The sequence below is a fragment of the Folsomia candida genome, unplaced genomic scaffold (genome assembly GCF_002217175.1).
Source record: "Folsomia candida strain VU population unplaced genomic scaffold, ASM221717v1 Fcan01_Sc006, whole genome shotgun sequence".
Lineage (NCBI taxonomy): Eukaryota > Metazoa > Arthropoda > Collembola > Entomobryomorpha > Isotomidae > Folsomia > Folsomia candida.
The window spans coordinates 4,063,001-4,135,089 of NW_019091198.1; the positions used below are offsets into that span (position 1 = coordinate 4,063,001).

Below are 72,089 nucleotides of genomic sequence, written 5' to 3' on the forward strand. Positions count from 1 at the left end.
GTCGTGAATGCAATAACAATTTAACAACAGCAGAGTTAGTGCTGCATTCGATTTCACTGAATTAATAAAAGCCGTTCAATAAATAGACACAGATCGAGCGATTTACATAGTTTCGTATCAACTAGAAGGACAATTACTGGAATATTACTGGAGTCGTGTTTATTGCCTATATGTATATTGGATATGGACTTAATTGTTGCTATTTTTTGCAAACAATACTCTTAAACAATGGTACATGTGCCTATTTATTTAAATACAAAAGTATAATACAAGCAAGTTTTTAGTCTGCAGGAAAATACTGCTATTGTATCGTCCGTAATGTGTTTTTAGAGGGGAAAGTAGTAATCTGAGCAAGCAGCAACATCAGCAGCGGATAATTAGTGATGGAGACGGAGAGCAGGATTTCTCTCTAATTTATTTTAGTCGGGTGCTTCCTGGAGAAAATGAATTTCAGGAATCTTGAATGTCGAATCCAGAATTGTTGAGTTTGAGGTGGTCAACGTGGAAGCGATCGTCGCTGGTTTCTGTGTATCACGTAGTGGGTCCGGCCGAGGATCCCTAGACTTGAAGAGACGGGAGAAAAATGGTATCAAATTTGTCAGCGTCAATGACGTTCAATTTGATACAAGAAAAAGTTCCAACTTGTTCTAACAACTCTGATTCCGCCAACTGAAGCTCAGCCAACTAAACTGCCCCTAAGAATAATCGAGAATAAAAGAATAGTTTTCAAACGGACATTCACAAAAGATAACGGCATTTCTGTCATCGGATGTTATACTTTGGGAAAAAGTATTCCGAGCTCTTCAGCAAGTATGTGCTATGTAGAAAGTAACAAAATGTGTGCATTGTCCACCGAGAGCAAAGCATCCGCTCCTCGTACATCCCGGCTCGCGAACGACAGGTTATACATAATGCTACACCTTGAAGTAAACCAAAGGAACAATCTTAAGGACCGTTTTTTGTGCTATCATGGCTCAAGTCTAAAACCGATTGTTTCCGATATACTTTGTTGTGTGATATATCATTCTTCAATCTGAGACAATGGAAGGATGCCATGTCTGTAAGGAATTGCGGTGTTTGACCAAATAGCTTTGTGAAAATGATGACCATGGTTGATGAATTGTGCAATATTAGGAACAATGCATGGTATGTAGGAGACCCAACAATGAGCTCCTTAATACACGATCTTGCCATGTTGAGATTGCTATAACTTTTGTATAATACGTAATATAATGTGTATGCTTTCGCCCTTTGCTTAGATTCGTGTCGGACGAGTTACGCATTTCATATTGACACTTTTATGATTACAGAAATGTGTTTGTACAACCAACAAATCTAAAATTTGAGATTCTGCTTAAATGTAAAACTTTTTTAAATGAGCTACCGATTCTCTATTGGTCATTGTTTTTGTAATTATCTGACTTACAATCAGTTCCGTTATGATTTTCATTTACTTGGGTGAGACGAATTTAATTAAATTTCAACATCAGCGAATAAATGTTCACATGTGTGTAAAGACATTCAAGTACAACAAATAATATTAGGTGTACAGCTCAAAATGATATTGAATACCTGCTGCCACCCCAAGTCAAACCCTTGCCGTGGACAGTGGTACTCCTGACAAATAGGACGTATTTGGATCGTAGGGTGGACAAAACAGGGGGAGAAGAAGAGAAAGCGTAGAAGGTAAGTCGAGATATTCGTCCGTTCGTGATAGATGAATTCCTGGATAATGCATTATTGAGCAGGTTAAGCCCCATAAGTACTGGTTGGACATTCCTCCTGAATTTTCAATTCAACACTATCCGACTTAATTCAAAAGGTGACTATTCAACTGAACACTCCTTCATTTTTTTCTCCTTTCACTCCTCATGGGCTACTTACTCTTCTTTAATTCAATTTTCAAGCAAGTGACACAATCCAAGCCCAATCTCACTTTCCCTCCCTTTTCATGCATACGCTCTCGTGTGAGCAGCCGTTGATATTGCATTTCACACATTTTTCATTTACATGAATACATTTCCCAGAAACCTGGGTAATGTCAAGACCAGACAAGTCATCATTTCATGTTGGCATGTTTACCTTATTCCTGTTAAAAATTGATTCTTACGTCAGTATTTCTGGAACATTGGTATATATTTTTAGTAGACTTTTAGAAATTAGTTATATACTTAGGTATACATGTATTATGACCACCTATGCATCAATGATCAAAACGCTGTGTTCGAAAATCAGGCTTTTACTAGATACTTACCACTCTTTAAGAGAACAACCCCTTTAAGAGAACCCTTAGATATGGATATTTCGAGACGACTTTCCCCCATTTCATTTTACCCCTTTTAAGTAGTTAAGGAAAATAGATTTCGTGTGGACAGAGTTTGAACAATGCACCAAAGGCATAAAACCCCTGGAATTATTCGAAGTCCCAATTTAGTGAGTAACTGAGGCTTAAAATCTACTGCTCGCTGTATCAAAAGGAGCGAGATTAGGATCAAAACAACCCAAAATTCTGGTTCGGATGATTTTTTCTCAAATTTGGAAACAACAAACGAACCCTTTCCTTCTCTTCCCTCCTCACTCAATAATATTCACAAAATTCAATTCAGCAGCGTTGTCCTCCTTCATTCGTCCGTCCGTCCGTTCGTCGTCATCGTCCACCACTCATTTCATGCAGTTCATGTTTTGTACTGATTATTACACTTGGCTGGTTGGTTTGGATAATGGCGAATGGGTACAGACGTACGTACATAAATACGCATTCTCCACATCGGTGTGTGGAGAATATTTTCTAATTTTTGTAATGTACGTATGGCACAAGTGCGACGGAGGGATTTACATGTTCCAACTCAAATAAAGTGAAAAGAAATAAAATATTCTTGCTTTGAGCTCAATATTTGGGATTTGGGTTGGATTTATATATATGGGGGAATAAATTACCGAGTGGCCGTCACTGGTTAAATATTTAATACCATTTCCCTCTTGGTTACGCGTTCGCCTCATGTCTCGCCCTTCTTATTTTTCCATAATATCTTGCTCCCACTTATATTTGCTCCATTTTTTCATTACGAGATGTGACCAGTGGCTGGACGGGTGAAATTGAAGAACAAAACAATCCAGAATTCGGCGGATGATGTATTCATGTAGCCAAACACATAAGAACAATACGGAACAAGAACGCATATGTACGAACATGCATATGATATAATGTTTTTTTTGGCATTTTTCAGTTTTGTGAAGCGCGATTACAACCCAAGGAGGAAGCTAGTAGTAGTCGCAGTCGTACGCACGGTTGGTTGGTGATACTGCTCAATAATGAAACAGTACAAATGCGGATGAATGTCCAACATTCGGTCACATTAAATTACATTATGCAAAATGCCATCCAAGCCAATCCAATTGTGTCCAACAACAAAAATTCAGCATTAATGTTGCTGCCCAGAGTTGGAAGTCGAATGGAGAAGAATAATGCCACATGTCACGTCACCCTGCAGTGCAGACCACTCGTCACCATGTTATAACATTGAACAACGAGGAAACCACCACTACTCCTCGGGTGCATATAAAAGCCACCCTTTAAAGTAGTGAAATATCCAAAATCGTAGAATTGAAAGAAGATATATTCCGCCTGATTTACTGATTTGTCTCGGACTCCCTGGATTTGTGCATATTTGAATGAGCATTTCAATGAAAATGCAGGAATGAATACAAAATTGGAAATTCTGGACTCACTTTTATGGATTTATCCGGCATAAATTATATCCGATGACGGGCGATGCACATGCAGTGGTGAAGGAAAAGGAGAAGGACTTTCAAACATTGTGAAATGTCCGAAATGCTCAATCGTCATATATCAAAGCCATACCATTCAATCCGCACCGTTTCTTCTCCCAACACCAAAATGAGAATAATTTCCTCTTAAAAATAGAGAACACAATTTTTCCCACTATCACTACAACGACACACCTTTCCTGCCTCAGTGAAAGCAGCTCTGCTCTCGTTCTACGTGGTATTATTATCCTTCAAATTTTATGCCATGCTGATGAAATTCAACCAGAATCAAAACCTTTTCATAGGGGTTTCCTATCTATTTACTCTGCGAAATTTTTTCTTCTACGCCGCACACGTTTCCTACTTTTTTTCCTCAGCTATCATGGTCGATACCTATGTAATTGTTCCCATGATATGCAGTATGGACGTCCCAATATTCTGCATTGTCGTTATGAAGTTGTTCCTTTCGCAGTGTTTCATTCGCATTAAGAGGAAGTAAGTTATACTGGTGCATAATATGTACATACATAGGAACATATTACACATAAACCTAAGGAAAGTACTAATGGAAGGCTCTTCCATATGGAGCGTATCTGCCAGTCAAATTCATGTAAAATCTAATTACGTATGATCCCATAGGAGTGAACATCTCTGTCTAAATGGTTTGATTTATTTCTGCCATCTTTACAAAATATCAGATATTCAGGTGTCACTTTCCAGACATTTCTCTTCAAAACTTTACTTATTAGTCGTAGATAGAACATGACTTATGGTACGTATGACATAAAACCATCCTCTAACAAATTAAGTACACGCCGAGTACAAAATTCATGCAGGTGAGGTTTGCATGTTTTCCTCTACAGTTTGTCCATCGATGACTTCCTCCCTAGTTTTCACCTCTTTATAATTACCCACTACACTGCACATGTGCACATCCATAAGTACATGCATATTGCATACTGATGATACAAGGGTGCGAAGCAGATTATGAAAAACACGCCATAATTTGTAAAGTCTTGACAAGTTTTTCCGAGAAATAATAAAGGAGATTGTTTTCTAGATAAATATCAAAAAAAGGAATATACGCATAGGAAGGCATTGTTTGGGCATGACAATCTATATCCAGAAGCCACTTTTGTGTGAATTTGTGCAGGCAGTAGGAGAGCGGAGATAGCCGTGGTGATGGCAGTAGTCGTCGTAGTGTTGCTGGTGATGGGTTGGTCATTGATTGAAAATGAAGTCTAAATTGAATTCTAGTTTCCCTTTGGCCTGACTTTATTATCATTCTGCTCCTCGTCCAGTCTGCTTGAGCCTTTCGCCTTTGGTTTGGTTTGGTTTGGAGGATGGAGCTCTGGGGAAATTCCTCGGCACACATTATTGAGTCTTCGCCACTCACTCACTCCACAAGTCCAAGATTTAGGTTTAGATGGTCAAAACAGTCAAAACTCGACACTACACTTAAATGAGTTTGCGTATACTGATGCACAGAGAGAAAGAGAGCAATAATACGAGAACCAAGAGGGAAATGATTGCAGCCTAATAACCTGGCGATGGAGAGAACAATGATTTTAATTGCATTTAAGCAGTCAAAATTTATGCATGAAATCATTAAAATCATTGCTTTCGGCTTCAAATAATATTCAATTAATTGAAATACTACATGCGTATTGGAAAGTATTCACGACTGGTTTTCATAATTTATCAAGTCATGCATTTAAGTTAGCTTTGTTGTTTTTTCACCAAAATTGGGATAATTGAGTAATTTTTTTTATATTTTCTTCGTGATTTTTTTAATGTTTGAAGCATGGGAACATTGACAGACTCCTAGCGCCTGCTCGCTGTTGTTGACATCTTGGGTTTTCATATCAAAAAAAGTTAGTCCGAGACAGATTTCAATTCGGCTTTGGCTTTGACATTTGACATTTCTATCGCTGTTTCCTATCGTCGTCTAAGCCATTTACGAGGGGTAGCTTCCTTTTATTTTTTCTCAAGTCAGATAAAATCCAGTTTTCTGCGATGCTGGTAATTGCAAGCAAGCAACAGACAAATTCCGCATGCATGGATACATGGATACTTAATGACGACTTATTAGAGCAGCAGAGGAGGCTTTGGACAAGACATCAAAATCACTCGTTTCCAACAACATTCATATTCTGGGGATAATTCGCATTAATAATTCCACCACCGCTGCTGCTTGGGCCGAAAAACAGAGTACAACTCAACCATAACTCACTGCTTCTGTGGTTGACACCGGTTTAAGTGTCAATGAGAGATGATGCGATAAGGCTGAAGCCTAAAAATATCAGACAAATCATCAAAATTTCTTTTGATCAGAACAGCTCATTCAAGTACAAAATTATACGTTTTCTTATTTAGCGTTACTTTAGTTTCACTAATTTGCAATTCTTCTCCGTCTTCTTGCTTCATGGCAATGATGTTCCTTCTGAAAGAAATGGAGGATCGAGGAAATGCGAGTAACAAGACATAGCCTCCTATGTATGTATGTATGTCCAACGTATAGATGTGGTACGGACATATCTACATGCATATGTACATGGAGAGAAGAAGTTGTTTTTGGCTCTCAGAGCTCTGCTGCTGCTAAGTTTTGTGTGTATGGTGGTGCGAAAAAAGAAAATTATTATTGTGAAGGGAATTCAAAGAGCCCAAAGCAATTCGAATTTTATTGCTCAGTCTTTAATCTCAATTTCTTCCCCGAATCTGAAATCCAAATGTGAGGCGAAATAACATTTGAGATAAACGAATCTAACCTTACTTACAGTTACACACACCTCAATTTATTTTGGGACATTTGTATATTGCAATTTGTATTTTGTACTACTATACATTTTCTCCATAACTCAACTGATGAGAAGAAGTGGGACTTATGTAATTTCTAATTTTGTATGTATTGATTTTATACAAATGCTCTTTTTCCTCAAAAAGGTTTAGAGGAAATGTTTTGGGAGAAATATGTATGTGCAAGCGGAATGCTTGATATGCTTCTTCTTCTTCCTCCTCCTCCTCTTTTGGCCCATCATTCACAAATTTTACTCTACTTGGTTGAAAGTAATTTGCTGGGAAATTGTCGGGGTGGTTGGTGTGTGGAGGCAGAGAAGTAAATAGCACGTTTTATCCACGATGACGACGCGCTCGTGGTGGTGGCGACTCCAGCACACACTTTATTCTCAAGGATTTTGAGTGAAAACGCTGTGGCTCTCTTTCTCCCTCTCCTCTCTTCTTATTGAAAAGAAGCAAAGTGAAATAAATTGGGTGAAAGGGAGTGAGCATTGAACAAACGAGAGTGAGAGAGAGAGAGAGCCTGCAGTTTACCGAGTTTAGTTATTGACTTGTGCGAGAAGAGTGGCTGGCTGGTGGTGATGGCCATTAGTCAGTTCACAGTTCTTAAGTAAGAAGTTCGTTAGTCACTAAATGCCTCCAGTGGTAGGAGTCCTCGCACACAAAGTGAAATGAAATAAAATGAAATCCAAAAGCAAAACCAACCCAATTTGACCACCCAGACGAGCTACTCACTAGCAGCACTACAAAACTAATAGCCTTAGCCTTAGTTAGTCCTATGGATGGATGTGTATTTGTACATAGTTGTTCCTTCCAACTCTCGGCTTTCCTTTATTATTTCATTTTATACTCCCACACACACACTAGACCAGCCAAACAGCCAGCCGTAGTAGGAGCACCTTTGTCTTATACTCTGAAGGAATTAAGACAACCGGTCATTCATCCATCTTGTAAGAGGAAAGTGGCGAATAAAGTTCCCTTCTTTTTCAGCCATTGTTTTCCAAGAGCTCTGTGTGAACAACTGTGTTGCTTTACAGTCAGGCTGCTTATTACTTTGGCATTTTTTGTGGGAGAACAAATCATATTCTAACTAAGCCTTGCTTTCTCCTCCTCTTCGTCTTCTTAGTTGGAGTTGCTAATTTAAAAAGGGCCAAGGAATGCACGGGAACTTATTATTTGCTCACGAATGGGCGGTATAGTTAAGCTGGATTTGAGTGGTCAGTACAATTAAGGGCTCGCTTACTCGTGTACTAACAGGAGTACGTATATAAGATATACAAGATATAGCGTATATGAATGTATAAAATTACAACCTATAGATATGTATGCACGTATTTCGTACCGGTCAAGTTATAGGAATTGCACGTGAAATGGGTTAGAATAATAATTATTCTTCATGTTTTGCACATAGCGAACATATGTAAGTGGATGGGTATACATACGGATGTCGATTAAATAAAGGAGTTAGGAGTCCTTTCTTTTAGAGCCCGTGCAATTTTAGTTACATATTTTTACGTACTTTGCCTTATTCCTACTCATACATGTTTCCTTTGATGGTCAGGTTGATGGAAAAGAGTTTCGACTTTTCCAGAATCGATTTTGTGTAAAAACTAATGGGTTTAATTATCAATATAATTTAGTATATTGAAGGAGTTGGCTATGTGGACACAGGGAATAGAAATAATAATAAATTGTCTAATAAAGAGCGTCCATTCTCCATTCTTCTATTTGGATATTAACGTCAATCCATCGTCTCATGTTTCGAGATCGTCTCAATTCTCAATCCCAGTCCAATCCGCAATTCCCGGACTTTCTCAATCTACAAGAGTTTCATTTTACTCTCCTGCTTATTAAGACCGCTCCGGTCATCCGGTCTTTCTTCATATTGTCCAGATATTAACTAAGAACAAGGAATAATCATAAGTCTGACAACAATAATGGGATGACATTTATCCCTTTTTCTCTTCGTCGTTCGCCTCTCCGGATAGTTAAGTTTGGGTAGTGCCCACACACCACTGCTTGCTTTTCCAGACTTTCAAGCACTCCTACATATTTCTTCCAGATATTCCTGCTCTTCTTCCTGCTCATCCCCTGCCCCACCAGCCACTCACTCGAGATACATTTATATTATGTATATACCTTCTTTTTTGGCTGGACACCAGGGAGAAAGTGTTGCACCAATTTTCCGTTCTAAATCTTATTATTAGGAGAGATTGAATTCTGTGAGGATGGAAATGCTTATACGAATGGCTGTCCATCAGCCTGACATTCCCTTCCACTCGTATCATCCATCCCTCCCGTGTGTGTGGTGACGGAAGAACTGGGATTAATTCTATGACAAAATACGCATTTGCTCCTTTCTCTCTGGAAGCGACCGATCAAAAATAATTTGAAGCTCAAGTTTCCTTCCACATTCCATTTTCTACTGGATAGCTAACTAACTCCCCAACAAAGCAAGCATAACTGCCCATTTCCACGGATGAATGTCTCATGTCTTAAATGTCTTCATTCTACGCGAAGTTTAGAGGAGGAGAAAAATAGGAAAGCAGACGACACTACTACAACCACTGCTTTTATGCATGCACATATATGCACCAGGAGGAGAAGATATCAAGCTGTCAACAATTTACATGTTGGCTTTACTTTACATGACTCATAACTATAACATAACGGTCAGTGTAATCGTTCTACGCCGCATGAACAAAACGAATAATTTTCTAACTGTTGACAAATTGTTTACTAAGAAATTCCATTAATTTGTCTGGATTGGATCCAAAAAGTTGGATTTCTAACCAATTTTGTTTTCTTGTGCTTATTCATTTAAGAAAACGTTTATCTAGCTGGAGAAAAACGGATATCCAGGCGACACGTGTGCCCTTATGCACAATATGCAGATAGCCGACTATTCCAGATACTGCGGCTGATACGATACCCTTTTTCGTACCCTTCTTGTGCAATATTTGGTTACCCACTGTGACCGTTCATCATGCCTTTTTTGAATGAGAAAGAGAGAGAGAATGATGCCTCGGCCGCAATATTGCATTGACATTGAAGGTTTCCTCATATGCACACTGCTCCATTCTATTCATTCATCTGTTACATTTTTTGACGTTTCTGGCATGTTTTTCACAAAATTAGGAAAGGCTTAGGTTACACGAGGCGGAGATGAATAAAGTATGGATTGCGCGTTACGTGTGCGTTGAGTGCATCAAATATTGTATTAAAATTGCAATGAGTCACTAATGCACGGACAGAGCAACAACTTTGTTGCCAGTCATCATCATCATCCCCATTGTCCGTTCTCAAGGTGTTTGGTTTCTCCAGCTTCACGTATTTACGATGCGGTTGCATGTACATAGTTGCATTATATGACCACGTAGTATTTACTAATTCTCATCACTACTGTCTCACTTGGTCCGATCCACGTCAACAAAGAGGGATGCAAATAAGAATATTTATGATGAAGATGAGGAGGAAAACAACATATGCAAGTGCAGCAACCAAGGAAAATGAGATGTTGGGATCGTCACACATAATTAGATGTAGAAAAACATAATGCCCACAACGCTGAGGATGTACGTAACTCTTTATTTCTTAGGAATATGTATACCTCGATCATGTATGTATGCACATACTCGATGAAAATGTCAGTCTGGCTTACACAACATGACAAAGTTTAAAATTGGATGCACAGAGGCAATTTATTTGACAAATTCGATGAAATTGTGTGGAAATAAGGATTGAAAAGGAACTTGTAAGAAAATGAAATTTCCAAATGAATTCCGCTGACTGTAGATTTGAGAATATTGAAATGTGGAATTGAAATAGGTTGGAAATTCTGGGGATTAGAGCGAATCTCTCTTCTCCTTTCCATTCTTTTTTCCAGAGAGAGAGAGAGAGTTGGAATTAGAAAAATGCGGCGTTTTTATACACGAAGGATGACTATGGGCTATGGATGGATGATTGTGGCAGAACGAGAAGGAAGGATTGCGTCCTGGGGGCAGATTTTATTTTATTTTAACGAAAACTGAGTGAATTCAAGTGAACCGAAGATAAATGAATGAATAGAAATAAGTTTTTTGAATAATTTTTGGAAAATCTGCATCCCAGTCCCAGCATCTGCCTGCCTCTCTCCTCTGGCTAAAGTATTTACCTCGGGACCTTTCCGCCAACCAACAAGCAGCCTCTGGTCGGTTCGTTGGTTTACTGCGCCTCTCTTGTATCCATAAAGTAGGACCCAAATAATGCAAAACGCAACTCGTGGAGCATAATAATAATGAAAATCTATAAATTCTATAATTTCTGCCCACCAAATACACAAAGGACGGAATGTCGTAATATATTCATAATTTTAAGTTAACGTGCAACCATTTCCAGAAATCTGAATTGTCTCCTCAATAATCTCACCCTCTTTTTCTGCACTGCGTACAGGCATACTTTTGTATGTATCTTTCTGGCGTATCTAGCAGTACCCACACGTACGTTCATAGTTGTCCATATGTTCAATTCCAATGCATGCATTATTGTATTGTTGTTTGTTATGCTGCTGCATGTTAAATAAAGTCGACTTTTACCCAACCAGCCAATCCTAGAGCTCAATCGAAAGTTGTTTGAATCTTGAAAAAATATCAAATACATACAATCGAGCATTTCTCCTGGATAGAAAATGGGGAAATGTAGCTGCTATACGCTTTGTGGTGCTTTGTTGGGATTGGAATTACAACAGTTGGATGGACATTTTTCATAAATTTGTAAAGGGCTTCTCTACTACACAACACAATAATGTTGCGACACGAACGAACGACCTTTTGCATTTCACTGTAGCCAATCCTCATGTAATAATATGTATTTTTCTACCACTGCTGGCGTCATACGTATCTACATACGTATCTACATACATAGTCATTTGCATTACGTACAAATAAGTAATAAGGTGAATACAGAAGTCAAGAATGAAAGTGAAACAGTTTGATTGTCGAGCCATTTCTTCATAATCTAAATGGTAAAAAAAGTTGAATTGGTTTCAAGAAATTTGTCCTTTTCCAAAATCATTAATACGGAAACCAACACTCGCGTTACATAGTAAAAATATATGCGGCAGCAAATTTGTGTCATTTACAAGCTTGTGCCCGCTCATGTAATAGTTTCTAATTTGCAGCTTCCGTTATTTGGTTTAATTGATATTCCGTTAGTCGTGAAATGACGAACGTGCTACGTACGTACGTAATATTATATCCAGCAGCAGCTCACGCACTTACATATGTGTTGTAAGCTAACAAAAATGAATTGAACCGTGTTGGTGAATGTATGGGCGATTATTGTGAATATAAATTTGAGCCACTTGACTCTGGAAGAATACAGTTTCAGTCTCCAGCTCGTATTCATAATTCAAGGGCCCCGTCCGTCATTATTTCCAAAATCAACCCAAAAAGAAGGGTCGATTTTCCCGTTGTTGGATCCTCCAGCCAAGTACATCAAACTCTCAATTTTAATAATAAGTTGAAATATTGGAAAAGACGACTTGGATTTTACTTTCCACATTTCTGAAAAACATCTGCCATACATATCTGCCGATACGCGTGCCAGTCGTAAATTCACGGGACAAAGGGTCAAGTTCGTTTTGGATGGCGTGTGTACAGGGTGCCTTACAAATTGGGAAAATTTTAGGATTCGTGGATCTGTGCATATTTACTATGATGCGAAGAGATGTAGCAAGCAGTAGGCATACAGATATTGTAGGAAGGAACCCTGCAAATCCAGGGGTGTAGAACAAGGTTGAATTCTATATTTTCCTAAAAAATGAAAATTTATCTTCCCCTTGTTACCCGGTTTCCGAGAGATTAGTCCTTTTTATTAGAGGGAATAATAATGTGATTACTTTTTAACTTGTCCATTGCGAGAGGAGCCCTTTGTGCCACGCGTCTGCCTGGCCGTTACAACCACTCTTCTACCCTTTAAGGATTTTATTTTGATTTGATTCTGTTAAAATCTAAATTCACATTTTTTGGGGTGGACCGACTCAACAAAACGTAGTTTATGGAAAGGATTCGTAATAAAAAGGAGAAATGGGTAAAAAATTGGGAAAATGCCTCTCATTAGAAGCAGCTAAGCCTCCTATGTATCGTCCCTCTGTTAGGACGACGTGTGTGTGTGTACTGAAGAGTTCCAGTTTTGTAATAATAATTCCCTTATGGAGTAAAAATCATCCCTTTGACTATAAATCGAGGCCTAAAATATCGACGGGTGTGGTGTCGCGGAGCACAATAAACTTTACTTTTGTTACTTTTTGAGAAAAAAAACACTTTTTAGATTTCAATCCTCCTGAATGCCCTCCTGCAAGCTTTGTCTGCAATTCAATTGGAACGAAACGAAGTCTAATTGTAAGTGTTGCATTATTGCATTGTCCTGCCTGGAGCGACGAGGAGTCGTCGTCGTCGTAGTCGACGTTGGAGTCTTACCGTCCTGCTTTTCCTGAATGCTACCATTGCCAACCACCCCATCAGTGCAGTTCTTTCCAAAATTCTGTGAAATGTGAACACAATAAGCAAACAACAGTGTCAATAAATGGTTATGGAGCGATGAACTCACAATATCATCCAATGCGCCAAAACCTTTGGAATAAGGCACACTTAAATGATGTATAATGCTCCCGTACAAATTTTAGTTAAGCCTTTTCATCCGAGATGCGGACGAATTCTGTATAATAAAATTTGACAGGACAGCTTTGGCCTCTATTCAAACGTCAATAAAGTTCTAATCAATTGTGAAATGAGATTTTATCAAATCCATCAAAACCAATGATTAATTTTTGCTACAATGCAACAGATCTGACGATTCTAAATACAGAGCTCCATGCGTTCCCTTTTACACGTAAGCACGCGTGCCCTTGTTTCTCTTCCTGTTTCTGCCTCTGATACTTTACATTCGCAATTATGAACAGAATGAAAACACCGGTGCGAAACAGATGAGAACTACCACTCCCGTCAAAATAGCCGACAACAAAACTCCCACCACCCCCGTATTCTTTCCATACAAATTTCAACCACGTCCATGTGGACATTGTCTCCTTGTAAAGTGTTAATACGTACTAATTGTACAAAGGACAGCAGTGAATGGTGGTATTGACCAACCGGTCAAAACTGACCCATGGAAGCAAAACAAATCAAAAATCACAATAGGAGAACCCAACACAGAGTTGAGCGGAAATCCTAATAAGTATTTTGGAGATAAATATGTCACATTGTAACAAGTTCGTGTATTTTAAAATGGGATAACTTATACGTTGCCATTAATACCTAATAAATAAAAATAAACTTTTCATCCAGTTCCAGCCAGTTTATTTTAAGTACTTTGAGTAAAATACATGATACCATAATTTCAGAGTTGTGATGCACAAATTAAAATTAGCTGTAGTTTCAGTTTTGAGAAATGAACATTACTTAATTTAGATGCGTTGATCAACATTATGTAAATGCATTCGTATGTATATGCATGAATTATGCCATCCAGCGATTAATAATTAATTGCATAAGGAAATACGCAAATTATTAAACGTATCAAATTGGCAGTCGTAAGTATTCGAGTATTTGCTAATGAAATTGGGTATGTTTCGCAACATTACTTAGGGACCTTATTAAACCAGGAGGTACATTGCTCATGAGAAATCATGCTTGCTATTGAAGCCGTGTAAGAGGTTTGTGTAGGGAGAAGATCTACGTAATACCAACATGGGGATCAGGATCCGAGATCCTGCAGTTGTCTGTTTGTTGCACCCACCTGTGTTTCTTGTGCTGGGGCTAAAGTTCATGTGATGACATAACAGTCGGAAAACTGAATTATGATCTGCTTATTGAAAAAAAAGTTTGCCACCACAACCACCCGAACGCATGTGAGCTGTATAATCCATCCAACGAAGGTGTTCTAGGGTTGAATAATGGACAAAATGGTCGTTATTAAAGAGGAAATTTGTTTTGAACTCGCCTGTTGTTCCTGCTATCTCGCAATTTACGATTTGTCTTAAGAAGTGAAAGGAGAATTAGAATTCAAGAGTTGTGTTAGTGTAACTTATTGTCCCCGAATAAATTACAGAGAGTCAGAGGAGTGAAAATTGCTTTATCTTAGAAAGTTGAACCTTCAGAGAGTGTTTCTCTTTAAAGTTTACGTGACTTCAAAATTTGAACAAATGGCACCAACAATAAGGTTTTGCTTGTGCCTTCTCCACACCACCCGCCCGCTTTTATATTTTACTATTTTGTTTATTCTGCAGTATTGGAGGAAAGTATTTGTTTATTTCCATTCAGTCAGTAGAGAGGCACACACCAAAGAAGGGAAATTGTACGATTTAGAATTTAGAATTCTGAAAGTACACAAGAAAAACATAAATTTGGTCATGGAACAGATGGAGCTGAAACTTTTAGAGATTTGTTGGTCTATATTTTATATTTATATTTCTTGCTCCACTTTCCTCCTTATTCTCTCTTCTTCTTCTTTGTTTTGTACAAATTTTAACGTAAATTTTAAGATGGTGCATAAATCATGTGGTTTTCTTAATAAATTTTACTTATCGGAGGTAAAGGAGAGAGAGAGAGAGATGGATTTTATGGTGGGACCATTACGAGTATACGCAGTTACACAATACGTCTTTATAAGTACTAAGGTGGGACCATTGTGCCGTTCTTGCTCGTTATCACCACCACGCCGCAGAAGGAAACAAGTTGATGCTGCTGTGAAAACTATGGACAAAGTGAGCACAATATTTCGTCAAGTTGGACTAGTTGGAAAATTCAAAATATTCAAAATTATTATGGCTTTAAACCTTTCCATCAACTTGGGGAAAGTGAGGCTTAAGTTTAGACCAGCTTCTTGTTCTTCTTAAAACATTTCCTCCAAGGAGTTTTCTCCTCCATGTATATTTATGCATGTCTCCCACACCAGCACTGCTGCTGCTGCTGTAAGGGCGACAAGGCCAACAACAACAAGATAGGATCTGTCGGTCGTAAATTGTAAATTTTGAATGGTTGATGGCAGTGGAATAAACTAATTTAAAATATTCGAATATCAACTAAGGCATGAATAACGGAGCAAATTTTCGCTCCGAAACTTTCCCCAATCCCCATTCAAACTTTGTGCATTAAATCAAACCCAAGAAAATGGATGGATTCTGTTTGTCTTAAAGTTGAAATCTTTAAATTTTAATTAATTTGCAACTCTCTTTATTTGTTTGTTCGCTCGGAACATTTGCAGAAGGATACAAAAGAAAAGTTTTACGAGGAGTGGGATGAAATTGTGGTGACGCCAGCAAAAATGTTTCTTGCTCTCTATTTTTCATACCGGAACGACCAGCACCTTTCTCCATCAAAACTATAAAATATGAGAAAACCAACAAACTAATTGGACACGGGCAGTTAGTGGAAGGCCAGGGAACATTTTGGCTTACGCTGCTACTTTGTATTTTATTCCGGAGGAGTAGAGAGCAGCAATTTTCATTAATTCCTTGGAGAACAAACCGTCAACCCCACTTGAGAAAAGTGAAACTGGGTATCGACTCGGCAGATCTTCTCCAAAAGAGCAGTGTATTATAATGGAGAGGAAAGAGCAGTACAGAATGTGTGTGTGTTCGTATGTGAGAATATATACCCATAGGTCTCGTGTATATGGTGGAAGAAGGGGCAGAAGAAGACGACGAGGACGACGACGACGACGAGGATGCATGTGCATGTGAAGCAGTATAAAATAAACACGGAGCCGAATCTCATTATTATTAGTTGGTTGAGGTTGAGTCAGATATTGGGCAGTTGAAGAAAGTCCGGCTGTGAATGTTGTGAAGTATTCGAAAGAAACCAAGAAGGGAGAGCCAATATTTCTTGTTCCGAGTCTTGAGTGACGATCAATATCTCGAATATCTATCCCCAACCAAGCACCGCACCATTGCAATATCTAATATCCGAGTTTTTCTTGAATTTCTAGTAATTTTTCCTCTTCTGCCTCCAATTCCCACTTAGATTCCTCATATTTCCAAACTTACTCTGCTCCTCCACCAATCGAATCCTTGTTTCGATACGTGACACACACTCAGCCGCACCATCCAATCCACAGCCACGCTGCTTTCTCTCTTCCTCATGCAGGACAATTAACGGCGGGTGGTGGTTCCTTCGCATGTGGAATGATTATCCAGAAATGATTTTCCTCTTCCCCTTTAGAGTATTAAAATTCTGAGAAAACGGAAATTCAAATTTTATTCAGGAGTAAATAATCCACACGTGTTTTTTGTTTGCATGAAAAATAAAACATGAGCTTTAAAGTAGGTATACACGAAGCAGCAGCAGCACCCGCAGCAGCCACACACCAGAGAGAAAGTAATGGTAGAGGCGAATGTAAATTGGTGATGTTGAAGCCATATGGACGGAAAAGAGGCTTTCCTCTCGCACAAAAAGGGCATGTTTCGTTTTAAGTTTATGTAAAACCACCTTGCTCTCCCGTCCACACGTCGTACTAAACATTTCTTTCGTGTGTTTTAATGTGGAGTTATGCTGTAAATTGCTGTAAATACATAAATATGTAAATGAAATTATGACCAAACCGTCCTAGAAATTTTAGTTTTAATTGGTAATTTATCCTATTTTTCTTTACTAGAAATAATGCCATAATATTTATAATCTATAATCTGTGTATGCATTTTATTCTCCGTTTTTCAATAAATGTCAGTTGTTACAAATAGGAACCCTCCCTCCATCATATTTGTATATTGAACTGAAAAATGTGGAATTTTAACTAGAAAAGCTGGTCGGAATAGGTATGCATATAGGGTTCGGTCGGAAAGTAAAGAAACATTTGAAAAATGCCTGTAAAATCCGGAAAACTTAATTAATTCCAATGACACTTTTAAGGGTTAAGAACAAGGTCCTTATCGTTCAATTTTTTGCTTCATATGGTCCATAGATCCCCATCCTTCCTATCTGGCGAATTATTTGACTCGCGGTCCCCAAAAGTGCTTTGCCACTCTTTCTCGCTACCACTTTTGAGGTGTATGTCCAAATGTAACGGAATCTTCCCAACTTTTTGGGTGGTTTTGTTCGACGACTATATTGTCTCTTGCATAATGCCCAAAATCTTTCAATTGGTCTTGTCTGAGGGACGTAGGAAGCATATTCCTTTTTTGCAACAAAATCGATTTTTTTCGACCGCAGGTAGTCTAGAACAAGTTTTGAATAATGAAATGCTGCTGTGTCCGGTCAGAAAAGTACATTACGATTATTGATAAAGTGGATCAAGATCTTCTTTACACAATCGTTCATATATCTCCCCGAGGTCATGGTGGCTGTGATCACGAACGGCTTTGAGACGTCCCCCAATGAGTCCAATGCTTGCCCGATTATGTGCTTTGTGGGGAATTTTGACTTCGGCGTGTATTTGAAGGAATCTTTAAACGTTTTCTTATTAGTACATGAGTAGTACTTCCTCCCAGGGACTTCATCTGGATCAGTCGAGCACTTGGTCTCACCATCCATGACCAGAATCAGGGGCATGTTTTGCTTGACGCGTTTTTCAGCAATCTGCCGAGAGTTGGGCTTTGCTCTTTTTTGCTGACTTTGGTTGTGCTTTGGTGCAGGGGTCGCCTTATAGGATTTGACCCCCAACTTCGTAGGTTTAATGTCATGTAAACCTAATTTTCCTATTTTCAATTTGTAGCCCAAATTACAATCTGATATCCCAAGGTCATTTTGGCATTCCTGCTGAACTCTACGCATCACTTTGGGGGTCGCTACACGAGCAGGACGATTTTTTAATTTTTTGAATTCAGTATTCCTCCTCCCCTCATGCATATCTAAAACTCTGTAAATCGTCCCAGTATGAATTTTTTCTCTTTCGAAGTGGCTATTAACCATTATCCGGACGCGCTCGCACACTTTTTCGTAGTAGTGGCAAATTTTTTTTTCGAGTTGCTCTGAATTTTTTGTTCTCATTTTTGAACTAATCGAGATATCGACTTCCGGTTTTCTGATTTGAATAGTCAATCGCATGGACTACAAAACTACCGCGTTCCAACTCAGTGACAATTTTTCTTTCAGACAAATAAATATACTTTTTCAAGTGTTTCTTTACTTTCCGACCGAATCCTAGCTGAAACGTGCATGTAGGTAGACAACCTGCTCAAAGATACATGGATTCGGAGAAGATTAACAAACTGGCAATATCCTCACAATCAGACATTTTTGTCGATCTGGATTGGATCCTTTGGTCGTTTCGCGTTGTCCTGTTCTTCCTCGGACATTTTTATTCGAGAGTCGTGAAGAAGCTAGGAAAATGTCACAACTTGTGGTCGCTCAAGCTTCACGTATGCACATATATCCTCCGGAAGGAAACATATTCAAAATGTGGATGACTTGACAAATGTAAGAGAAAAGTGTTCGATCAGTAGTCGCCATGCAAATATATGAGGTTTGGCTTTTAAAACGTGGGTAGTATATAAGTGCACGCATCATCTGGGTACATTATTACATTCTGATGATGCTCTTGGACGTCTTTTTATAGAGAGACGCAGAGTCCACGGCTCTTGCTTTCTTTCTCTCCCACTGCTGGCATTCATGATCTCCAGCGTAAACAAACCGTATCAAAATTTGAAGCAATAAAGGAAAATGAAGGGACGAGTTCAAAAGTATTTTTGAAAACGAGTATCCATGTCTGATATCAATATCAAATCATTTGCAATTTACATCATTTACATCTTTTTATAACGCTATTAGGCAATGAATTCATCCACGCACCCACGGAAAGCCAGGTCTACACGGAGGTAAACAATATCCATAATAATAAAAGGAAACCTTCAGCGTTAGTTAGTATTTAGTTGGAGGTATCCTGTTCGTCCACGCAACGCAATAGTTAAGATTAGAATGTACTTCTGGGCAACGCCAAGCCACCCCAAAACTTTAATAGCTTCCTGGCATAGGCAAAGTTTGAAATTTAAATATTAGAGGTCGCGCCGTATATTAATAAAATTTTGAGTGAAAACTAAAGCAAGGCCTACTTTCCTCTTGCTCTGGTACAGCAAGGGAAAGTAATAAATAGCATGTCACAGAGTAGCATGACAAATTTAGCTGGGTTTCTGGTGGTAGACGTCGTAGTTTTAAATTACGGCTATAAGCCACCGCTCTAAACTGGAATAATATGTACGTCCGTACATACATACGTACGTCAGGGTGCATCACCCATTCGGAGGGTGGTGCTCGAAAATAGTGGTCACCATGGCTAGTGGCGGATGAAAAGTTGGGCATTTTCCGAGGTTGTTTTGCCGACTAGGCTTTGGTCGTGGCAATTTAAAATAGTCGAGAGTCGACTATTTTCATAGTTGGAGAGTATCGGGTAAAGTTATAATATTTATAATGGGATATTAAGTTACGCGATATTCTAAATATTCTAATACGCCATCCTCTATTTCATGTTCCATTCCATGTCGTGGTGCCATCCCATAATACTCTTTATGCTTTATACGGTGTGTCGTAAAAACACAATTAGGAACTTCCACTATAAATCCTAACTTTCTAACTCTGCTCAAACTTGGGCATGTCATCATCATCATCATATTATTCCTCCTTTCCACCGCCACGGCCAACAGCACCAGCGTCCCATCCCCTTACTTTTACCATTCTTTATGAAAACTCAACAAAATTCATTTCCAAAAGTACCAATTTTAAAATGGTTGGCAATCTACCTCTTCCACTAAAAGTTTGCCCCGGACTTTTAAATTTTTTCCTTCAACACCAAGTGCGAGAGAGAGAGAGAAAATCTGCGCACTTACGGAATTACAATGTTTGGGGATTAATGGTCAATTCATCCGAGTAAATCTCAGCATACATGCATACTAAACTCTTATGCAAAAGCAAATTAAATTTTTTCCCCAGTCTTCGCCCTTCTCGCCCACCACCATCCTGCGAATGTTTATTGTTTTCATGCTGAGTTTTATATAACAATAATGGTGGTGGTGATGGAAAAGGTCTTTTTGATTCTTGCTCGCTCGCTCTCTTATCCTCGGACAAGGCAGAGGTGGCAAGGAACATTTGTAATCGAACGGCTAGTACAACTTGGTTGGATGAAATAAAAGTTTTAATCGCAACTGATGCGCCTCATTTGTGAGCGGAAAGATGTATGCCCATGGTGGAGAATGTGACCATCAGGATGCGAGAATATGGCCAGGATGGCAGCATAGCTAGTAGCCGGACACAGCGGAGAGAAAGAGCAGAATTCGGGGGAATCATTTCTCGGACTCCCCTCGTCTATCCATCCACCCAACCCAGCTCATTTTGATTTTGATGTTGCTTCCTTCGTTGTGATGCATCTCATCAGAAAACTTTCTAATTTCCACATTTTCTCTCAAAATTTATGGCCTTTAGTCCAGTCCAGTCGGCACACTGTCGGATGACTGGCTCTCTCTCCTCTCTCTATCTCGAGCTGGCTCTCTCTCTAACTCGCCATCACATCATCAGCCAACAAGCAGGCAGGGAGAGGAGAGAAGCAGAGCAAGGCCAGCTACACATGTAAGGAGGATATATTCGAATTACGCATTTGCAGTCCAATATTTCTCAACTCAAGTTTCTCCCTTTTTCGTATCACTTCCATCCATCCATGCATCCACTTACTTTCATTCTTCCTTCCACTCCACTCTTCCAGATTTCCCCGATTCCTGCATTTTTCACCGTTTAATTTCCACCCCATTCATTACTCACGTTGCTCCCAGAATACATACGGATCCGTCCGTCCTGGTGCTTGCTTACCTACGACGATACGAGAGTCTGGGTCGTCTTCTCCTTCTCCGCCAGACTACTTTCTGCCATTACAAAACATTCATCGCTCACTATAGTACGCAAATTTATACTCATTGTAATTCCATTTTAAAGCAGAATGAATAATTGGATTATTAATCAGACTCCTTTCCAGCAGTTGCACTTGCACCCGTCCAAATTAATTATATGAGACGTTAAATGTAAAATGAAAACTCGGTGAATTTAAGATAACGTTAATGTTTTATTCCATTTTAACTCAACACGAAACAATTATGATCGTATCTCTGGCTGGCTGTAATTCTCTTTGGGTGCATAGCTGGTGATATTGTGTAAGCGAAAGCATGCTTATCCAGACGGCTGGATATATGGACAAATACGTCATGTGCATAGTTGGTCTATGGATATACTTTCTGGGTCTTTGTATACGTGGCGAGTATGCATGCCGGGGACAGATAAAACATAAAATGAAATGTTTGGCAGGGTTTCGTTATTGAATATGCATGATGGTGATTCATAAATCGACAATTTCATTGTTTTTGTCAACTATCAACTGCATCAGTTTAGGTTTATTTCTTTCGTTCTGTTGTACATAATATTTCGTTGTTGTTTGTTTCTCTGTGAAAGTGGATGGTAATTGTGTAACAGCTTTTGACTGGGAGCAAAAACCAATACCTTCTTTTCCCAACAATCCGAACTACACGACAGGATTTACCAACCTTATTGGCTAACCAAGGGAAGAATGAAAAGAAAACAGGCCGATCCAATCCGGAGGGAATATGAGACTTTACTTGGAGACACTAATTCAATCAAATCATCAAATTCCTTTTTTATTCCGAGAACTCCTGTCATACTTTGTGTCGAACTTTGTTTCCATCTACGTCTTCACTCCGCTCTCCCACTCCTTTCGATTGCGGATTACGCAACAGCGGGGATTAAAATAACAACGATACATTAATTCACTCTTGGTATACCAATCAATTTTTGTATAGGACACTTGACTGTATTTAATTCCGCTGCTTAACTCGATTTCTATCAAGTTTCCTTGATGAACAATTTAAAAGAAAAACATTTATATCCCTAATTTTTTAGTTGCACAGTTTTACACCACATTAGTGCAAGCACGTACGTAAGACGCTATTCGAATGAGCGCATACTTTCTAGCCTTCGCAAGGCTTTTACTTTACTATTTTGTTTGATAATCTTGTTATTTAACTCGCCATGAGGAAAGATTGATGATGGATGTGCACAAGTTGAGCTATTTCTTACTAACCGTAAGATGCATGTATTTTCTTAAAAAAAGCATTTCATTAACAATTTGATGTATTTTTTGCCAATTAAATTTGATATCTGTAAATTGAAAGTATCATGAAAGGTAAAAAAAGCAGTTGCAAAGAACCAGGGGAATGTTGAGATAATACAATTTCAAGTTTTGTAAACTTGCAAAAGTTAAGATTTGTAATAATAGAAATGTCTGTGCACACCCCCGCATTGAGTGACAAGGTTTAGTCGGTGGGTCGAGTTGGATGGGGAGACGTGGATGGAAAGTTAGAAAAATGATGGCGACTTGGTCTCGCTGTATACGAATGTAAACGTATAAGCATGTACATACACACAACATGGCATTGGCTGGGAGGTATAATCGGTAGAAGTTGGAACAAAAGTTGGATTCGGATTTATTTGGGCAAGGAAGTGTGTGTCAAAAGACGGTTGAGTGACATTGTCTACTATGTCCAATCGGCTACCCCCACCGCCATAGCAGTGGCCGTTATTTCCTTTGTTATTACATCCATCCACCCATTCACTCATATCACCAAGACGGAAGAAGAAGATGAACAGTGTGTATTCGCATTATTTTACACTCAATCTCATTCCCACTGCAGGCAAGACGCACAAACTGCATGCCGCAGCTGGCCATGTAAATATTTACATGCAGAATAGCATTTTGGGAAATGTGCAAACCAATTGTTTCCCGTTGAAAGTTGAAATCTCAGCAATCCCGCATGTACGCACTCAAGGTTGAAAAAACAACGTGATTTTTGTCACGCCCTGTGAGAAGAGCCAAGAAGCAGGAGAAGAAAGTCATAGCAGAGTAAATAGGAGGCAACTCTCTTAACTTTCACTAGGCTGTCAACTTCCATTATGTTGTGAAGGCTGTTGGTTAGCGAAGGTGCACTTTGACACTTGTGCTATTTCATACTCTGTTCACTCTCCTTGTTCTTAGTCTCCAACCCATTTTCTCAGCGAGCAGCTAACGGCCAAAACAACCAACACCTTGAAATCTAATTGAATCTTCAATGTTTGAAAGATACACGTGTCACCGTCTTGTTAAAGGCACATATTTCTCAAGTTTTCATACCATGTACATATCCCAAAAGTATATGTTATATTATACATATAAACACATATATCTTCCTACGTGATTACCTAACAACCACGTGATCTCGGAACGTGCAACGCTTTGTACATAAGTATGCACATGTTTTTCTTGGATTTGATTATTTTGATGGTCATCGATACCACGCTGATACAGAGACGAGTAGACGAGTGCTACATGAGGGGAAAAAAGTATTCCATTCTCCAATCATTTCCGGGGTGGGATCAAATTCAGGAAAATTTGGTTACATCTTTTACTTGGTCCAAAGCATAATTAAATTTTGACATTAAGTAAATACATAAAACGACTACATTAATCATGAAAAACTGAGCAGTTTCACGTATCAAAGGAACATTCACTTATCACACAATCTCAAGAGTTATCGCGAACCATTCTTTTGGAACATTCTGCAACAAAGTGTGCATGTGTGAGGGAGAGAGAGAGAGAGCTAGAGAGCAGATAAGATGTTGCCCCTAATGCATTGACGGGCTGGGGTCCGCATTAATTTGACATTGACTTGCAATTCACTCTCAGTTCTCTCACAGCATGGATGAACAGTATTAGGGAAGGAGATTAAAAGAGAGAATTGTACTTGTTTTGGGTGAGCCAGCACGAATAAGGTTGGTAAATGGAGAACCGAATTACTTGTTTGGTCTCTGGGCGATTGTGACGATGTAGATGGTGGGGTTTCATTTGGGGTGTTGTGGGTGGATGGGAAGGGTTGCTGGCTCCGAGTGTTGATTTGGTCCTCGTTTCTTGATTACATGTGAATAATGGACTCTGCATTATGCACATTTCGTCAATGAAATACATGTCACGGCATGAAATCAAATGATAGGTTTCTTCTTACCATGGTCAAATATACGTATCTCTCATATTTTCCTCGCCCTCCTGTGCTCATCGGTCCCCAAAATGATAAGACAATTTCCTATTTTTCATCACTGCCCAAAGTGACAATCCCTTGGATGCCTTCAGGACATTAATTACTTCGACGGACTGTAGGAGTAGTACTCATATGTAAGTAAAACTTGTAATAGAAGGAAAAATATCATGCTAATGGACACTTGGCAATAAATTGACCAACAATGATCGAAAAGTAATAAATTGCATATGTGTACTTGGGATAAACATTATATTCAAAGTTTGTCATTAATAAATATTTTGAAAGTGAGCTACGGAAAACATTCTCAAGTTAACGGCATGTGTTGTTAATTGGATTTTGTGGAGGATGACGAGTGTGTGGAGGAAATCGGAATTTGAGACAAACCACCACCACCCTTGGTTTAAGAGAATAAAAGAGAGAGAGAAAGAGATGAAGAGGTTTTCGGGTGTGAAGGTGGTTGTTTTACTAAGAAGGCGAAGAAGTAGTTTGTGAGAGGGCAGTCTGGCTGGGAGTTGGGTGGACAGGGAGATTGTTGGAGATGGAAAAGTTATAATTTCATTTCATAACGCTGGGTCTGGCTCTTCTATGCCTATCGATATGATTCATGTCATGTATCGCACTAATATGCGGAGTGAAAGATGCCGGTGGAGAAATCGATCAGATTTGCTCCCTTTCCCTCCTCACCGCCATCCATCCAGCCAGCCAACCTCGACTTCTTCTTCTTTATCTGACACAAAGTTAGAAATTTCGGAAAATGTTGGACTTGATTTCACTTGAATCTCTCCCATCCACTCGTGGATTTCGACTGCTTGGAAACAAGAAGCAATGACGATGATGGTCATACTAGAGTGTTTGATGGTGCCGTGTTACTACCACTGCTGGCGATCGAGTTTTCACCATTCTGCCACAACCACCATGCACTTCTCTACATATATACATACACTCAGCCTCTCTCTCTCTGATGATGATAATGCCTACTTCATATGGCCTTGTTAGTCAGTTAGTTGGTTGGTTGTTTGGACTTCTTCTTCTTCTCATTCTTTATTTGAAGTGGACATGAGCGCAGGTCATGCATGAATGACGATGAAGAATGTTGAGAACTAAGTAAAAGCGAGCTAACGACGACGCGTGGGGGGAAAAACGCTTCCTCAGTTTTTAAATTGGAGGACATTTACATCATGAGCCGAATGGAGTCTCTCTCTCTCGCTCTCCAAATCAAACCCATCCAATTTGGAGTTGACAATTTTCTTAGCAGACGGAAACCATTAAGCTGGTAAAGTTGGGCGAAATCTGTACAGGTGAAGAAATGTATCTTCTTTCCGTATCGATTTTGTAGTTTTTGATTTAACTTGCTTGATGAGGAGGATGACCATAGAATTCTCCTCTCACTCTCTACTTTTCTTCACTTACTATTCCCACTTGGCTTACTCATTACTGCTGTGCTGGAGAGCTGCCTGGTGGCGAGTGAGGATTGAGTATTGACCCATTTGAGCCATTTCAACTTATCTCAGTCCAGTCCACTCAACAACTAATCAACTTCTTCTTGAGAATCTGGATCGTAATTCTGCATCCAGGCTGCTTGGACACTCTCAAGAGGGAAAATCAACATCTAAATCAAAGGAAAGTCAAAATAATAAATCTAAATGTCAAACGGCTCCATGGACGACAAAACGACAACACTGAAATGATTTTCTGTCTAGTCCTATAGAGAAAAAAATAAGGACACAATTGGAATCTCGATCGTTTTTACCACTTCTTTAACAATCTTCTTCTCAACTTGTGTGTTTTTTGATAAAAAAAATTGCGCATGTGATAAAATCTAATTGTATTTGAACAAAGACGTACTTTTTCATAGAATACATATGCATGCACCGACGTAATAAAGGGTTGAAAAGAGAAAACATTCCAACCCACTGGTTAAAATTGTCTCTGTGTTCCCTCCTTGAAAACTAATTACAAGAGGCGAACATAGTTCACTCCATTTAAGAGCAACGTATATAATATGCACACCTGTCCCACAGTTTGATGCGTTTATCTCTTGTTTTACCCCTCTTATTCTCCTTGTTGTTCTTGCCTGGACATATATGAGCTCATACAGTTGCCATTAAACTAACAGAAAGTAAACTGTGGAATCCATTAAAAGCAACTTGTAAAAAATCCATATAATTCATACCAAGTTTATACATCACATTCATACGTTTTAGGCCGAGCATTTTATTTTACAACCACTTTATTTTCATTGAGCATACATGTCGTCCTCCCATCCACCACCATGAACCACCAGCAGAATGTGTGGCGTTGGGAGAAAGGTGTGAGCAAATGATGTTTTTGCACTGAAACATGTTTGAAATTTACATTTGGACATTTATTGGTTTATCGGTGGTGGTGGTGGTGTTGGTTTAATGTTGTTTGCATTTCTCCTCTTCAAATTGAACTCGTGCCCATTAATTTATAACTGGATTTCATTTCTTCAACATTCAAACGCGCTTTTTATTTTGCTTTCCAACACTTTCTCCTTTTATTACTACCACCATGCACCTAAACCAGCATAATGCCGGCCAGGCCAAAATACAACGTAAACTGAAACATTATGTGAGATATGAGACTGCCACAGCTTGTCAGGGTTCCTTCACACACGACGCATCAATTTTTCCGACTCGAATGAGCAACAGTTCCACCAATTTTCCCCGGACAAACACAGCGAGTTGCAATTATTGGAAAACACGGCAATTTTTCTGGGGGCGATGAAAAGCATGAGACGACTTTATGTTTATTGTGGAGCATGTGGACGACCCGGATGGCTTATCACTTCAATTTATTTTACCACTTGTCTCTGTGTAATTTCTCTTGTTTGATTTCCTCATCTAGAGCAGGCAAGGAAAAGAAGGAATGGTGCATTTGCACCCAACTTGGAACGAACCGTGTTGTGTGTGTTGACTGCGAGGTTATGATGGCAAAAGAGGTTTTATTTTATGATTTTATGGCGTGCTATTCCATCTTGTGCACTGTCCACTTGGAGAACGTGTCCTCGCACCACAGCCAATTTAGAATTTACAATCTACAATAGAATATAAACGCATGGCTGTAATCTATGAGTTATCGAGGAGAACAAATACACAGGAGAGAGAGAAATGGAAAGCAGCAAATGAGAGCAAACATGTTTTATCCTCGTGTTTTAAATTGCACCATCATCCAACTTTCCACCACCATCAGCAAGCAAGTACATTGCAAGTACTTTACTGTACATAAGCTAAGCCTGCTGCTGCAATGAGGAGTGAGCCATCTCCTTGCTCGCCAACTTTATAAAGAAAGCAAAGTGCTGTCAAATATTCGACGGGACATTATTCAACTCTTAAAGAATATGAGTGATTGGATGGGTGAACAAAGCAACGTGGACTTTACAGTTTTTAGTGGACATTTGGTGGACACTTTCATTTATTATTCAAAGAAAGTTTGCTTCTCAAATTCAATGCCTACTCGTACTGGACTGGACCCACTTGACATTCCCAAGATTTGCAAAGAGTCGTCACACACCGAGTTAGACTGACGTGCATAAGATGGATTTGAAAAATGATTGTGTTCGATTCTTGCGTAATCAAAATTAAAAAATCGATCCCATCCATCTAAGTCGGTCATAAATGGAAATTTGGAACCCGGTCTAAACCTACCTATAGAAAAGGCTGGCTTAAAGTTGTGCCATGGTTTAGAAAATGTAGAGTGCATAAGTTGACTAAGAGATTCATTTCGTTATCCTGGTGTAAGATTTGTCTGTAAATTTGTAGATTTCTGCTCAAAAGAACGATAAGAGAGGAAACGAGAGTGGAAACATTTTTCTTCCGTTTTTCAGACTTTCTCCTCCGTCTCACCAGAATAAGCCGAGAACACGTTGCCGGCACACTTAACACTACTTTTTGCACAGTTGTTGTTGTGTACGAGGGAGGAAAGTGCATGAATGAGTATGTATTAGCAGCCCATATCCCGTCGTCCTTGCCCATTTTCTTCTGGTTTGAGACGACTTTGTGCAGTTGTAATATGCGTGTTACTTTGTTATACGTTTAACTTACTATGAAGCCATTTAGTTTAAGACAGCAATTCACAACTCACTATCATCCCATCAACAATGAGACGGCGTAATGTGATGCAATGCAAGGAAGCAAGTTAAGTGAGCGACTTTAGTCCACATACGAATGTACACACATAAGAGTGGCCAAGTTGTAATAAGAGAAAACAAGATATTACGTTTTCTTGGTCCCGCATTTAAGCTGAATTCTAGATTTGGAGACAAAAGTACGAAAAACGGGGAAAGTTTCAGTTTTTACTCCATTCCCATCAATTCCACTTTGTTCCACTAAATTTAATGGAAGTAGTCTACGGTAACTTCATAACAATGCATAGCAATACGACTGACTACAGTAAAATGGAAGAAAGTTAAGTGAGCGACTTTTTTGAACAAATTAATTCAAGCTAGTAATCTTTTATTAGATTCAAAATTAAGAAAATACGAGAAGTAAAAACAAAAAAGCCAGAAAATTAATATTTGGATGCTTTCAGGACCTGGCTGTGCAAAAAAATTGGGTAGCCGCTGCATTTAAACAATGCAGATAACGTTGGAATTTTTTCCGGAGAACAAAGAATGACAGGGAGTACTCCGAGGAGTCCCCAGAAAATTGCCTGCTTGATCTGCTTCTCGCTGCACAATGAGAGATGAAGCCATTCCATGTGTTGGTTTAGCGGATCGAACTTCATCCCTTTCTTCCAAAACCGGCATTGGATGAAAGAATGAAGCTGTAAAAAAATATTAAGTTTACATTATAGAAATTAACTGAGAAATGATTATCATTACCAGTCGAAGACATTCCTCCATACGAGCCAGACGCCTGGATGGGAACTCTTTTACATCAATGACAATCCCAATACTTCCGGATTTAATTTGACGGCGAACTGCGTGAGACTCATATTTTGCCATTTCCTCTTTATTGTTAACACCTGTGTAGATTGGGATGGTGATGTCATTTCGCTTTTTGACCAGGATCTGTGTACAGATATCTTCAGCGGACGTGTCCGCACCAAATTCGCGAGCATCTGGAGTAATGACTGTGTAAACGTAGTGGTTAGGGTCGAATTTTTTCATCTCTTCTCGAAGTTGTTTAAGTCGTGATTCCACTTCCGTTTGTATGTCGACTTCATCGCTGAGTCGGGGGAGTTTCATTGGTGCATCATCCCCATGTCCTGGCTCTTTTTCCCAATCCATTGCACCATCTTCATCAGTCTCGTGAGTCTCGTCCTCTTCATCATTGACCTTTGTCATATCCACTAGCAACATCTTCGACCAATCCGGATGGACCAAAGCTTCACAGGACATGTCACATCCCTTTTCAAAGCACAATAACTGGACTCCTTTGAGGGCCTTTTGAATGTAAGGACGGATAAATTCATCTGTCAGATGAGCTAGGGCCTTGAGCTCCCTTCTTTTGTTCAAAAATTTGTATTGGGGAATCCCATGAAGTGGCTCATATTCAGCATCGATCAGGCACATCAACTGGAGTGTTAATAAAACATTAAAAAAAACGTTATTAGGTGAGGCGCAGTTTGAAATCGAGTTCTTAACGCCACCCTGCTCTAGCTCAAAATTATTCTATCCACATGAACAGATTGCGTTATGTATTCTTTCAATGCTACCGAAGCATTCTGAGGATGACGGGTAAAATAATCTGAGATATATTAACGCAGACGTTCAACGTTTGCAAATGGCAACCATCCATTTAAAATAAAACCTCTCTTCGACTTTTAATATCGACACGTCGTATTAGTTCTATGCACAAAACAGGCTACGCAATTTGCGGAATATTAGATTAGAAATGAATATGGTTTATGGTACGGACTCTCGTCTTTAAGATATCTATCGGAAATCTTGATTAGTGCGAAACGTTGAAATGATTTTAATTGATGGAATTACTATTTAGTTACATTAAGATTGTAGTTGATTGTTCATGTTTTTACTAGTACACAAATGAAAACAAGCCTCATCTTTTTTGCATCAATTTTGCATCACCGTAAGCTCTGCTTCAGGATGTGTTATAATTTTGTTATGACGGACATATAAAAATAAATAAGTACTTACAATCATGAGAGCTTCTTGCTCTCGCATTTTCGTCTCCTTGTCCAACCAATTACCCAGAAAGTTTTTTCGTTCCAAGCACGCAATCTGCATGCGCAGTTGGGCGGCCCTCCCAAGCGGGGACATATCAGGCCAAGTTCTATGACGGCTGCTAATATCTGGAGATCCTCCAGTGTCAGAACCCCAATATGGATTAAATGATTCAGGGTTGTCCTTAATGAAATCCCCAACGTCCTGGCTGGAGTTGAAGTTAGTTCCTAGGGAGCCGGCCAAGTATACTCCGTATTTGTGATCGTTGGTTTTTTGGACCATGTAGTTCATGTGCCCGAGAACCCACTTGTATAGCCACTCCAATTCTGGACGGAAGTTGGGATCATCTAGGCTCTTGTGATGCTCTTCTCGAATGGCAAATCCATTAGTAAACTTCAACGGGTTCTTACGTTGCATTATTGACAAACTGAAGGAAAATCAGAGGTAGCTAATAATACATGTCCTTGAGGAAATTGAGAATAAAATGCACAAATACCTCATTTCCGAAAGAGGAGGAAAACGAGTATGAAATCTGATTTTGTGGAAATGAATACCATTCGACGTGGTGAATGTCTTCCCACAATCACCGCATTCGAATATTTCATCCTGATTCAGTTCGTAAACTGGCCTGGGAACTCTGTAGAATTAATTAATTAAACTTTAGTCCCAAACGCAGGTCACAAAGAATACCTACTAACCTTGAGTGACGCGACTTAAATTTGTCATCGATACCACATTTCTTAATATGATCATCGAGCTTCTCTTTGTTACATAAGAGGCGGCCACAACTGGGATTGGGGCATTGAAATTTTTTCCTCCCTTCCGTACTTAAACTATTTGAAAGATATTAATTCTGGTGTAATTATGTAGGCCTTAATATAGAATTCTTATTTTTACCTGTCATTTTCTTTCACAACATGGGTTCGTTCGTGATTTGTCCGCTCAATAGAAGTACGAAATACTTGACCACACGAAGCGTCACCACAGGGATAGGTATTTCGTCCCGTCGCCGGATCCGGGATCGGCAGCCTTAATTTTGAATAATTATTTAAAGTTTTTTATGAAATTTATATGGTATATTACTAGATATGCGTATTCGACCTGCGAGTTGGGCAAGTGTTTGGCAATATGTCTCCATTCAGAATTAGGCGCTCTCGAGTTTGTAGGTGCCGATTCAAATGGTAAGGACTCCCAAACGATTTAAAACAAAACTGGCACTCATTTTGATTTATCCTAAAATATAAAATTAAGAAACCATAAAAAAATAGAATACAGCCAGTTGCCAGGAAAATAAAAGGCTTTCTTACCCCACATTTCCAGAACATCCTAGCATTGTTGGTTGAGAAGTTGGGGCTGGTGATTCTTTTCCTCCAAGGGACGATAATTGTTGAGTCTTATCGACAATGGACGGGTCAATCATTGAAGTTGATTCCCCAACTACAGTTGACAATTCGGGTGCAAATCCTTTCACAGTACATTTCAATTTACGGACAGGTCTTCCACTCGACTTGGACTCCTCCCCTGCGGCGGAAGATGAGACTGGGCTTTCGCTCTTGACTCGGCTGATGGAAGATGTAGAGCTTTGGCTGTTGATGCGACTTCCTGATCTGGTCAATGGCTTTCTAGTCTCAACGATTTCGACTTGTGCAGTAGCCTTAGATGTCTCAGCGTTTGATCGCATTCTTCGACGTTTTTTATTATCTGGGGACGGCTGAGGAGCAGGAGAACAAGCTGCGAGATCCTCAATAATGGCTTGGGTCAATTTAGAAGGTGGAAGAGACACAATTTTTGCTTGTTTAGACCGAGATGGTTTGAATTGAAGACTAGTTTGAGAAGAAAATTGGACACCAGTTTCATTGTCTGAAGGTGCTTTGATCACCTTATCATTGCTCGGTTCCATAGCAGAAGCAGCCGCAATGTATCCTCCCAAAAGTGGAAATTCCCCTACTGGAGTTTTCGATCGGGCAGAGATACGTCGAACTCGAGCGGAGGATTTGTTGCTGAGTGCAGACGATTTTGGCAAAATAGTCTCCTCTGTTCTTACGACTCCTCGATAATTGTTTGATTCAGAACGGATGGGCGGGACATCGTTCTCGGTGTGAACCAGGTTTTTAAGGCTTCTGGTCTATTAAAAAGTATAATTACTCTCTTTTATTTTTGTTATGGAGAAAATATGAGACAAATGAGCGAAATATCATCCTCCACCCTTGAGTTGTGCGTTATGCAAATTCTCATCCTGTCTCATCCTGTCCCACCGCGGTGGGACACGATAAGACAGGAATTTACTCCAACCACGATTTCTCTCGATTTTCTCAGCATCGGGTATACGACATTAAGCATTGAGTCTCCAGCTTACAACTCCGCTTGACTTTTTACATTTCCAGTGTTTTATTTTTATTGCAACTTTGTTCCACTAAACAAATTTTTGGAAAAGTATTACAAAGTTTTGAAATAAAAAGACTCGAGTTTTTCACCAGTTGACGACAGCCAGCTCACATTTCGTCGCCAAGGATAGTGCACCCAGGACGAGGGGATGGGACGGCGTGGCTGGGTGGGTCGAGGTGGGATTTGCATTGCGTGGAATTAGTGGACGGTCCACCTTGAGTCGAGATAACTAAAAGTAAAAGTATCTCTAATGTTCTCCGTTTGAATGTCGTCGGCTTGGGAAATTTGTGAGTTGGAAATCGTGCAAGTACATTAGTCCAACTGCCCGACCGAGCAGACTTTAATCTCCCTAAACTCTTTTAAACTCTTAATCTATTTATTTCCCCTCGTTTCAGCCAAATTACACTTTAAATTTATCGTTTGAACCCGGAGTAGAAAGTCTTAAGGAAATTACGCGAAATGTTTTACAGGAGAATTTTAGACTCGGCATGGGTGCGGGTTGGTTCCATTTTTTTGAGGATAGAATCCTTGCTAATGTTCTCCATGTCATCCTCGTTGGTCTGCTCTATTCAATCGCGAACCAGAGTTTTGTTCAGCGTTGACAGTTTTTATCGACTATTTTATTATTGAATCGATTCAACATTCGATTCAACATTCTGAATTCGAATCGTTTCTAATGTTTGCTGGACATTTATAGATTGAAGTCCGAGTTTGGTGGGAAGAGTGACATGAGAAATGGGCAAGTGTTAGTAAATTCAGAACGATTTGCTGAAAAATGCAGCAGGGAACATAAAAAAATGACTTACGTCCTCATATTCATAAGTAGTTTTTTAACTCACTATTCAGCATTTCTTTTTTACAACACGGCTAAAATTCTAAAATCACGAAAATTTCACATGCATTTGGACTCTGGATGTAATTTTCTCCCTGAAAATCACACGATCCATTCCCCTCTGCGCAACCCTGGGAGTCAGACCGGTGAGTTAGATTTGGAATTTGGATTCAAGTTCGGAGGAAACGATCCATCATTTGCTCCGAACGGACTTTACAACGTCAAATTTACTCACTTTCTTGTGACTTGACTTTTTGGCTAATCTATTCATATCTTGTCCTTCGCCCGAGTCCAGCGACTTTCTCCACAACCGAATAGTTGATGGCGCTGGCTAGTCAAATGCCCAGAGTTGACTTCGCAGGACAGCAGCACTTCAACTGTCAACAACAACCCTCACACATTTCTCCGTCCCGTTCGACAAATTCTCTCAATTTTCCCGTACTAAAAAAACAATTATTCCGATCCAGCAGCCAATGCTATACATATTTGCATACCAAATAACGTATTACACGCATATTACATATGTATATACTTACTTTTAGAGACGGACTAATATTATAAGTTTGGATAGAAAAATAAATTAATTCAATTTCTCGCTCAAATCTGTCAGAGTTTTCTTGGTTTCCTCCCCTGGCTGAAATTTACTTGTGTAAGGACAGATTGGGAGCAATGCGAAATTCACATGTATTTACTATTAGTCGATGCGTGAATTCAGTCATGTTGCAGATATTTAATAGATTTCTGGTTACATTGGTTTCGTACATGAATCGGAAATTGTATTTTCACTTTCTTGTTATTGTACGGCCTGTTTTCATGTTTTCGTCATGGGTATAGAAATGCAGAAGTATTTACTTGCAAACTACGTGCAGGACGTGATAAGAAAGTCTTGAAAATAAACATTTACATGCGTGGTAAGTAAGTACGTAAATAGGCATGAAACTGTGTTCATTAGTAAGTAGCGTACATACATATGTAATATGCAATAAATATTTCAATGATTTTAGGCGAAATGATGTTTTATTATGAAAACGGATTATTATTACGGAGGAAAATCCTCAAGTACAAATGTTGATTAAACATTGCATTCAAATTGAATCGTATGGACAGAAACAATATTCCGCAGCGAAATAAATAAGTACCAACTGCTGTTTACAATTGGTAATAAGAGCGATCCACATAATTAAGTGAGCTAAAATTTGGAATTGGATTATTAGATGAACAAACAGCTCTTCTGCTGCACCTCGCCACTTTAAACGACTTAATTGGGCTTGGTAATTGCCTAATTACAATGAAACGCAGAAATACGGAATATTTTTGCATGCAAATCAATCAGAAAACAATGAAATGAAATTGTTTTGTATTCAAATTTATTAATTACTTAATTCTAATTAAAAGTTGGAACAGATTTGTTAATGTGTAGAATGACGATGACATATCATTAGAAGAATCGATACATATGAATTATTTACGGTTTGCTGATAATTAAGTCCTCTCTGGAATTAATCCAACCATGCTCATTAAATATACTCAATGAACAAATGTGGCAAAAATAAAACAAAATTTTTTCACGTATATTGGAAACAAAATATGGAAATTGAAACACCTGCGTCTGCAGGAGCTTGCTTTCTGTACGCCGGGCAAAGTCAGCACCAATACGTTTTATTTTTCTCTCTTTAATCAGTATTAATTCACTGTTGTGAATTTAATTACCTGTTTGCACCGAGCCACCTGCTCTACAATTATGCTGGATAAGGTTGTTGGCTTCCTTTAGCTGCAAATGGTATACGTTTATGTATTTGATCTGCCCAGCTACAACTTATGGTAAGAAAGGGGCTAAATCCTTCTTAAAGAACGAAACATGTACCAAGCAACCAACTGTGTTTTATAATTTTGGAACTCTTTTTAACGGATTTTTTAATGACTGTTATTTATGTCGGAATTTTATTTCCGTAAAATCATGTGCATAATATGTAGATTTGGGTCTTATGCTGAAATTATATACATTGTGTGAGAAAGGGCGCAAGCAAATTTATAATTTACACTATTTAGAACTATATTTTCTCCTATTGCATGAGTCGGATTTTCATCATACAGCATTTCACATTTGCATTTTACACAATGTATATACATATATGTTGATCTGATTTTTAATCTGTGATGTCTCGGTCGGGCAATCATTTATTTTATTAGAGCTTTGTGATTGACCACAAAAATTGAAAAATTCGCATAAACGTCCTACAACCAATGTTTAATATTTATTGTAATGAATTTTTTTATTGACAAGTACACATAGTCAAGGAAATTGCGAATTTAACTTGATTAATTAAACTAAATAATTGACAACATTATATTCACGACAAGTTAATGGAACATTAGAATTTCTTGCATAATAAAGCAAAATGAAGTGACAATCACAGTAATAATCTACATAACGCACAATATGTGAACCCAGAGAGCTTTTTACTCACTTTTCTCCTTGTAAAACTTGGTTGACAATGGAATGTGATTGGGCAAGTTTTTGATTTTCCCATAGATGCACAGTGCCCATTATCCTGTTATTAAGTATTTCAGCTAATGACAAGGACCAGTGTAATTAATTACACATTCATCTCATTCCATTTGCATGGTCTCCCAAGTTTCAACTAATTATGTTATATTGAACAACGCTCTTTGAAGCGGGAGGGAATAATTTCTTGACAGTTTTTACACTTATGCATGCTACTACAGATCACGGGCGAATATTATGCACATCTTGAGAAGTATAGTTAACGTATGACTTAAGTAAAACTAAATGTGTACCGATAGAATTTATTTAGTTTTACAAGTAACAATCTAACATCATTTTCATTACGCTACATTAAAAACTTTAACAATTTCATGGCCACTTATTATGTTTTTACGCTTCTTTCTGTCAACATTAAAGAGTGAGAGGGCAATATTGGCATTCTTAGTTTTGTGTGGTGGCCCCCAGTTTGTAGTTGGAAGGGAGCTAAACACGGAGGAGGAGGAGAAAGCGCACAAGAAATTTTAGGAATCGGACAACAACAGAGTTATAAGGCGGGCGGGCGGACGCTGGCTTGGCGAGCAATTAAAAATGATGAATGTCCTTTTCCTGTCCAACTTCATGGAGAAATTTCTTACCTCTATTATGCTCCTCTAAGGTTGAGGGTAATTTATATTTTTGTGAGATTATATTATTATTGCAGGATAATGGAATGGCGAGTAAGAGGGCAAAAGTAATGTCAATGGACAGGGAGGTCTGGTCACTTATTATTTTATTAAACCGCCGCCCCTACCTTTTCCCACTCGAGTCCACCAAACCACAGATATACATACATACGAGTCGTATCGTGTCGTCGTCGCAGAGCATGCCAGAAACCTTGTACCTTCGTCATTACGACGGAAATTCATAGCAAAACCTCACAGAGCTTCCTTTTAAACGAAGAACGTATCCTATTACCGAGACTATTTTGTATCATGTACCGAGCGGCGACCTTTCATGAGAGAAATACGAAACTTGACATTAGCTATCATTTCTCAGTTTCAGGAAAAGCCACAAATATCTTTAATTGGACAAAAACTATGAAATTTTCTTCCTCCAAGGATGGATGAGAATCTGAAAGCCATTTACACAATTGCTGAAACCATCTTTGCTATTCAGTGTAACGACGTTTCTTACGACGTCTGCATATTAGCCAGTTGAAGACCTCATGCCATTTCACAATTTGCCTATATGCATGCATGGTTCCGTCGGTAGTTGGTCGGTGGGTTGCCTTTGCCTACTTCCCATGTCAATCCAACCACCAAGCGGTACATGACCTGCCTCAAGCCAAAAAACCAACAAACATGATCACTTTCTTTCCTCGCGGAGGACGACGACGAGAAGGGCAGCAAGAAATGGAAATACGAAACTTGGGAGGGAAAGCGGAGGGGAGTTGGCGAGGGAAAGGAGAAGAAGAACACGTTGCTAAGATAACTAAAAACATCCCTCTCGCCCTAAGACTGAGTGATGACTGTTCCATAAATAGGCCTCTCAGCCGCCTTCACGATTCATAACACTGCGTAGGTTTAGTTTAGTAACCTCCGTGTAGCAGAACCATGGTCAAATCTGCAAGGCGATCTAAATTAAATACACACTTTCACCCATCTCGCCATTTTCTAGGTAGGTTTAACTTTAAAGCTCAAATTTATATTACAACGGAACATGAAAACGATAACATCAACACAATGTCAAAACAAATGAAGCGCAGAACAAAACAAGATGAAGAAAGTTGTCTCTCATGAGGTTGCACTGTCTTAAAAAATACTTTTGTGCATTATCCACTCCGCTCAAAAATCGAAATCACTTCACACCACGTTTGCAACCTTGCTTACCTATTCAACCGGTAGAAAACGTGACACGCGTGGATAAGTAACCATCGTCTGTATATCTTTTATATCGGAAACTGTACGTCTAAAAGTACATCATCGCCCACAACCCTCCAAACCACTGTCAGTCACACTCAAGAGTCACTTTGGAGAAGATCAATCAGAAATCCGCTGCAACTTTTTTAATTTATTTATTTTTGCTGAATCATTTATACCGGGTTAAAATCGAAATTTAATTAAATGCATGGTATCAAAATTTTGGCTAAAATTATTCAGAATTCCATCGATTTCATTGCAATGTTCTCAAGTAATGGTCGATATTGCTAAAAGTCTCATGAATGGCTGAAAGGAATGCAATTCGCTTTTTGTGAGCAAATGGATTCAAGATATTTATGTGCTAAAGTGAGACAAAGTTCCTAAATACCACTTGCTGAAGCATTTTATTATATTTTCTAGCGAACTGCACGTTGATTGCCAACTAAACTACTACGACTCTGCGTACGTATAGGAAGAAGGGGGAAGGTTGTGCAATGGCAGGAGTGGATTAGATTGTAGATTTTTGTTTATATAGATAGGAAACATAAAATGTGGGAGGAGAGCTATAATGTACAATCTACAATTCATTTCACTTCGATTTTTATATTTGGTGATTGGACCGTCGATAAGTCCCACACTGCTCATAGATTTATATTTAAGGCCAATTTTGACCCAACTGCTTCACAGCACAATGAGGACAATTTCCTCGCAGCTCCTAGTAAAACATAGAATTGCTATCTTGACCAACATCTAAAAACTGTTTTCGCTTACTTATTTACTACTCCTGTTTACTTTACACAAAGTGCACCGGTTGGGAAGGGCTCTGGCATTTCCTTCGAATAAAGTAAAAATTTACAGAGGAAAGAAATCCGAAATCCACTAATGTGATTGTAACAGGCAATCCTATTTTTATTTTTATTTGATGATTTGATGTGATTAAAGCATTCTAGATTTTAATTTTTTTCCTCTTTTCGATGGGTTTTGAGCACTTAGTCATATACTTTTGCAACCCGGCGTCCTCGCGTCACGGACCGAGTCGTATGAAATTAATCATTAACTGTGCCACAAATATTTTCAAGAGATTGTATTCTGGCATAACTTTTTATCGGATGTAACAAAGTGGATGGATGGAGCCATTTGATAGCATGAGATTTTCATTTTATGCCGTTTTCCACTCTTTTCACCCCAAACAGCTAAATATAATAAAAAAAGTGCTGGATATACAAACACATGAAGAATGTTTATGAAATGAGCTCATGTATGGGAGCCAAGATTTAATACAAGGCGTAAATTTTCACATACATGGCAAAAAAGTACACAAGTAAAAAGTAGTAAAACGTGTGTAAAAAGGAGCCAACGTAAACTATAAAAGGGTGTTTAAGCTCAGAAACGATATGTAGAATCTCAACATTTATTCGCAGCCTAGAAAGTAATAAGTTACAACAGGGAAAAAAGTAGTTTTGTGTGCGAATTTCATAATAATAATCAAATTTGCTTCTTGTACTTCTTAACGAAATCTCCGATAATAACGCTAATGCTGAAGGATAATACTCGCTCTTCTTTCGGGCAATGCTTTCTCTCCAAACGGCACTGTGAAGTACATCTAGCGTTGCAAATTTCAAATTCCGAACGAATTTACTTTCTAAGTCTAAAACTTGGAATTTTAAGCTACTTTAATCTTCGCTAATTTGGAGAAAAATTTAAATTGCTGGAATATTAGTTTATACGTTTCTAACTATAAGAGGTTTTTTTATTTTAACCACTTATGATATGTCAAACAAATTATGAATTAAATAATTTAAAATGTGTCGCTTTTTTTAATATTACAATTTACCTGACTAATTGAGACGCATAAAACCAATATTGTGATTGGAGAATAAACTTTTGTATTTATTATAGTCTACTTTTCTTGTTGCATCGGAGTATCATGTCATGATTTTCCGGGCTTTCTTTCCCATGCTTTCTATACACCTTAATATTTTTTATTTATATAAGATAAAAACCAATAACGTTTTGCTTATCATTTTTAATCATGCATAATACTCACTAATAAACTGTTACTTGCATGCTTTTTCTTGACAATAAGTCATTTTCTAAGGTTCCATGATTTTCAAAGTTTTTCCAAGTCGGGTTTCCACGTTTGAACCAGGTTTGCCATCTACCCGGATTCCGGTGTTACCCAATTTCTCCTCTCCTTCTGAACTGGATGCAGATGGAGCAGGGCGAACTGCCTCAAATATGCGAGCAACACAAACAACGGCCCCATGGCGTTTGTTCTCTCGATAATTTGCAAATACTCTTCACGCTTACTTACCGACGGAGGTTCAACCTAACATCAAGAATTTACGTAGTGTTGTGCAAACTCTGGTGAGTTCCCTGCTAGTTGTTTGTGGAGTTCAAGTTGTAATTCATGAGCATGAGCTCTGTCGCTGGATGAGCATGCATTTTTAATTAATCCGGCCGCTCTCCTTTGGTCCAAGATTTCATTAATATTTCACAACTATTTCCATCCCAGTCTTCTTGGGCTGTACTTTATACATTGCTTAAGATTTTGCTCTTATCCGACGACTACTCTGGCAACGACTACTCAACCAGGAGCTAAAGATGTGTTGGAATGATGAGGCGTAATGAAAAGCTTAATGTTAACTATTGCTCTACATACGTAAGGGAAAAGTAACTCACTGTGATAAAGTTGGTTTTCAGTTTTTGAAATTGAGAAAATACTTAATATGTACCTTTCACACCACAAATAAATATTTTCTAAAAGTTGTACCATTTGCATACACGAAATGAACTAAAATAGCAGAGCATATTTAACCCTTCACTTCCGTGGTATTAATACACGAGGAAAAAAGAACTATCTGCAAAACGGTGTGGCAGGAAAACAGCGAGTTTTTTTATTCAGGTAATTCCCGAGTTGATTTGGATTAAATTTTTCAGCCATTCCAACTGCACGCTTACAATTTAAGTGGTGGTTGGTGGATGTGGCGTTCTTTTTTGTTCACATCCTGCCGTTTCCTCTCGTTCACTCTTCGCAGTTATTACCTTGGCGTCGGACATGATATTCACCATTTTCACCATTTTGAGACAATAAAGTGAGGCAAAGATCTTTCCCCATCTGGTTTGCGATCTATAAAATTTTATTTGATACCTCCGTCATCCACCTCTGTCGCGGTTTTATGGGCACATTGTTAGTCACACAAGTCGCAACTCTCTTGTACTTGGAGGTTGGCTTTAGCTACTTTCTTCAATCCGACGTATTAGGAAAATGGCTGACTGAGGAGAGTGCAGGCACCGAGCTAGGTTTTTGCCGTGCAGTTACTTTTCGTACCAACTGATGAGATGCTTGATACAAATTGTTACTGGAGCTTTCAACTTGGTGAACATTTTGGAGGTGTAGATTTGTATTTTTTAATATTCAATACGAATCTTTTGTTCTCAAGAAACCCGCATTTATTCTGTATTGCTCTTGCGGTTAGAGTTCTTTGATGCGTAGGGAAGGGATAATTTGATACCAATTCGAGCCAAATTATTTTCTTTGATTTGTAAAGACTAGAAAATTAAGGCAGAAGAGGAGACAGAAAGTTCAGTGAAGACAAGACACGACGGGAAAAGTCATGTCAAATGGTGCAAAACAATTCTCTCCTGTTACGACGAATGAATCAAGTTCACTAACAACCAAATTCATTCTATTTTGGTTATTTGAAGAGTGTCTTTGTGATGACACGGGGCTGAATGAAGGTATGTTGTTGTGTGTACATAAGGCTCGTGCATCCTACGCCGCCATGTAAAGAATGCCTATCGGGTTTTACTGTTTGTTTTCATATATATCGTCTCAACGCACCACGAAATGAAGGGAGTTGACAAGATGTGGGATGAAATTGTTGGTTGTGAGTGTTCAAACCCACACAGCCATTCTACTCACACACATATCTACCTGCCCATGAAATGATAGTAACGTTAACGTTAAGTCGTAAAAATTACTGCAGAACCAAAACGCCCGAATTATCCATCCAAGTTTATTACCACTCAGCACATTTGAAAACACAAAAACTGCTTTCACTCCGCATCATGTGTACTCGTATGTGGGAGACCATTCGACATTACATCTCATCCCGCGACGCTAAAGACGCACTTTCCACCAACAAACTGTACTTTTCTCTCATTCAACAAATGAAGCCAACCAGACGCACACCAAGCAAAGGCACAAATTCGCACATACTTACCGGAGAGAGAGAGAGAGAGGTAAAACCTGGGGATTTATGGGTTTCTGGCGTGTTCGTCGATAAAGGGGAAACGGGTTTTCCAAAGACCTAAAATATAGAATGGGTTGACATCTAGATTAAAGAAACCTGGGAAAGGTGTGTATGGCAGGACAAATGAAATGAAATAATCTTTTTGTTGTGTGGGGCTTTATTGTAGTCTGAGTAAATTGAAGGCTTTATTCTGTATGAACTCGGAGGAACTATTTATGAGGAGGAGTTGTAGGAGGGTCTTTATCATTGCTGAGTTATCAATATGTTATTTGGATGGGACTGATGCGTAAAGTTTTGTATTTTATCTAGTTTTATTACGCAAATTCTCAGAAGGCAGGGAGAAGAAATACGCATGATTGAATTACACAATTAGTCAAATTTAGATAGGACTGGGATCCATGGATGGAAAATGGACATTAAAATAGCAATATTTCCTTCAGTTTTCAAAATGCATAGAACAACCCAAAAGCTAATGAGTTAATCTCTATGCCTAAAAGTTGTAGGGAGAAATTCCATTCTGTGGAGAAGGATGGCATGTAAAATAAGTAGCGATCACGATTACGACTGCTCTTTGTTATTTACCGCGGCGATGGTTTAGAAATGGTTTATGTGTAGGCAGATAGGTTGGTAGGTAGGCTGGATGGTTGGTAAAATTGCGAATTGATGAGAGTGGGTGTGGGATGAAATGATAGTTCATGAACAAGTTAATAACCCATCCCATCCCACTAACTTAACTGCTCTTCCACCCCAAATTTCAGTAGTTTGTCATTATGGTACAACTTTTTCAAAAATTAACGAGCCTCGTCCGTCATTCTAAGTTCAACTTTGATATCGCTGTATCATTTATACATGGGCTTACGCCTTGCCGACGTAACTTTCTCCGTTTAGTTTAGGCAGATGAATGGATCTCGCCGAGGAGTTACTTTTGGACATGTTGGTGGTAGGGAGATGAAGCAGGAGGGCGAGCGAGCAGTGGTTGTGGAACAAATCCTTCTAGAATGGAAGTGAAAGTTTGAAACGAGATTTAACTTCATAATGCATGGCTTGAATTTTCACCTTTGCTCCTATAAGTTGCCCCTACGTGTGGGAGACCAGAAGTCGGAGTGATGCAAATCATGTCTCTCCCTCACTCTCGTCCTTATACGGGAACATGAACCAGAGGTTGTTTGTGGTAAAATATGTTTGAGCTCATTACGCGGAATACTAACAAATTCAGCCAGGGCGTAGTACAGCCAGCTACCTTAATTCTCACTCCTACTCCTGCCTGCTCCTTCCTGCTGAAGTATGAAGAAGAAGACGACGACTAGCTGGCAGGATCTGGTTTTCTTTGACTTGAAAATCACCTGCTCCGAAGAGATGCATGAGAAAAACATGTCCTTTCTGTCATGCTTTTACTATTATACCCCTTTCAAAGACAATTTAATCGCATCGCTTCAGTCTCCAGAGATTTGATGCAACTACTGCTCGCAGTCAATGCTCGGCAAGAAGAACGGCGTCAACTTTGCTTGTTCTCACAGATTGCGGTGTTGCATGGTCTAGTTGTTGAAGAAGAAGAATAAAGAGTCATGCAGAGTGGCGACGATGAAGGACCCGTCGTGGTGGACTGAGGCAGGCAGGCGTTGCTGGTGCCCCCTTGGTTGGAGGACACATCTTGGATGGTAATTAACTATATATCACCCCCTGACATGTTCAATGCCTCCCTTCCTTTTTAATAGTTAATGAGACGGTTCCAAATTCACTCCAAGATTTGTTGCCAAAGTTTATCTCCCATCCGCCACACCACCACCAAGAGCAACTTGGTAAACCTTCGCTCCTTGCTGGGACTGACAATGAGACTGAGTGAGACTTACTTAATGTTTGTTTAAATTTGATAGTTGAATGATACTAAATCTGTATGCATCTGGTTCTGAGCAGGGAAAACATTTGAATTTATAGGGTGGGTGGTGGTGGTGGTGGGTGGGTGGGTGCCTTGTGCTTGCTTTGTTTGGAGACGGAGACAATGGACACGAACCCAGAAGAAGAAGGACTAAAAGATGGGCGGGGAAGAAGAAGGGACGACCAAGATGCGAGCTCGCTTTCTCCAACTTTTTAATTCGTTCCGAGACTCTACAACTACGCGATTCGTATAATACCATCTTCCTCTTCCGTAGTCCAGAGGCCATAACACATAGGCTTCGCATGAGAGACGCTCAAACTTGCTTAAATTTTTCATAGCTTACTCCCCTGCCATAAGGGACTGGCTTTATTGCTCACATAAATTCACAAAACCTCCCAGCTCAAATTTCAAATGTCTCAACTCCGAGCTGGAAAATTACATAATTATTTCGAAAGTAAGATGAAAGCTTAGTCCTAATGTGTTTCTAAATCAGCGTGGGTCTTGATCACGAGCATGTATGCATGCATGTGAAGTGTTTTTAAACCATATTATGCGAACTGTGATGGTGGTAGTGGGTTCGAAACTGGGAAATCAAACATGGGCAAGAAACTCGTCTAAAATAAATCATTATCGGTGGATGGATGGAAACCAAGTAGTTTTCACTCTCGTGATGAGACGAACCGTTTTTAATATCATGAATTTTTATTGCGCTTCTATTAAATATGGTTTGTCAAAATGTTGGTTTGCTCTGCTACCAAATATTTAATGTGATATTTTGCCTCCCAGAGTTATTACTTTAGAGTTAACTAAAAAACGGTTTCTTGTGATCCGTTAATTTGATCCTGATGAGCGACATGTCCCTAATTGGATTTTGATCTCAACCCTCCTCCTCCAGCAGCATCAGCTTATGCCAACTTCACCAAGCAGAGAGACCAAGAGTTGACGAGTATCGGAAAGAGTTTGGCGTGGCCCTGTAGGTATCGGGTTATCAAGGATCCGTCATAAACATTTTACTACAACGATTGCCAAGAAAATTTGTATCGCATCTTTTACATTACGACAACGACGAGACGACGATGAGGAAGAGGAAGAAGTTGTATACGTTAATAGATAGATAGACGGGGAGGAAGGTATGAGTAGTGCTTTTGATTTTATACATTTAATTTACTTTAGAGTCAACTGTTCCAGCTATGCATGCCGGCTGTCTCTCTTTTTGGCTCCGAGTTTTACTACTATTTTGAATTTGCAAGTTTATAAATTTCCTCACTGGAGGGGGGCACTTATTTCGTCACAATTTGACCTCGACTAAAATCACACTGTAGTCATGCATCAAAAATTGTCACGAGCTTCCTCTGACTAAATGTGCAATTATGTATTTTATGCCGTTCCAATCTCAACATGTTTCGTCAATACGAAGTAAACCCTTCCAATTCGACGGTCGTCGTGCCCTCCCCCCAAATTAGAATAGTATTGCGCTCATCTCATTTTGTACATTGTGTAGAAAATATATGGATCGAGAGAAAAACTTAGTTTACTCACCAAACTTACTTTTTATGGCGGTTTTACGACAATAAGTTCTCTCCAGTTTGGCACTAAACTGACTAAACAGTCTAAATGAAATGTAAATTGTGGACTTGAGGACTTCAACCTTGTCCGTTTCAAGTAGTGAACTCAGACATCGTCTTTCTGTTCTGATGATATCAAATTTGCGTGCTGGAATTTTAGGCTGCCAAAAAATAGACTGGAGGCGTCCATCCGTCACAGTAGTGACTTTTTATATGATTGCGATGATACATTTATATATATTTCAGTATTTTCAGTACACAACAACATTTATATAACATGAAACATGTTTGTTTTGTGTGCTGAAAATTAACAGTTGAGATTTGTGAGCAATAAGGCATATTTTTCTGGTGGATATAAATATTTAATAAATATAATTTTTAAAGCAAAGCAGCATCAGCAATCTATATTTATTTCCAAGGACTAAATAGCAGCCGATAATGTGAACTTAATAATGAAATGAAATGAACTTATTCCGAAGGAGTTTTCAAGACATTTATGCATAGTCATTGTCATCAGCAGACGTCGGATATGAATGACCGATAAAACCTCAAAATATGAATGAAAAACGACCGTAAAAATCCCCAAAATATGACCATAAAAATGACTTTATTTTTTAAATTTTTGGCTTAATTTTTTGATATATTTTCTTGTAATGCTCATTTTTTTCAAATAAACAAGTTCTGGGGTGATTTAATGCATTCCCAATGAATTAAATCACCTGAGGCGAAACTGAACGTAAATTTCTGAAAGTTTCTCACAATGAATCATTGTGAGAAAACTGAATTTTTTGTCATTTTCTGTCGATTTGGTTGCCAAATCTTAGAATTTGGCCAAAAATGATAAAATGAACGAAAAAAACCCCGAAATATGATCGGGAATATGAATATGTCCCAAAACCTGAAAATATGACCAATATGAGAAAATATGCTTTGACCTACGTGACCTAACTACTAGTGACCATAAACATTCTCAGAAAGTTTGGTGCCTGTAGGTCAATAAATGGAAAAAGTAATTTTTCATTCATATCCGACGTATGGTCATCAGCATTTTTGCTCATTATTTTTGGTTGCTCATAGTTACCGATTCCAAAAAGTAGTGAAAAGTCCATCCAGCAGCTGCTGGCTCTCATAATTTTTTGACTTCGGCCGACACAGCATCTCGCATTTTTTCTCTCTCTCTTCCTCACTTATCATTCGAATTATCTAACTATTGTAGTAACATCAACTCGTCATGGTTGAAGTGGACAACTCAGCCATGGTTGCAGCCGCAGGGGATGGGAATTTACCCCCACCACCACCAGCACAACAACGGGCAGAACATGGAGAACACCATCACCAGCGGAACCGGCAGGAGACACGGCAAAACCAGAACGATCAACGTCGACAACGTCGTGAAAATCGAGGACCTTCCCATCAACTCATCGAAATGGCTCGGCACTGGGTGCTTGAGGAGGATTCGGCTGACGAAGTTTCGAATGCCGACAATTGTTATTGCGCCCCAAATAGGGTTTGCTGTTTCCCACCGTGCTCTAAATTGGGAAGTACGGTTGAGCTTTTCTCATTTGCGGATGGAGTGGGTTTATTTATTATTTTTTATTCTAAATCTTGAATGACATAGTATGTTACTTACCTGACTTTGATAATTATTAGTTTATCTACACCTGCGTGACGATCTTTGTAGCGTATAACATTTGCGCCTTGGACATAAAGCAGAAGCAGTCTACAATGAAAGGTTTTAATTTAAGTTACCTTAACGATTGGGAGGAATTTATGGAAAATCATGATATATGCAAGACGGGGAGATATTCATAATTGTGAAAGGTTCTAGGGGTAATGACAAGGTTTTCTTAATTTGTGTGGTAGATTCCCTCTGGATGCTATTTGCGGCATACTTCTCCTCGGCTGTGGTGGGGTGGACTTTGTTATTGTGTATCCCTTTTGTAAGTTTACTAAGTGTATAACTAAATCATCGTCATCATCCAGTCATCATTTTTTTTTTTAGATGAAACGATGGCCAGGGATTTTTTATATGGTGTGCAATACCTATGCTTCTGCGTTGCTAATTGGTCACATGGTTTGGCTCAAAGTCGAATGGAACTATATGCACGCGGTTCCATTGGCAATAAGAGTGTATGAAATGTGGCTTGTTTTCTCTTGGGACCGGTACTTGCTACGACGCAGGGCCCGTCTTAATGGTTAGTGTACAAGATACGTTAACGGTTTATCTGAAATAGTTTATCTAATTGTAAAGTACACCTGATAATTAAAATGCACACATGTTCTCTAGCAATGGAAGATGACAATATCCACCGCCTCAATGAATCTGTCACCACTGTTGCTGATCCAGACAGCCAATTAATTGACCTCGTCCATGCAGCCAAAGAACCTGAGCCTCCTCAAAATCACTCTCACCACAATCGTCCTCACCAGCATTTACACTTACCTGCAATGGCCTGAGCTACTACCATGTCACTACCATGGCCAATTCCAAATTTTTAGTGTATCTTTTGCCAGTGTTGTACTGGATGTCTGAAAATCTCTCTTGAATACCTAACCATTTTAAAATTCTAAATTTGAAAAAATTTCAAGCCAATTTGTATTAAATCAAACATATCGCACTGAAAGACACAAATATTTGAAAACAATTTATTCTAAAATTATAAGCATTTTGAAAATCTCAGGTTTTGCCTAGAAAACAATTTCAATTTCCATTCTGTAGATTGTAGAATTCGTAAAAAAAATAATGCTCATGACGCATCATCCATAGTATAGTCTACAATCAAAATAAAGGTTTTCTCCAGGAAAACTTCTCTGGTCCACCGCAGCCTCATAAAGTTGGTGAGATATGTAGAGAGACGTTGGGACGGACTCTGAACAAACTTTTTTTAAAAAAAAAACTCCTCCATCAAAATGCATGAACATTCCTCCGAGTGTTGCTAGTACTACTTGAGTAGTCAAACGTTGTTTGAACACTGAACAGAGACAATCTTGTCAGTGGGTGTGGGAGTATAGTAGCAGAAGTAGCAGGTGATGCTCACAAAGCATGTCGTGGCGTGGCGATGGCTGGCTGGGCGAGGATGAAGTTTTTAGTTTGTGTTCAGTTTGTTCAACACTCGCGAATTCTTGAAATGGTGGGAATTGGGACTTGGATGGAAGTGGCATTCGATTAGAATAAGTTCAAGTGGGCCGTCAACTTGATGATGAGATGTGCATGAATGAACCCACAGAAAGCGGACGACGACGACGACGACGAGAAGAGGACGACCACCTTCACCTTTCACTCCTTCATCATCATCATGTGCTTTCCATCTTTATCCTACGCTACTCTTCCCAGCCATATATTTTCACCTGTCGTCTCCACATTGTTTATGAAGATATATCATCCAATCTCTCTCACTCTGTTTTAACATGCAAAGTATTATGCTGCGTCCATTAGAGTGGAAAACATCCGCGTCCTAGGTGGCTCCGAACATATATAGAAACACACGTTTGAAAGAAAATAAGCTGTGGACGACCCAGGTTGTTGTATTCCTTTAATCCGCTCATAATGAAAACCCACGAGAAACTCGTCTTCACGACATATTTCCATTCTGTAATATGCAGAAGAGCAGCTTATTGGAAACAATCCTTTTGATATATAACAATGGGGTGGGTGGAAATGGTGGATGTAAAATCACAGAAATATAAATCCGACCTGCATTGCATAGCAAGTTGTTGGTGGTTAAGTTACTATTCCAATTCATACAGATATCTAGTTCCATGATGACAAAACCAGGGTCGTCGAGTGGTTGGACGCACTATATTGCTTCCTTGAAGGTTCTATTGCTGTTACTACTGTTGACTGCTGTTGGCGGCGGCGGCGGTGACGACCATACCGGACAATCGACAGTTGGACAATGAAAACTTTTCCGATTGGATATCCACTCGGGACAAAATCATCAGAAACTTTCCTCACCCCACACTCCACCACCATCACCAGACCACTACTTTCATTTCACTTGTGTGAACATCTTTCCCCAAAGATGAGTGAAGAACGTCGTCTTCGGGCAACAGAGCATTATTGCAACCGCCGAGCTGCTGGCTCATAACTACTACCCACAACATTTTCTATGTTCTTGTGTTACAACAAAAACGATTGAAGCTTTCCAACAACTGTACAGAACGGGTTGATAAGATGAACATTATTGGAACGTTAACTTTAACAAGGAATGGTCAAAAACTTTCTTTACTCAATTCAACATGTCTACCAAATCCCTCCGGCACTTCGTGATAGTGGTGGTGAAGGAAATGAGAATATGTTGAACGTAACGGCACTCAAGTTGGAAATTGTTGAAAATTGTTCTTGGAAGAAGCATATCCATTTATTCCGCACGTATTATTCAAAGTTTTAATGGATCAAACCCAAAATATTTGACATGAAACCAAATAAACTCAAAATAAGATGATGAGCTTCAACCAGCAACACACTGCCAAGTTCTATAAAACTCAGGAGAAACAATAACATCAAATGCACCCTCCTTCAGGTTATAGTAGTGACTCTGATTTGGTACGGTTTCGTGGGATTGGCATTTGCAAAACATATTTGACTAGGCGTGGGTTTGTCGAAATGGCAGTGCAGTCAATGGTAAGAAGACTCATAATAAGCGTCTAGTAAAGTAACAAGGACCACCACCAAGGCACCACAAGACGACAACGGCGGCCGTGGACCTACAAAATTCGATCAACCGTTTCCCATATTTTACATTCACGTTGACAGTCTCTGCCCAGCCTTCAGGTTTGCCAACCCATTGACTACATACACTATACGATAATAAAGTACGCCAACGCCAACGCCAACCCAAACTACTAATACTTGTGCCGTGGTGGTGGGGAAAGCCCTCAACAGCAAGTAAACCCTTGCCATTGTAACGTCCTACATACGTACATGGATTGAAGACAGAAAACTTGGAGAGAAAGAGAGACCCTCCCGTGTGTATCCATTTTCTGTCCTGTTAAACTGTTTGCATCAGTTGGAAAGCTCCGAGTTAAATGAAAGTGGAACCTTTTTGTGCTGCGTGAAAAAATCTGTTCACTCGAGCTCCTTACGAAAGCTTGCATAATCTCGAGTAGTGAGAATTTTTTTCAAGAATAAGTTATGACACCGTCGTCGTCCCTTCAGGTTTTGTTCTTTTATTTATAGTATCAGCCGAGCATTTCTCGGTCCAATGTGCAGAAGCAGGTTATGCTATGTACATACACACTCAATATACGGTCGGTTGTATCCAGCATATTATAATTATTGGTTATGGATGGAGCATTGGGTGGGATTATACTTAACAAAACAGCACACTTGATTAGTATTCTACACGGCAAGTTGGCCACAATTCAATGAACAATGTCCAATTTCAAATTTCCAAATATCATTTCAAGTCAAACGTCAGCAATGCTGTACTTCTGGGATGGGAAACAACAACTGTTTGTGATGGAATAGTCTTGAGATTTATCTCCCAAAATTCAACGTACACGAAACTACCAAAGAAAACAAAAGACATGGCATCATTGGAATTCGAGAGTTGACTTTGCCTTATTTTTTTGCTCGGCGTTTTGCTTGACTTTTTTTGATATTATGGATCTTATGGATATTATGGTACAATCATGCACAACTTGGTAGAGTCGTCGAAAAAATGTAATCTTTAAACTGACATGGGTTAACTAAAAGTGCGACTTTCCTTATCATATTTTTTTGCAATGTTAAAAAAGTTACTGTTGTGACTTATTAAATAATCATGACGACATTTCTGATGAAAGATCCCTGCCCAACCAGTCACCAACTTTCACTTTTTGAAGAAATGCTGTTCCACAGGAAATTGCTTGTTTTGGTTCGAGAGAAGAATACTAACTGTGGCAAATGAAGACACGATCTGTCATCCTTGGTGGGAAAATGCCGTTGCTGGCGTTGGCACAAATTTGAAAATCAATCCTTTGACTTCCGTCGTCTGCAATTTGTTGTTTTTGTACAAATTATGTCAAGCAAAGCAACCGTTTCTTTGCTCAAATGCATCCGAATTTGAAATGTTGGCATTCCTTCAAGTTTTAAAGTTTGGTTATCGTCACCAAATTTTTATTGTCATTGCTTCGTAAAGCGTGCACTTGGACGAGGTTGTGACTCGAATTCAGAATTTGAGACGGAACGAGACAACCCACATGACCACATATGTATGTACATACACGGGTATTAATGGTTAAAAGTTGAGCAGCTCTCGTTGCTGATAATGGCTTTATATTAGACGAATATTACCGGACCGTGTTTAAGATTAGCTTTAAATTCACCCTTCCTCTCCGTTCCGCTCCTCCTCCCACTTCCCAGCATTAAGTCCCATAAATACATGTGTACATATTTATGGACACCCAATATCAAACAAAAATGGCACGCTTCAATAAAGATTAACTCATAAATCTTTGGAAATGGGCAACATAAACAAAGAAAACGTAGTAAAAAGAAAATGCTATTTTGATTCTTCTCGTCTTCGCCTCTTTCACCAGGTCCACGTCCACCTAAATAATATGCGTACGAAGAAGGGGTAAAAAAAAGCTTGCAAACTTGTTGTAGCTCATCGTTACACTTATTGTTGTTGTTACTTGATACTTTTACGGCTTTGTATTTTATTCATGGATTTGATTTGTTGTGTGTGTAATCGCCAATTGCTTTAGCTGCTCGTGACTTTTGAACGATAATTCACGCGAAATGTTGTACCAGTGTGGTCACGCTGAACAACTTAAGTATGGGGTGTCCGTCCAGGAGAGATGATAGAGTGTTTCCATACACCAGCAGCTACATAGATCCATCAGCTAGATTGGAATATATATACGTGTTTTATTTATACAGTATACATTACACTCATTTCAAGCTGTAGGTTGTAAACAAAGGAGAAATGTTTTACTCGAAATGGGCAATTCACGCATGATTTAATGATCGTGATTGCCCAATTCCGTTTAATCAAGACGAACTTATGAAAATAAAGGTCAACAAATTCAAACAAATACAGATTTCGAAATTGAGTTATTTCATCATGTTGCTTATATTTAGAAGCAATATACAAATATTGGAGAAAACTGTAATTTTGGACTCCTCAGAAGAGGGCGAAATCCTGTGCGTGGTTGTTTAATAAAAAAGAAATAGAAAATTGTAATTCGATCTCTATCTTTGCATATATTCACCGGACTCCAAGAGTACTTTATGTATATGTCTTGTATGCACATACATACATATTTATCAACATATGCTCTACTTACTTAGATCCTAATCGTTGCAGGAATAACGAAATGTTCCAGCAACAAGAACACATAATCCTCAATTTAATTGTACTAAACGAAGTGAATGATTAAAGCACGGAAGTAATGCATTATTTACGATCAAGTTTCCAATTGTGTAAATTTACTAATTTATTTCATCGTATGAAACCAATTATTAAAAAGTTGATAAAATGGGATTGCATGCACACAACACCGGTTGCAGTGTATGTATGTAGCAGCACCAAATCAGACTTGATGGACGTAAATAGCTCACCATAGGTAAATTAGTGGATATAAATTTGCCACATACCTTGCCTTAAGGAGGAGGAAATCCTGGTCATATCTGCGTGCATACCGATGAAGAGGTAGGTGTGCTATACGTAGTTCAGGTTTGGCTGTTGGAGAAAGTAGCCAGCGAATGATGGAATCACTTTGAAAACAAAGGAACACGGCAACGATTCAATTTAACTCGGATGAAATAACAATATTTCCCTGACGGAGTAGATTTCTTTTCTTTCTTGTTTCTTCTACCCCATTCACTTTTGTTGATTGTTGTAATGGTTGTGAAACTGGGGATAAATTCAAATTGGAAACTCTTCTCCGACTGCCAGCCACGTTCCACGGGCTACACGGCTTTAATAGGAAGTTGGGCGGTTGAGATTGTGGAGGTGATTATACGACTATTGGATTGGACTGTTGGAAGTAGAGACATATATTATTTCGGGTATAGGTTTGGGTGATATGATCAAATGAGATTTTTGCATGAGTGTAAGATATCAAGTCCACTTAGAGCCCCGTATCCAACTTCCGCGAGCTCAACTTCTTTGTTCACTCCCTGACCAGAAACCGGATACTCCTTTGTATTGGATTGGTGTTGTTGTACAGTTCTGCATGTAGCTTTCTCTTCTGGGGAGCTAACATTGGCGTTGAACAGCAGCGTTTACTACGTTTCAAAGGACTTGGGACGCGGAGGCAGGTTTCTTTCATGCTCCTCGTCACCTTATCGTCTAAATTTTAACCGTTTTGAGCCTGGCTTTGACTTGACGCTGGTGGAATGGAATGAAACTCGCATTTCACAGATCTGTAGACTCAGATTAGCTTCACCTTATTTCATACCGCGACGGGCTGGCCTGCGTGTACGTACTACGTACATACCAGTACCTGAGATATTATTATTTTTGTTTTACTTTTAGCCACACGATATTACGAGAAGAGCATAAAGTACAAAATAAACTCCCCCACCAACCACCACCACAAAACCGTCGTCCTCATCTAATCTTCGTGCTGTAAACGTGACGTGACTTTAATGTGGTCCGTCCACCCACTATACGAGTACATCGTACGTACGAAGTACCAGCCTGGCCTCCATGGCTGCATTACATTTCTTATTTCTTTTGGGGTAGTGATGATATTGCTTTTGCTTTTTATATATGTTGCTGAATCGACTCAAGTGTTTTGTCATAAATACAAATTATGTTTTATTATATTCAGTGCGATCCCCTTTCAGAATCGCATCGCATCACAAATTTTCGAACCTTTTAAGCTTTTCGTTTTATGAGATTTCTCACTGAGGATGAGATGAGGAAACTTGCAAAGGCTTTGGGAAGAAGGAGAGGGCGACATTTTTTTGTACATACGAGCCTGGGTTCACTGTTGGAATAGATATTTCTTGGATCCGTTCGTATAACTGATATCGGGAAAGATGCAGCTTATTGGCAAGCATGATGTATGTAATGTAAGCCGGAGAGAGGATCGAGACGAAATACGCACATATCATGATGAATGTTTCGTCCCCCACGTTTGATGGAAGAATGTCACACCGCACACCACAACCGGTCCACCCCATCCGAGTAAATCTTTTGAGACAGAAAAATTGGAGGAGGCGATATTGGCAATCGGAACTCGTGTGAATGAGGAAGTCCGTGCACAAACTAATAATGATTAAATGTCCAGCTTCTCTGTCCCATAGTACTTCCAGCGGTATAGCGCAGTTGCAAATCGCCGTCGTCGCATCCAGTCAAGTGTGTGTCCATTTCTGCTACTATCTCTGCAAACCACAACCCAATTGGGCTCACTCAGGAGGATAGCTTTGGACTGAAGGACTCACAGATTTTGATGCCATTTGGATATGTTGTAAGTGTACGAAAAGTGAAGGGGGGGTTTTAACTCAAAAAGGAATCTCTTGCAAAACTGTTCGCATTAAAAAATTCACCAAAATCCTATTTTGGTCAGATCTTCATAATTTAAAAATTTTCATGACCCTACATAGTTATTTTATCACATTCGATATCAAGTTTATTTTTTAAATTGTTTTCAGGATTTTTGAACATTTTCTGACAAGGGTTATTTCTCTGAAAAAAATTAAAGTTTAAAAAAGTTGAGTTTGATATTGGACATGATATAGCAAGATCAAGAATATGCTAAAATTATGAACATCCGATCAAAGTTTGATTTTTGGTGAAGATTGTAGTAAGCCAACTCAGTCTTTTTCATAGTTTTCGTTACTTTGAGCGATGTGCAAATGGACACATGGAGTAAACTCCTTACAATACGGCATCAAAATCTGTGCGTCTATCAGTCACAAGTTGTCCTCGGAGAAAAAAGCTCCACTTTTTCCACACAATTCGTACGTTTAATCTCTTGGTCTTCTCCATCGAGGAGATGCACTGGAGGAGAAACCACCAACTTCCAAAATCGTGTTTTCGCCACACATTTTTCTCCCTTTCAATTAAATCCATTTCAGTTTGGGCAGCAAGGAGGAAATCCTGACATTCTTCAGTGTCAGCCTAGAGAGATTAGAGCATGTTGTGCTGATCCTCTGATTAGGATTTAACTCATCAATCTGTTGCGTCGTCCATCTCTTAATTCTTCAGTTCAGTGTAAATGGATGGTCCCAATTTCTTTGGGTGACACTAAATTGAGCCAAACTCTACACTTGATACGTACGTACGTACTTTTATTTCACGTCATCCTCCTTCCACGTCTATGAACAAGCCAACACATTGACATTCATGCAATGCATGGTCCCCAAGGAAGTTTACAACGACGGCATGTATCTCTGCGAAATGGAGAAAGTAGAAATCTATCACCGGTCGTACTCTTCACCCGGCTAACTCTCCTCGTCACCAGGAAGAGGGTAAGTAATGGTGCGGCATTACTAACGAGGGCCAAAGTACCAATTTAATCGTCGACCACTTCTTTCTGGCTCACAGTCTGTGAATGAGAGAGAGTTCTCCTCTCCCAGGAGTGAGTGAGACGAACCAAAGAAGGTGGAATATATATAAATTGATATGTGTATAAAGGATTCGGAAATATGTGGACCATGGTCTCGACATGTTGGTCATATTACCAGAGTTATCACACGGAACTCTGGTCCGTAGTTCTATAACTGCTAATGGTACGGCGTGGTGACGTTACACAGTTGGATTACTGTTGGTCGGTTAGTTGCGGGCATGCATTACCAAAATGTTGTCTTGAAGATTTTTTATTTGGCAAATTTTACCAGGGATGAGTTGACCCTATGTCTCCTTAACCCAATGTCTGGGCTTAATTTGTGAAATATAAGCCTCCCTCCCTAATGGTCGTGGTAGTGGATGTTCGCCGTCTCCTGGCTTCCTTTAGCTTCTGAAGTCGTTAAGTCCTCAACGGGACGAGGCGAGAGTGAGAGAGAAATAAAGTCCAACATCCCTCATCCTTCAGAAATATGTGAAGGTTGGGATGAAGACGAAGACACACGTACATGAAGAAGGTTCCCTCCGCTCGAAAACTATTTACGGACTGCTCATGTATCCCTGATCGTCCCTTCGTTTTGCATGCAAATATTTTTTCTTGGAGGGTCAAACTCCTTCAAAAATAAAAACATTTCCGTTTTTACTCGAGACCAAGAATACTCATTGGAACGCTATATGATTTGACCACATGGTCGTTGTTGACTCATCCAGCAACTTAAGAATCCCCGACACCATTCGCACCGAAAATGGAGAAAGACGCGTCAAAGTGTTGAAGAGTGAGGTCGACGGAATGAGATGAAGTAAGTCGTGGATGGGATTGGGACGGATGAGACTGACAGTCATTCAGCTCTCGGCCATTATATGATGTCGGATGTTGGCTGGTGGAGAAAGGAGCAAATGATGGGATGAAATGTGATGAGAATTGTCCGCTCGCTCTCTTCTCTAAGTAAGCACATTCCACACATTAAGTTACGACTACCACTTCTCCTCCCTATACGTGGATAAGTATACGTATTTCTTTTCCCGACCACCTCAGCACGTCATGAAGACAGCGGGGCCTCGGGTTAAGTGTTGACCACCCACCCAACCTGCTTCCTTTTCCTCTCGGAGCAACGGTCGGTTGCATTTGGAGGTGAAGGAATTGCCAGCATTATTATTATTATTATGCATATGGGCGAGATTGAAATATGAGAAATATATATATTTATTGAGCTATGAGACATTAACGGGACACGAAAATTTCACCCGTTTCAGGATCAGATCAATGTTGGTTTCAGTTCAGCAGCAATTTGACGCATTATGTTATTATTGTCAGAGAGAGGGATGGATGGACAGTTTGTAGTTGGTTGGGTTTAGGGAGCTTGAGATGGTTACTCAATACTGTTTTCATGAGTCGCCCTATATGTCTTTTCATGTATATTATCATGCTCAGCCAAGTATGCGTGTGGATGTTTATCCCCAGGAGAGAGTTGGCAAGAAGAACTTGGTTGCCTGGTTGGGTGGCTGGTTGGTTGGTGAAAAGTGTAAGCGTACGTACGAGGCAGAGTAATAGAGAAGGACAGGTCGGTAGATTGATTACGGTTGAGTGGAGTCATATTGAATCACATGGGTCTCGACACCTCTCATGCTTCGCTGTCTATATTTGCATTCATCCTTCAACATTTGCATTCTTTCCCACTTTCACCACCATGTTGGAGACAGAGGCTCCACAAATTCTGTGTTTTCACCCATTTACTTCACTTGACGGTGGAAAACCCTACTAAATTTTTGAGTTAATAGGATTGACATTTTCCAACCGGTACATATTTTTCCTATGGGTTGCGACAAACTTGAATTAGCACTTTGGTTTCACTTTTAACGGCTCATGCAATATTTGAATCAGTTTTCGTTCATTTCTCTCCGACACAGGTTAAATTCATCCCATCAGTTACTTTCAGTGCTATGCTCTCCTGAAGCCTGTAACGTTCGGGTCTCCTGTGTCTGCTGCTGCTGGAACAGGAGCACCATTTCATTTCCCTTCACACGAAGGGAAAACATAACTCGGAAACGATTTACTTTTACACGTGGTGGTGGAATGAAAAGTGTACTGTTTCTACAGATAAGCCATGCAGGCTCCGTCCTGTGTATGCTCAGCCAGTTCAAATTAGAGGTAAAGTGACTATGAGGTGGCGAATTTGCATACAAAGTCGAAACTGAGCCGCCTTAGGTGCTTAGCATGTATAGTAATGAATGAGTGTATAAATTTTGTAGAATTTATTTGTACAAGATAATTCACTGCCTGAGATGCATGGTTGATACAGGAATCTGGATTATCACGCTCGCCGACTTTTCATTTTAAGACTTTAGCAATTCCTTATTTCAAATTTTTCGTAAAACAATATGAAATTCATCGAATTTTGAACGTCATGAAATTCTATGTGTTCATTTCTTGAATCGAGTATGTACACAATAGTTTCAAGCAGTGAAAGTAACTTCAATTGCAAACAAGACCCAAAAACTTTCACCGGTAGCCAAAAAGCCTCAAACTTCAGTAGGCTACTCAAACCTCCGGACGGTTCGTTTACCATGTTGCAATATTTGTTTGTTTTTTCATCCCCTTGCAATAAAACAAATAGCTATTGGCAAAAATATTATAATTCTGAATACACACCGAGTTAAAAAAGGTTAAATTTACCATTATGCACATTTCGCCTTGTTTGTTCATACGTATAAAGCAGTGAAATAAAGCTCATCACTATATCGTGTATGTATTTATGTATGAAGTTGTTTAAGGTCTCGGTCACATCAGCCGTGAATTCGCCACGCAGGTTGAAACCATGCAGTTTACAGGGTAAACTTTGAGCTGGCGAGGTGGATGAAGCGTTGGTCTGAGGTGATGTAAATCTAGAGAGGCCCATGTTTGAGATGGGTTGACGGTTCATTTGACTTCCATTTATTTCCTATTCAGTTCCAAGTTCCAACAATTCACCCAACAACTCGACACGATTGGACCGAGAAAAGCAGCAGCAGCGGTGGTGACGTCGCTGGAAAAGGTGATGACTAGTGTAGCGTGCATAATGGAAATTGGGTGTAGTAGTGTGATGTGATGTTTTGGCTGTTGAGTATGTGTGAACATGTATTCGATGTAATGGAATGAGGTGACAGTGTTTAAGTTTAGTGCTGTTCGATCTACTCTAATTTACCAACGTAACACCACCACCGTTCAGCCAAGCATGACCGTTTTCCATAGAGGAAAAAAAATCCTCTTGCCATCACGAGATATTACGAACGACATCCTGAACCAGCATTATCGAACCGGGGAAGAAGAAAAGTATGGTTAATGTATCGCTGCGCTAATGTATCGGTCGCATCGTCATAATAATTAAGGTACGGGCTACATACATACACGTCCTGTCGACGACTCACTTATTGGAACAGGGTAAACGAGAGTTTGCTGATTGTACATAGGTTGAAGCCTAGAAAGGTATTTCCATTCTTACCCGTTAATTAGCTCAATTTCAATTAAAAGGGAAAACTTTGGTTAAGGTGCTTGCTTACACGTTTGGGCGAATGTATAATTAAAACTTTTAGTTTTTACAGTTAAAGTTGCAAACGCCTTGCTTGCCAATTGGGTCTTATCGAACCTACGAATGTATCATTGCCGAACGATAAGAAGTGTCTTTCACGGGCAGGATCCCAAAACAACCAATTCCCTTCTGGATGAAGGGTTGGTTTGGTTTGGCTGGTTGGTTGTGCTGATGCTGGGTTCAGTTCCAAGACAAAGTTTCTTTCGCGACAGCCAAGTCCAACTGGGAAAGTTGGTTGGTTAGTTAAGTTGGATGTTGTAGTTATTTGACGCTGCTCGGAAATAGCGGAACTGCTCCAATCTCGGAGGTGGAAGTGGTGCGAGTGACAGATGCGTTCGGTGGCAACAGATCGCTCTAATGATCCAACTTGAACGCCGAATTTCCTACACGATCTATCTACATTGACTCTCAATATCTGCCTCCAAATATGTCGGAAAGTCCCTTCCACCACCAGTACGCTCCAATTCATTTCATGCTTTGATACTTTCTTTTGCCTCCTCCCTCTCCTCATCCAGTTTTCCTCTCGGTAATGGTGGCCATGGTGGTAGTGAAAGCAACGCTGCCTGGTTTGTCCATACAGTCGCGCTTTACACTTGACAAACTGAAGGTATGTATGTTCTCAACTGTCTGGATTCAGAAATCGGGGTGACTACTATAACTGTTAATATGTGGTATGAACTCAACTTTGGCGAATAGGATGCTATGCACCTAACATTTTATTATTTTTATGGGTCATATACATTCCTAACTTACATATGTCAACCAGGGTCCCTATATGTACATACGTATGTTTGTAATGTTTTAAGTTTGATGACTAGCACAGATCAATAAAGTCTGAACGAATTCAGCAGATTACTTAGATCCAGGAGATTTTATTATTTAGATTTTAATGAATTTTGCTACTCGAAATGATACACAGCGTATAAAATTCATACGGAAAGTTAGGTTTGCAAATTTAATCTAATTTAAAAATGGCAATTTAAAGGCTAAACCGTTGGCCACCATTACGAGGTTAATTGCACAGTAAAAAGTATGTGATCCTTTTTCTGATGGTCAATAAAGAGTAACATTATGTCACCCATTGTTTTCATCGTTCACTTAATTTAGATACCCAAAAGTCTTATTAGACTAAAATGAGCACTTGTGTACATTCGTCCCTTCTGAACAATGTGACGAAGGCTTCATTTGCATATAACAGGTCTCCATACCTAAATACACATGTAAGAGACTGCGGAGGGAAATAATGATTAAAAAGTGCAGTGTTTAATGCACCACATCATTGACGTGGATCACTGTGAAGAGGAACCCTTGACATGTAATAATCCCATAATCCTATTAAGGCGAATATTAAATCCACATTTTCATTCTAATCTGACACATGCAAAAACTTTCTCTTTCACTTTATCCCCTTCTAAGCTGGCTTGGCCAATCTCCACTTTCTCCTTTGAGCAAACCATAAAAGTAGACTCACTGCCAGGCTCTCTCAACTCAACTTAAAACTTTTTCACTTTTGCTTTTTAAACTTTCTTCTTTTTCATCTGCGAGTAGAACAATTTTCAAAAACATTTCTTCAGTGGGCGGTCAGGGATCTCAGCAGCGAAAAAGCTAGAAAGAGAGAGAGAGAGAGATGAGTTTAGAAGAAAGTGGTGAGATCAACCAACCCACGTACGTAGTTTCAACGAGGGAGTTATGTACTTGCAGTTTTTCCTCTCGTCTAAAGAACATCTCGACTCAAATCTTGGACTAGAATTAATGTATTTAGGTGTGAAGCTACGTTTTCCCCGCTTGACAGACACAAGTCATCGTCAAGGAGGACGGATCCTTCAAGATTGTTATCCTATTGTATCAAGTAAAAGGATCAAGTGAGAGAAAAGATACAAGCAGAGGCGACCATACTTTACTTTCAAAAGTGAGGATTGAATGTCATTTCGCCTTGATGAGAAAACACCGCCGCCAAGAACGGATCTTTTCTCAAAAGTTTACGACTTTGGACTGCAAAGCGGTGTCGAGTGAAGGGCTACTCGGTTTAAATTTTTTTCCATTAAACGAAGAAGAAGAGGAGGGACGTGGATAGTTATTTTTTTCGTCTGAACACCTTGATTCGGTTTTTCCATTGGTATTTATGTAACTCTGCGGCCACGGGTAAGTAAGCGGGGGCCGGTATGCATTTTGGTTGTAATGATATGAGCAACTGTACTGGTCGGACACGGGGAGGGCAGCCAACTGATCAAAATTCTCTGTTAAAATTGTATTCCGGTTTGAAGTGTTAGTGCAGAGTGGAACATAAATAAGTGAGAGGAAATTAAATTTCGACATTTAAGCTCTATCCATAGTCCAAGAAGCCATTGAGCTCGTATCGTTCCCTTGTATCAGCCGTCTTCCCCTCCGTCTAAATGTTCCTCTCACTCCAAACTCTGGCATTAAGGTCACCACCACCACCAGCAGCCAGATAGGGCCAAATTGCTGCTCCTGGTCTGGTGCTGAGGCGAACGCCATGAAATTGCAGTGGGGCACTTGGAACAGCCTGTGGAACTGATATTATTGCTGCAGGAGCATATTCATATTTGAGATTGTATTACTTGCTCCGCTATTTCACATATCTCCGCCATATTGCCCAGTTCAAAATTCAAATTTACTCTGGAGGCAAATTCGGAGCTGTTCATGGACCATGTCCTAGTTCAAAATTATACGGTCGGAAACCCTCTTTTTATCCGAGCAACTACTTCACCTGAACTCCCTTCAGACGGATTTGGCCGAGGCGAGCGCAGCCAAATAAGGAGAAGACATTACCCTCTCAATGACCAATGAGAACAATAAAATGTAATTGGCTTTAAACGACTACCCGCGAGCAACAATTGGCAATTGGTAGTTTATTGGTGGCTTAATAATTTAATTCTGATGGAGCTTTCAAGCAATAGTGATGGCCTTCTGCTTCTCGTGGATGGGGGAGCATAAGGTGGACGATTAAGCACATTTAGTATGAACTTTGTTCTTTGTTGTTCACCACAGTCCGCATGTAGGGATCCCCCAGAGCAGCAGGCAGCAATGGCGACGTTAAGTACGGATTTGGCGTGTTTTGTCATTTATAAATGTGAAATTCCCAAAGCTGGAGATGAGGATGGGACCCTGGAGCATTGCAGAGAGGAAGCTGCTCACTAGAAAGCAAATGGATGAAAGCACATTATTTTTATTTCAATGATTTACACATAACGCTCTGATTGAATGGGACTCCCAACTTGAGGCACCGGAGCTTTTACGGTTCCATTTTAATGCATAAACCATTAAGAGGGAAATAACTTTTTCGTTCCTTCGAATTCACATCCCTTCGCCTATAACCATGAAATTCACACTCATTCATACACCACCGAACTGGAGAAAGTTTTGGTTGCACAAGTGCTAAAAATTTTACATGCGGGGTAGAACAACACCTCTGGTGAGGACATGGAGTATATGTACGTGCACACGTTCAGCTATGTACATAAGTATGCACATAGCTGGGCCAACTTCCAGGGAAAATATCCTTCTCCATGATTTGGTATATTTATTTTAAAAAATATAAAAAAGAGCTGCAACACCACTTATTGTCCTCGGGGCCTACCCAAAGTTAATGCCCAGTCTAGATTTCGGTTTAAAAAGTTAGAGATATGGCGCATAGATAAGTAGCTGAGGTTTTTTATTCCTTCCTACAATGATAACAGTAAGTATGTAGTAGGTCTGCACAGATAAGGGCTGTATCCTCTTTTGCATTATGTTCGATAACTGCTAATGTATGTATATTCCTGTCATTCAACCCTCTGAAAATAGTCATGGGTGAGATAAAAATGTTGCAAAACGAGAATACGTATGTAAGGTTATTATTACCGTAGTTGTGGATGAAGTGAGGTTATCATGCCATGCACTTATTCGTCTGACTGGAAGATTGCATATTTCAGGGGATACATATTTATAATGGAAACTATCTTTAATCAAACATGGATGCATTCAGACCCACACTTAATTTTCCTATATTGCGTTCAGTGATTTAATTAAATGTGACGCAAGCGTTGTAAAGGATGTCTAATAGGGTGTCTGGTTGAGATTATTTTACAAAAAATCATTGGATCTGACCAGAATTGCGACTTACTTCTTCTCGTATGTCTGGCTGGCTGGTGGAGTTGTAGTATTCCCCTAATTGTGAAGATAAGACCCTGCAACATTACTGGCCAAAAAATCTGGCGAATCTTTATATGCACATTTAGAAAGCGATTCCATTTCTCTGCCATGTGGCATTTGACGGCGCAACGGAACCAAACTGTCGCCGTATTTACTTATTTCTCTTGTCGTCCCTACTGAACTCTAAAAATTTCAACAGAAATGATTTCTTTTAATGCAACAAACCCAGACAAAACTTTTAAAAATCATGCAATTTTTCTCGAATTTTGGGAGACACTTTTGTGTTTATGTGAAAACATGTTGTAATATATTCTGGAAGACGTTTTAGCTTTCAGACGGACCCCCACTGTTTTTCGAGAATAGTTGTTTTTATTCAAAAAATGTAAACACAAAATCGTTTCGTGGTCAGTGTTATTACTATTTAAATACCTAGCTGAATGTCTCTGTATTCATAAGTTGCATGTTGTGTAACCTATGTATGACGATGTAATGCCAGAAACGGAGACGATAACGGAGATTTCTTCTCCGCAGCAGCGGAAACGGATGTGCACCTATAAGTGCACTTGTATTTATTGCTGTATTTCACAATTTCGTATGAGAACTGAGAACATTCGGAAAAACGCACATCAACATGATAATGCAAGTACAAGGAGATTGTACATATACTTTCTCCCAGCAAGAAGTAACCGCAAACTGCGCCAGAAAAGTAGAATGTGTTTGATTTTATTTTGTGACTATTTCCGGTTTGAAAGTGAAAGGAGCATTCGTGGAAGTACTCACATATGTGAGAAAATTGTTAATTGTTGTGGATTCTAGAGTCTTATTTTATAAAAGTACATATGGCCATTAGTTGAGTATGGTGTGAGTCGCCTATCTCACTTCAATCAAGTGCATATTCAAGTATATCATACGTAAATTGAGACAATAGAGTCATTAATTTACTTATGCATTAATTTTGATGTTTTATTGGGTTGCAATAATTTTTCAAGAAAATTTTGATAATTAATCCGCAATGCAATGCGATACTAATTTTATGCGAAATAAAGGTTTGTATTCAATTCCCCAAATGTGTTCAAAACTAAAAAATAGTTTATCCCATAATAAAACATGAGCAGAATTACGAATACACGGATTTGCATGCACCATCACAAAGGCATGAAAGGCACCAGTATATGTACATACATATGTATGCGTGTTTTGCAAAAAAGCACAAACTAACCACGTGGAAATGAGCATTGTCCTTGTCCTGAGTTATATTGAGATTGGTTGTTTTTTAATCAGCGTCACTTGTACGTTATTCCTGATTGATGTATTATTACACATCCTAAATTAATTTCCGTTTAGTCCAACTCTTAAATCAACCTCATATGTATGGGTTGATGCGAGAACAAATAAAAATCATTGTCATTCGCATCTCAGACAAATTTCTTGTCGTTCTCTCTCATTCTCCTGGATCTTCTTTCCTTCTTTCTTTGCAACAATGTTCTTCTTGGAATAAATGGGAGTTTGTCTTTGATCTGTGGACAGAGAGAGAGGCTGGGAGAGACCTCCCTTGTACACACACTGCTCATTTCGCCCTTGCTTATTCAATCTAACCGAAATGTTATTTCACGATCTACAAGTGAGTCTTTGTCACGAAACTTGTGATGTTTCCTACTTCCTTAACTGGATAGCACGTAGACCTCGTCTCGTCTTCTACTCCAGCCGCTAACCATCCTCCTCCTCCTCCTCTTCACCCGGCTTCTTTTCCGTCTCTCTTGACTGACAGTCTGTTGGAAAAGCTAAATGACGGAATAAGGTGAAGGCAGGTTACAGATGAATCGAGGAGGAGGTCCCCTCGCGCCGGAGGACATGTGACTAATAAACTTGTCGTCGCATGCATGTCCGTGTGTATTCTTCTTTGATGTCATCCTCATTACTCTTTGGATTTAGGAGAAGAAAGTGCGTTCCTGTGCCGCTAGCTTTGGTGAAAAGTTGTTTTCTACACTCGCTACCAAAACTAATGCCAACTTGTTGCAATTCTTGTGAAGAATACGTGAAAAAATTGAGTAGCAAGAAGCCTGTGAGAAGAAGTTCAACAAGAGGTCTTCCTCCTCTTCAATCTTCAATTCGACTTAAGTTACGTTACGTTAACGATGATGCTTTTCTGGTGAAGTGGTGCGATATGGGATAAGAGTGAGTGGGTGGTGGTGGTCGTCGTCGTAGTTGTCTGCATGCCGAGTTCAGTAAGGTATCAGTGGTGAAAGTGAGGGTTGGTTGGCGAAGGAAATGAGAAGATAGGCAAACACTCTTCTTCTTTTACTCGGCGGCGGTGGTGGAGATATTATGGAGAGAGAGAGAAAGTCGTTAGAATTCAAAGGGAATTCTTCCACAGTCCCCACTTTTGCTTTTACTTTGTACTAAGTTGAGTATTTCTCTCTCAGCGAGACAGAGAGGATACGGAAAGTGAAGTAAAGTGAGGCACAATGTACACACAAAGAAAAGACGTCTGCTGCTGTTGGACCAAGTCTCCATGTTGCTTTGACTTGATAGTCGCAGTCTCGCCAGCCAGCCAGCTAGTTGTGTGCAATGTAAATGCATGGAACGACTTGAGTTGATGGTGATGTTCAGTTCGAATCCATTTCTTGGAGCTGGTTTTGCTACTCCTCGCACTTGAACCAGCTTCACATCATATTCCATTTAAATCTAGTATGGGGGCGTCCATAAGCCACCTGCGACGAGGACGGCGAGCCCAATCTATTTCGCCGAGACATGAGATGAAGCCCGGTTGATGGTTGAGGCTGCTGCACCACTTGAAAATTCCGAAACAATTCGTTTTCAGGGAAAGTTTATGTTTAGCTGGTTATTTGTGTTTTTCATGTAACCAGCCTTTCTTTCAACTGCGAATTTGATGAGGATGAATGCCGACGCTGTGTGTACCTTTGCCGGAATGAACATGTTGATTCAAGTCATTATTATCTGAACATTGTGTGCATTCATCCTTATCCTGTCGCTAATTTGGATTTTTCAGTTAAGTAGAATAACCTAAAGAGACAAATGTTGTCCTATATTTGGACATTTTTTTTTGCTCCAACCCTTAACAATAACGAGCCCCATATAGACACGAGACATGCTTACATTTCCAACTATTATACATTTTGATGGCTCCCTTCATCACGACAACAATGACGCCGACGATTTTCAGTTTTCACAAGTAGTGACAACAACAGAAACCGATTTATGACTTCCTAAAAAATGCATTAAGGCCAAGCCTAAATCATGTCGTACATACATGGAGTGAATGAACTACTTGTTGTGGGACGATGTTGAATGAATTTAAAAATTCTCTAATAAAAGGGACACAAGAAGAAGTAAAGAAGACGCTCCATTTTATCTCCAAGAAAAGATGGAGGAAGGAGAATATGTAAGAGTTACGTCGTCATTGCCGTCACAGTTATTGTCGTGAGTTCCTTGGCTCATATCTCATGGTATTTAGCTTCATGAGCCTCATGCCCGATTGTGATGTGATGTCGGGGAGGATGAAAGAATGAAAGAAGACGCAAGATATAAGACACCAGAAGAAATCAAATGTTATGTTATGCTTTGCTATTTCATTACATTATTCCTCTCTCTCTCTCTCTCTCTCTCTCTCTCTCTATCTCCACCACCATTCTCTGCACTGCAGTCAACCAAACCAAACTCGTAGAGAGATAGCGATGGCCAAGATTGCATTACATTACTTTGCGATACATTGCATTCATTTCCGGATTTTTGGGAAGTTTCACCCAGCACACGAAACATTTTATACATGTTTATATGATCTCCCCCATCCTGCTTGGGGGACATTGACGTTAAAATGTAAAATTTCTAACGGGCGAGTGAAAAAATGCCGTCGAAATTTTGACAAAATTGGTAAAAACAAGTGGATGGAATTTTAAAAAGAAAGGAACGTGCATCTGGTCTGTGAACTACCTCTGGCCGTCCATTTGGCCAACTTTTACTTTACTTTTACGTTTATTGCCATCATTTTTTAAATCATACAGAAGAAATGTTTATTTAAGAAAAATAGTTTTTTCCGCCTCAGTTCACATGATGCCAAAGGGATCCAGAATTCTTGGTACGAGTTCCAACATGAAATAATAGACAGGAATTATAATAAGAAAAAGAAAAGTGTCTCCTCTTAACAACGAAACATAAACTGCTAAGCTCCCTTCCTCGCTAATATTGTCAACCCTTGTACGTAAATACCCCGCAACTGTCTGCCCTGTTTTGTTTTTGGACAGTGAAAACGTGAGATTTTGTCTCCACTTGTTACAATGCAATGTCAAAAGAAATGTGCAATTTGCTCCAACCAAATAGTTTCCTAAGTAGACTTTCACTTATTGTGTGGCCTGAAGAATTGCATTGACTCCTCGCCCGCGTATGCATGGTTTATTCTCATAAAAATTAAACGCAAACTTACCATGATGATAATTGTCGAAATTCAGTTAAACATTTCCACTGTGTAACTTTTATTTCTTTGATTACTACTTTTTCAACAAACCCAATTTCCGTGACAGTTCCATCACGTCAAAACATGCACAGTAAACAGTGGCACGCTAAATTAAACATGAAGACCACCCGAATGTCTCAGTCTCGAATTCTCGATCTCATTTTAAGCCTTTAAGCTCAAATATAAACAGAATTTACTTCCGCCTCTATTTTCTCAAGAATTAGTGGCTCCCTAAGGTTGGGGAGGGTGACGTCCTCTCCTCTCCTGCCTCATTAGCTCATAAACCACACCTACCACGATATGCACTACACAGACACCTCGCAAAATGCTTCAAATCAGAGTCTACACCTAAATATTATGCAAGTGAAAGTGGATAAAATGCACGATTATGAACACAGATTCTTATGCAAAGTCTCAATTATCCGTGTTTGCAAATATGTTTGCACATTTTTCATAATGTTTGAGACTATTATACACGAGTCGACGAGCATACCAGCAAAATTTTCAATCTAAGGACATTAAATATTGCAGAAAAGAAAACATGGTTTCTTTTGTAAAAGATAAGCAAAAAAGAAACGCATTATGTATAGTATGCAATCTCACATCATTATGCATTAGTCAGACACCCTCCTCGCATGCAAGGCCCAACTAAACGATTTGTTTCTCAATTTTTGAACTTTATTACAAAGTTGGGGAAACGCGAAGGCGAAAAGAAAGGCAAACAGTATACATTAAAAAGTGAGGAAGCCGGCATGCATGCTTATATAAAAAAAAAGAAAGCACAGTATGTGGACAACGACGGAATTATCTGCCGGGGTGTGCAGTCAACATGTCCTGATACCCAGGCGAGTTAAAATATTGGGAAATTCTGTCTTAAGCAGCCTACTATTTCTATCGTGAGAATGTTTTCAATTTCAGTCGCAGTCGGGAGAAAGTAAAAGAAATCTGTCAAATTCTCAGTGGAGGAAAACGCGAGAAAAAGTTTGCCTAGGTGTGAGAGCCGCTTGCATTTCAACTGCGCCAATAAATCAGAAGAAGTTGTTTAATTGCTAGTTTATTTATTATACTTATTTTCTAAACTTATGTTGTGTGGCTCGCAGGCAGTGTTGCTCTTCCGCAGCCACAACGCTTTATTGCATAAGCTTAAGCCAATTACCAGGCCACGTTAACCCTCCGCTCGCAGTATGCATTCCCTTTTCTCTGAAAACATGTAGCCACGCTGCACGCACGACTTATATTTGTTTTTAACCGCTATGTACCTCCTAAGAAGCAGGGATACGTATATTTTCTCTTTGATGCATGCTAAAATATCCTGAAAAGTTTTACATAAAAGGAAAAAGTAAAATGTTGGCAAACCTTAATCCACGAAAACTAGTTTCGTTTCTAATATCGAATTTTAAGTGGAGTTGAAATTTTTTTTGCATTTGTTTTTTTTCGTGAACAAAAAAGGAGTGCGGAATGCTATTTGTAAACATGAAAGTTTACCTCCTGAAGAGAATGAAGGAAAGAATTGAGCCCAAGTTTCGGATATCATCTGATCTCACCGTTATATTCTAATATCTTACAATACGATTAAACTTTTGTAAAAAGTTGCAAATTATTAAAAGTAATGAGCGAACTTGAAACAGGAATTTATTCGGTGCGAGGTATACAAACATGGAACTTTCTAAAATTGCGGTTCGCATTAATTAGAATTAGAATGCTGACTGTTGCCCTTTGAGCAGTTACACAATACAGAATAAAACAATCTACGTCAAACGGGGTTAGCATAATATTTTATGTTTGCTCGCGACTAAAGAGCATGAACCAAATTACTTACTTGTTTTTGTACGTAGTTGGACTGTATGTGGGGCTGACGTAGAAGTGGAAAATGGACTGAGTGCGTACCTGCGTGTGGACATTAGCACGTGAATTAATCACTTTTATGTTACAAAGTAAATGCATCAGCTCGGTATTGCAGGGTCAAACAAGTTTAGTGGTCATAATAATCCTCAATGAGAACAAGTCACGGCAGGAGCAGGGCTCAGTTTGCTGGGCGATTAATACATATTTGTTGCTTGCGTGAAAACAAGCCAAGAAAAAATGATGCCGACTTTCTCTTATACGTTCAGGTGCACGAACATGTAAATCACACTCAGCCATTTCACATCATTAGCATATTTTCAACACCCCAACGGAATAAACTGGATTTTTTTCTGCTAGGTTATATCCACTAATTCTGAAATGATCGCATTTATTTTTGGTTTCCACACAAGTATATGTGGACGTAGTGTTTGAGATCGTAAATGCAAATGGGAGTGAGTCCAGTTTCGTGTGGTCGTCTTCTTGATGATGAAATGGGAGGATTGTTCTCATTTAGTTCATTCTCTCGCGGAGGAGAGAAAAGATATGAAAGCCTTAAAACTTGTAGGCACATGCAAACAGTGCGTGAATAGGTTGATTTGAGTCTTCGATATATGTACGATTGTATCACTATTTCTACAAAATTATGTGTACGTAGATTATATCGACTCAACTTTAGCCAAAGTTTCAAGCCATGTTAAAATTAGTAAGTGCCCACTCACATGTAAAACTTATTCCAAATTATTTTAACCGGAAATTCGGACACATGGTTTCTGTGGGGCCTGGCTTGATTATGAGAATGAATTCATCGTGGGAGCTGTGTTTGAGCCTGAAGATAGGTTTATTATGTAAAGAGAGGCAGGTTAGGCGAGAGGAGCTCAGGACACTAAGGAGGGGAGCTTGCGAGGTTGATAATAACAGATCTTGGTGCCCTTTGGATATGTGGTAGGGACCCATGAGTGTACTAAAACCCTGAAGTAGTTTGACTCCATGGCCACATTTGCGCCCGCCACACCCACTCAAAAATGCCCAAAAAACGCTTTCACTCGAGTTTTCACTCACTCAAATCCACGTCAAAAATCCAATTTTACTCGGATTTTGAAATTTCTTTCACCATTATACTCCCAGATAGTTGCTTTCTTCAATCCAATATCAAACTCAATTTTATTGATGATTATTTCGCAAACATAATTTGTTTTGTTGATGACTACAACAATGCTCATTCAGAATTTTAAATTTTAAAAATACTAAAAATTTCGAAAAAATTGAGTTTGATATTGGATTGAAGAAAGCAACTATCTGGGAGTATAATGGTGAAAGAAATTTCAAAATCCGAGTAAAATTGGATTTTTGGCGTGGATTTGAGTGAGTGAAAACTGGGGTGAAAGCGTTTTTTGGACATTTTTGAGTGGGTGTGGCGGGCGCAAATGTGGCCATGGAGTCAAACTACTTCAGGGTTCTAGTACACTCATGGGTCCCTACCACATATCCA

The 72,089-nt window shown here is 39.3% G+C and overlaps 2 protein-coding genes across 2 annotated transcripts; one reads left to right on the forward strand and one right to left on the reverse strand.

The window, feature by feature from the left end:
* Positions 1-29,052: 29,052 nt before the first annotated feature.
* On the reverse strand, positions 29,053-35,170 carry LOC118436113. The gene is made up of 8 exons (XM_035853347.1): positions 32,054-35,170; positions 31,848-31,979; positions 31,644-31,775; positions 31,445-31,579; positions 31,243-31,383; positions 30,720-31,173; positions 29,442-30,137; positions 29,053-29,383 (listed from the first exon to the last, which is right to left on the reverse strand). Exons 1-8 carry the CDS (start codon positions 32,644-32,646, stop codon positions 29,129-29,131), a joined length of 2,538 nt encoding a protein of 845 aa, XP_035709240.1. The 5' UTR covers positions 32,647-35,170; the 3' UTR covers positions 29,053-29,128.
* A 12,046-nt stretch (positions 35,171-47,216) lies between these two features.
* LOC110851491 lies at positions 47,217-48,668 on the forward strand. The gene is made up of 5 exons (XM_022099284.2): positions 47,217-47,637; positions 47,715-47,796; positions 47,928-48,004; positions 48,067-48,259; positions 48,352-48,668. The coding sequence occupies exons 1-5, from the start codon at positions 47,296-47,298 to the stop codon at positions 48,519-48,521; spliced, it is 864 nt and encodes a 287-aa protein (XP_021954976.2). The 5' UTR covers positions 47,217-47,295; the 3' UTR covers positions 48,522-48,668.
* The last annotated feature ends 23,421 nt before the right edge of the window (positions 48,669-72,089 follow it).

Coding starts and splice junctions, on each gene's coding strand:
- LOC118436113 (XM_035853347.1), bottom strand. CDS start 32,646: ATGGAACCGAGCAATGATAAGGTGATCAAAGCACCTTCAGACAATGAA. Junction 31,384..31,444: donor TTTAAGTCGCGTCACTCAAG/GTTAGTAGGTAT, acceptor TTAATTCTACAG/AGTTCCCAGGCCAGTTTACG. Junction 30,138..30,719: donor AGCAAGAAGCTCTCATGATT/GTAAGTACTTAT, acceptor TTAACACTCCAG/TTGATGTGCCTGATCGATGC.
- LOC110851491 (XM_022099284.2), top strand. CDS start 47,296: ATGGTTGAAGTGGACAACTCAGCCATGGTTGCAGCCGCAGGGGATGGG. Junction 48,005..48,066: donor TGTTATTGTGTATCCCTTTT/GTAAGTTTACTA, acceptor TTTTTTTTTTAG/ATGAAACGATGGCCAGGGAT. Junction 48,260..48,351: donor ACGCAGGGCCCGTCTTAATG/GTTAGTGTACAA, acceptor CATGTTCTCTAG/CAATGGAAGATGACAATATC.